Raw genomic sequence first — 72089 nt, 5'->3', positions numbered from 1 at the left:
ACAGTGAGGAGCAGCCCTCATCCTCCAGAGGGAGGGGAGAGTCCCAGGACAAATGCTCGGCCTCCCCATTCTACAGCAGGAAAGTCCTGATGTGTGTTCCCTGTGGTTTCCAAAAAATCAACAGAAGGACTGCTTCCCAGGTGCTCACAATGAGTTTCTGCTCGTTGGTGTGTTTCACTTTCCTGATTCACTTTCTTTATTTGTGCTTCCTAGATCACTCAAGTAACCATCTCAGGGTCTACTTTTGGGAGAACCCAAACCAAAACAGCATCTTTTGTCTTCATGTCCTGTAAAACTTTGATTCACAAACTATAGTCAGTGAAGTTCCTGCTGATGACCCCAAACTGTAATACAGGCTATAGGCTCCCACTCCACAGTGAACCTGTTAGAACCATCTTTTTTCTGTCTTTGTGAGAAGTCCTACAGGAGAACCTAGGGGATAAGAAAGGGGGATGTGGGAAAGAAACTCAATAGTACAAAGAGTTCCCACCACAAAGCAAATTTATTTTTATCTCAGTTTTGTGATTTTGACTGAAAAATACATTCCAGGGTCAATTCCATGATGCTGTTTGTACTGATTTTCCACCAGCCATGCTAACTGATGCTAATCAGGGATGCATGAACCTTAAATGAAGATCTATATCAAACTTTAACTGGTTAAGTTGGTTAAAACAGGAAATAAGCAAATAGCAGTTCTGCCTATATATCAGACCTTAGTTTATAAATAATATTCATATGATGTACATACAACATATAAACAAGACTTAAAATTGGTTTTTACCTTAACAGACTCTGCTACTAAGAAGTTCTATTTAAAAGGAAAATAAGTAGGGATGCCTAGGTGGCTTAGTCATTTAAGTGTCCAGTTTCAGCTCAGGTCATGATCTTACCATTTGTGAGTTCAAGCGCTGCTTCGGGCTCTGTGCTAACAGCTCAGAGCCTAGAGCCTGCTTCAGATTCTGGGCCTCCCTCTCTCTCTCTCTGCCCCTCTCTGACTCACACATTGTCTCTCAAAAATGAATAAACATTTAAAAATTTTAATAAAAATAAGTAAATAAAATGAAAGGGAAAGAAGGAAGGAAATGACATCAGGCCAGAGAATCTCCTCTGTGTTTCTCCTGACATCCCAATAAAATACCAAAAAGGCATAGAAAATGTCAGGATTCACAGATTCTAGCAATGATAAGACTGTTTAGATTTTTCTTTATAGGGCTATGACAGTTGTGTTTAAACCTCCTCGCCACTGAGTAATCAGTCGCTCTCTTTCTCCAACTACTCTCTTTTAACCAGTTCTTAAATCTCAAATCCAAAGCACAGCCTCACAGAAAGTAGAGGGAAGTGTGGTGACTCATTGCTGTCTAGGCATGTGGCTCTATTACATCAAGCATCAGGGATGAAGGCGGAGCTGTTAGAGGCCTTAGGGTAGTAGATAGAGAACATCTCCAGTTTTTTACAACAGAAATGTTTCTGCCCAAAACAAGCAAACAAAATTAGGAATCTGTGTCAAGAGACTCTCTCCCTTCAGTCCAGCAGAGCTATAGAACACAGTTGCTTATGGAAATCTGGCTGCAAGCTGTGTACATGTTCACTGTTGTATGAAGCCCAAAGTGGGTGCTATTTCATACAGTCACTCAAGTGGGCAGCAATGGAGTTCATGAGCCTCAGTCTGGATAAATCTTCTTTTTCCCAATGAACGGAAGTTCTAAAGGTCAGCAAAGACATATATCACTATAATTAGTCGTAAAGATTAGGAGGAACAGCTGGGCACTGAACAGAATTACTGCAGAATACAGAAGAAACTGAGAGAACACATTTGAAATCCTTAGATGCTAGGAGATGTAGCATTTAAGAAGAACAGAAATGAGCAGAGCGAGCTCAAATGTAAAAATCAAATAAAGGTGATGCTTGACCAAGTGAGAAGGCCATAATAAACACATCTTGGGGCTTGGAATTACCTCTGAGATTTAAAATGTTCATTAGAGTTAGTAAAAGCTAAAAGGCAAAACTGGCACTGCAAGAAAGTAATGATGGATAAACCAACATTAAGAACTCTCCAGTTACAGAGCACATAAGCTTTGTTCCATCTTGACAGCAGCCACATGCACAACACTTTGCTACTAGTCATGCTATTCTAGACATGGAGTCTTAGTTACTGGGCTAAGTCTTATTTTGTCAGAGTTACCAGAGGAGGGGGAAAGGAAATGAGGTGTGAACTGTGAGCTTTGATTGTAGCCTCTTGGAAGAAAGAGAGGAGCATGGCCTACAAGACAGAGAGCAAACAGGGAAAGGCAGAGAGAGAGGGAGACACAGAATCTGAAGCAGGCTCCAGGCTCTGAGCTGTCAGCATAGAGTGCAACACAAGGCTCAAGCTCAGGAGCTGTGAGATCATGACCTGAGCTGAAGTCAGACGCTTAACCAACTGAGCTACCCAGGTGCCCCCATGACCTACTTTTAATACATATTAACTGACAAAGAAAGTAAAGAGAAACTGGAAAAAATGAAGCAGTCAAGATCAAATCTTCTCATAGAATATCCTCTGAGCGGTACTTCTCACATGTGTATATGAATCAGATCTAGTTATATTACAGAGCTGATTCAGTGGGTCGGGGTCTGAGAGTCTGCATTTCTATCCAACCTCCAGTTATCAAAACTTGAGTAGAAAGACTTAAGTGAAAACCTGAAGCAAATGTACTCACTATATTCTGGAAAGAATCAAAACAAATTTTACACCTAAGCATATTCTAGTATTTATGAAAAATGCAAAAGAATAAAAAAATATTATACAGGTATTCAGATAAGAAGATGAAAGTTTACTTACAAATGAACAAAAATTGAGTGGACCCAGACTTGTCCTCAGTATTACTAAATGTCAGAGAACAATTGAAAAAAATCCCATGGATTTCGAAAGAAACACATTGTGATAGAAGAATTCATTGATGAAACTAGAATCCATATGCTTTGAAAAGATACCACACATTTTGGTTTTCTACTGCTGCCACAATGATTTAGTACAATCTTCATAGTTTAAAACAACATGGACTAGCTGATAGCATTGTAGCTCAGAAATCCAACATGAGTCTCACTGGGCTAAAATCAGCATGCCAACACGGCGATGTTTTTTCTGGAGTCTGTAGGTGGAAATCCATCTCCTTGTCTTTTCCAGTTTCTAAAGGACTCCTGTATTCCACAGCCTGTGGCCCTTTTCCTCTGTTTTCAGAGCCAAAGGCAAGTGGAGTCCTCCTCACCCCACTATCTCTCACTCTGCAGCCAGATCATTTCTCCATTTTTAAGGACTTGCGTGATTGGATTGGGCCCAGACCAATAATCCAAGATTCCTTCCCAGTCTTACGGTCCTTAGCCTTGTGCAAAATCTGTATTGCCTTGTAAAGGAACAGATACACAGGTTTTGAGGCTTAGGGTGTAGACCTGTTTACAAGACCACTACTCTAACTATGGCATTAAACCTGCTGTTTCTGAAAAATTCAAGGCCATCTGCTAACAGAGGACAGAAATTCAGAATCCAAAAATGGAGAAATAGTGGAATAAAATGAAATGTGGTAAACATTAAAAGCAGTTTATTGGTTAAGCCTAAGTAACCATTATATAAATAGTTATAGGAAAATGCAAAGTTAGAAACAATTCATAAGGGAAAAATATAATTAATATAATACAATCTAAATATGATATAATAATCACAAACTAGGGTATAATGTATATTAGAGTCCATGGACTGTTGAGTGAGTTCAGTGTGGTCTACCTTACTCCTCTAGCCAGAACCAGTAGGAACTTGATGGAAAACTAATGGGATGAGAACAACAATTAACTTTGTTTAAAGCAAAAGATGTGTTGAAAGCAAATCAAAGCAAGCCGTATTCCACATAGCAAAAGGCAGCTTAAAAGAACTTAAAAGGAAGCTTAAAAGAGCAGAAGCCTAAAATAACTAAGAAAATAATAAGCATCTGTTGTGACAATAAATTCTTGAACATCTTTTGGAAAACCAGACCTCTGTTTTGTAGAACAAGAATTTTAAATGCATCAAAAGCATTCGGAACTGTGCACTGCTTTGTACTGATAACATATAAAATGCATTATTGAGTTCTTACTAAAGTAATTCCCATTATTGTCTTAACTTTGTTACTTATAAGGAATCTGAGCCTTAGAGAGATGAGGGGAGTGTTCACATTCACCCCAGTGTGAGCCACTAAGCAAACCCAGGGTCTCACTCAGAGTCCAGGAGTCCTGCTTACACAGGGGACCATCTTATAGTGAGAGATGGAGCGGGCAGTGGCACCCCAGTCAGTGGTATCTCAGAGTCTGTGTACACAACTTCTCTGCTATACTGATTTCAGGAATTGTTTTTCTGTTTCCATCTTTGCCTCATCCCCTGAACCAAACATTTTGATACAGGTTATTTTTGTTCTCTCCTCCAGTCTCCCTGCATAACCAGCACCCTTAAAAACCCCCGTTAATTTTGCCACTTTTAACCACTGTGAGTAAACTCTCTCATCCAGGGCCTTCCCCTGCCCATAGGATGGACCCTGGAGGAATTTCACACACACACACACACACACACGCACACACACACACACACACACACACACACACACACGCAGGAGGACACGCAATCTGCTCCAGGCTTTTGATGAGTACTTAGATGCTACTTCTCTCTCAGTTAAGGTTAATTTCTCCTTTTTATGCTCTAGATCCTATCCTCTCTCCTCATGAAGTAATTTCACCAGTTATCCCCTTTTGTCCTGAATCGTTAGACTGTCTCTGTTCAGATACCTTCTCATCTGGATCCCAAGCATTCCCTTGATAGGACGGGGGTGGGGCCACTATGACGTTGTCCCGTCAACCCCATAGTCACTTCTCAGCTCCACTTCTCATTCATTCAAGCCCGCCAAAATCTGATTTTTGCCTCTCTGGTAGCAATTAAACTGCTTCCACGGAGGCCATTGGGGACCTTCCTGTTTGATAATCCACTTAAAACCTTGTTTTATGAGTATCTCCATGTATTACTTCTTGAAACTTTCTCTTTGCTTAGCTCTCCATTGCTTCTCAGACATGTCATTCATTCTTCGGCACACCTTAGGAAGTTTTCATTCATGCTGCACAGTATTTTAAGTTTAACCTGACACATCATATTTCGTTTTTTTAAGTTTGTTTGTTTGTTTGTTTGTTTGTTTAGAGAAAGCACAAGGGGCAGAGAGAGAGGGAGGCAGAGAGAATACCAAGCAGTGCAAAAAATTTTCATGCTCATAGGGCAGACCCCAAGGTGGAACTCACTAACTGTGAAATTATGACCTGAAACAAAATCACGAGTAAAATGCTCAACCAACTGAGCCCCCTGACACATTTTATTTCTAATGTTGAGTCTTCTACTCATCACCAGACAATAGGGCCCACTACCATGGCTCCTTCACCTTAACCCAAGCTCACAATAGCACTTCAAACTCATTTCACCCACTCATTTCACTATATTCCACATACAGAAGCTTCTTTTCCTATATTTCTTACTTTAGCTAATGACACTATCATCTATACAGGTTCTCAAGCTACAAGTCACTATAGGTTTCATCTTCTCCTTTATGTCATCCGCTACCCCTCCCCCCCACTAATCACCATGCCTCATTGGTTTTCCTGAGTATCTTAGAACTCTGTCTCTTTCTTTCTGCCCTCCTTACCCATCCTTCATTACCATTATCCATTCAGATGTGTCTATTGAAGTATCTACTCTGCGTCAGGCATTGTGTAAAGGGCTAGGGATACATTGGAATAACAAAATAGATGTTATCTCTGATGGAGTTTATTTTTTTAATGTTTTTTTTTTTTGAGAGAGAGAGAGAGTCAAAGCAGGGAAGGGTCAGAGAGAGAGGGAGACACAGAATCCCAAGACAGGCTCTAGGCTCTGAACTAGCTGTCAGCACAGAGCCTGACACAGGGCTCAAACTCAGGAACCGTGAGATCATGACAGGAGCTGAAGTCGGACGCTTAACCAACTGAGCCACCCAGGTGCCCCTCTCTGATGGAATTTATACTTGAGTTGGGGATATGGGTATTAAACTAATAATTTCACAAATACAATGATGTGAATACAATTTTAAAAATATAATTGCAAATAATGATGAGTGCCACATAAGGGTAAACTGCAGGATGCAATGAAAAATTATAATACAGACCTTCTATTTCAAATGAAATGTCAGGGACATCTTCCCTGAAGAGGTGTTGTTTAACCTGACACAGAAATAAGAGATTAGAGATAACTGTATGGAGAATGAGAAAGGGTAGGCAAATGAAGGAGCCTGTGCAAAGCCTCTGTAGTTAGAGAAGTCTGGCTTATTCAAGGAAATTCAGTGAGTGAAGAGGCGTAACCTAGGAAGCCTCTGGGGTAAATATGGACCAATTGATAGGTTTTACATTTTATCCTTAATTCAGTGGGAATCCATCGAAGAATTATAGGCATAACCAGATTTTGTGGCATCAGTAAATTTGCTGTTGCTTTGATTCAGGCAGTAGATGGTGGGTGTAGATTACAGTGGTGGCTGTGGAGATGGAAAAAAGTGCATCTGAAATAGACTTTGGAGGTAAAATTGAATTTGGTGAGAAGGAAGTGATGGAAAGGGAGACATTAACAATGACTCTCAGGTTCCTGTCTTTAAAACATGGAAGGGCTAGTGAAATTTACCAAAATGAGGAACACAGGAAGAAAAGATTTGGTGAAAAGAGATCAAGGTTTCCACTTACACCATGTTGAATTTATGATGCTTGTCAAAAACCCAAAGCTCAATAAATATTTAATGTTGATGTAAAATGAAACAGACATTTAATCTTCCTTAAATTACTTAAAGATGTTCCTAGATAGCTTTCTAAAAAAAAAAAAAGGATACTTGATGCTATGTATTCATCATTTTTAAAAACATTACTCTCAGAATTGAAATTTTTTATTTGCAAGTATTGCTATCCTTCCACATTTTCTCTGCCAACTGTTTACAGCGAGCTATAAACATACAGAACAGTTTATCTCTTCATTGCTCTTGGACCTGTTCAGAACATCAAGAAAAAAAAACCCTTTGTAGGGGTTCATGTTTTCTGCAAGCTTTTCCTCGCTCTGAGTTTTAGCCTCCCTGACACACTTCTTCCTCTCCCTGTGCATTCCTTTATTCCTGTCGGAGGCTATTCACCTGGCCTGCTTTATTTTGAACACATCCTTTATGTAGCTGAGTTTATCAGAAGACAACATGTGCAGGCTTATCCTTTCTAGATGTTCACTGGGATTACTGTAAATGGTCAGACTGCACTCTCCACAAGGAACAAAGCCAGGGGGAAAATGCTATTTGAAAAACAGCTTTATAGTGTTTATAAGAAAAACACTTTTATTTAGAAGATGCAGAAAGGATCCTTTTTAAACCATTGCAGAGAAAGCCTCAGCTTACCACATAAAAACAGATTCTGGCCAAAGATGGCAACCAATTTGAATTTTTCTTTGTAAATTGTATACTCTGCTCAGCTAAAACTTGGCGGGTGTGTGGTTTGGGAATCACCACCAGCAGTCTATCTTCCATGCCTGTGTCATGGAAAGATTGGTTTCCTGGCCCAGGCCACTTTCATTAAGGAAGAAAATGCCCTTTTCTGACTTCAGATAGCTTTAACAAATTATCTAAAGGAACTACAGGGTTTAACCCATTTAATGAATTTTAATAAGACAGACATGAATCAGTCAAAAGCCAGGAAAAAAAAGTGAATAATATTGAACTAGTTTTAATGGAAATTAGCTCATTACCCTGCTGGCTTACATTTACCAAAGGCTGAATTTTTGATGGGAAATTTGCCAGGCTGTGGGATAATGGGAGGATCTTTAAGTTAAAGATTAACTTTATTAGTGGTATTTTTTTCCCTCAGATTAGCCCTAACTGGAGATTCTAAAACCCCTAGGGCTTTTTTCCCCCTCTGGGAAACTTCAAAAAAATGATTTCCTCAATTGTAGGACTTTCTAACAGTCCCTGAAACATTTTCAGCAATGTAGTAAGAACATAAGCTTCCTGTATTGCCAGTAATCTTTTATGAGAAAAGATAACTTTAGAGGTGGAAGGATTTGTGTGGGCCTCTGGGTGAGCTTCCTGTACTCCAGCAGTCTACCACAGAAACGGGAAGAGAAATTCTCTTCCTTACTCTTTTATTCTCTCTCACACTCATGCAATATGCACATACTTCTGTTCTGCCTTTCTTCTTTCTCTTTTATTGTCTTATTGTTCATTTTTTAAAAATAAGGGTGAAATACACATAACATAATATTTGCCCTGTTAGTCACATGTAAGTGTACAAGTTCAGTAGTGCTAAGTACGTTCACATTGTTGTATTTTCCTTCCTTTTTAAACAAAACGGAACACAGCTTTTAATAAACCAGGACATGGACATCTGTAGTGAAACAGGTTTTTATTTCAAAGTGGTTTCTACTTCTTTTCTACTGCTTAAAGAAAAAGAAATATAAAACATCCCCTTTGTATCTCTATCGTTTTTAGTAACTGCAGAATCCCCTATAAAATACATGGGACTGTAAGGATACTCCTCAAAACCAGAGTCATATGTACTTCAGTTGAAGAAGAATCCATTGCACATTCTGCAAATGGGAGTTTAGTATATCAAATGGACTACAGAGATATGTTGAAAGATTTAGTTCTGTTTCAGGAAATTTCTTGAAATCTGGAAAAATTGCCTTGGCATCATTCCAAATTGAAGATACCATGATGAGACTCTCTGATCTAAGTTGCTCCTCATTGTATTTTCATCTCTGATTCAAATTGAGATGATTTTTTAAAGTTCATCATCTCGTTGCCATATGAAAATAAATAGTAAAAAATCTTACCAAATAACTCACAAACGCACACTCAAAGGGGGCTCTCCCTTTAGACCTATTGTAAATATATTGATATGCTTTCATTCTGGGAATCGTGTCAGAAGTAGGTTTTGAAAAGAGCCACTTTGTGGTACATTCTACTTGGGACAAGGCAGTGCTGCTAACCAGTCATCCAGAAATTTGAAAATGGTCCTTTGTGACGCTAACATTGGCCACAGAATTCTGAATCACGTGAGGAGAAACCTCAGTCAAGGCTACTGATGGTCAGACAACCAACACAAGCCAATAATCTGCTTAGCCAATGGAATGTTCTGACATTCCTCTAAAGCAAGATTTCAAGCAGTCAAACATTGGAGGGTGGTGGAGGAAAAGAAAATCTCAAATATTTTCTGGTTTTTGTTTTTTGTATTTTTTACTTAATTGAATGGATATTATCTTTAGTACACATTATTATTGGGTTTTGTGTATAAATAGACTTATATAAGAACCTAAATGTCCTATTTAAATTGAATTTAGATATACAACAACAATTTTTTTTAGTATAACTATATCCTTTAGTATACAGAGCCTGACATGGGGCTTGAACCCACCAACTGTGAGATTATGACATGAGCTGAAGTTGACACTCAACCAGCTGAGGCCCCCCCCACCCCGTGTGTACCCCTAATTTAAATTTCAATACTGTTAGTTTTGACCTCTCTCCCATTTTCAAGTACCAGAATTTCTCCTCGAAGCTATTTGTACTGGCTTCTGTTTCTCTACCCATCTCACTGTGCTTTTAAGTACAGAATTAAAACTCTATTTTAATTTTATTTCTGGTTCTAAAGAAGACAGATTTTAGAAATCTAATTCCATTTTGGGCCTCATATTAAATGCATCTAAATTTTCTCATTTATTCTCTTATGCCCTATCCATGCTGCAGTTAGTTTGTAACTGCACCGTGAGTTCTTTCACTTTTGTTGTCTTAAGAGTGAGGATTAAATAAATATGCTTGCATTTGTGCTCACACAAACACATACCAATAAATGATTAGTACTGAAAACATGGGTCATAAAAAGAAACTTTAATCCTACAAGGGAATATAATGTTCCACTTTCTATAAAAGTAGGGGAAATAAAGGAGAAATAAACTAATACTATTACTATTATTTTAAAGAAACTAATATTAATATTATTTTAAAGAAATGCTCTTTTTCTATGAACTAGGTTCATAGCTCTGAAAGAGTTAAGAAAAAGTTATCGAGATCACTGTTTTGTTTCCTTATGGAGATGCTTGGTATGAAACACAAAAATCATACCCTCACCAAACAAAAACTATCTCACTTCTGTAATCTATCTCTAACACGAATGACTCCAGAAAAGGAAAAATTGCAGAAATAAGGATTTTAAAGTTTTTCCTTTGTTTTTGGAGTTTTTATTTAAATATTCATTGGAATAAACTAATTTCCCAACAGGGGCCATTCTACAAAAATATTGTACATTTATAATGTATAGTAGTCTGTCCCACACTACTATAGCATTTCTGTAGCTCTTCCAATGAAGGTGAACAGAAAGTTGGAGTTTAATCATGTAGGAAACTTGACCTTCTGGCTTAATCAAACCAAAGTGAGTATATCTGAGTTAGATATTTTCTCTTCATCTTAATTTAAATGTATATAGCATGGTTGATAATTTGCCAAAGAAACACAAAGGGCCACGTTAGTTATTTATATGTAGAAAAATCTCTTCTGATACTATTTCTTACTAACTGAATTTACTCCATGGGAGCAGCTTTTTTTCTCACAATGTCTCAGAAAAGGTAACTATTGCTTTGTACTGAAGCCTCTGCAGCACTAGCATTAGAAATATTCTAGAAACTGCCATAATAGGAGCAGACAGAAGTCTTGGATCATGCCAGTGGTCTGAGGTCAGAATAAATGAAACAGCCTTAAAAGAATGGGAAACCAAATCACCTCTGAATAAAGGGGGTCACATTAAATATTCTTATCTCCTTGTCTGATTTTGACCAATGTCCCTCTTATGCCATTTTAGTTCTGGCACCATAACTGCTGAAAGGTTGGATGATTACCCATTTTCCGTAGGAGAAATAATCATCTTTTAGTGTAATGTCCCAAATGGAGGCGAGAGCTCAATAACAGAGGGACCATTTTTAATACATTTGTATCAAAGTCTGAGAAACTCCCAGCACCTAACAAATGTAAAACAGCAAATACTCAAAATATGTCCCAGCACTCCGGGAAGAAGGTGATGACACAAAGAAGGTAGAGAAAATAATTGAGTGTTCTGACATTGTGAGAACGTACACATGACATCTTTTCAGAAGAGCTGTTGCTGGCAATTCCTTAAATCAACGAATAAATTTTATCCTTCACTGAAAATAATGGTTGATGAGCCAATAGGTTACAATTTTTTTCACAGTATAATTAGTGGTCAATTTGGTATGCTGGCATTTTACAGAGTAAGTCAAGGAGATAAATGTATGTATCTGTAATTTTCACTCTCAGCTTCCTCCCAAAAATGATGTGACTATATACATATAATTAAGTTATAATCAAACCATACGTCAAACTTTTTTCATTAGTTGGAAAGAAATATAAGAACTGATAGGGTATGTAAGAAGATGAGCTAATTCTACTAATCTCCTTAGGTAAGGTGGTTCTTACACTCGAACATTAAATTTAACTCTGGGTTCCAAGCAAAGCTGAGAAATATGAGAGATCATATACATTCCCTCTTTCCATAAAATGAAGCATCAGTTCTTTACAACATGCATTGGGATGCAGTTAGTATTTATTCCAGGCCTGAGTTGGGTTGCTTATGCATCTACTTAATTAATTATGTGTCCAGAATTCTGCAGATATTTCCAATAAATGGGTTTGAGTTTTCAACCACTACCATGTTATAGAAGTCCCAGTTTCAAAGGTGATAAACACATAGTATGTGGCTTATTTTCAATATTTCATTTTTATTGGGCATTTTTCAGATACCAACTAACATTACCATGAGCAAAATTGTGATGTTTTAGCTCACTAGGGTCAGAAAAAGTCAGCTGCCCCTACCTCCCACCATTAGTTTTAAGTTTGCTCTCACTATTTTTTTAAAAAAACTGCTACAATATGATAAAATATAATAATAGAAGGGAAAAAAAAGAAGTAATCTATCTTTGGCTTTTCATTATCTTAATGGTCATTTGGATCACAATAGAGACAGTCCAGTCTGCATCCCATTTGTGATAAAAGAAATTGCTCAAATCAAAACAAAACATAGCTTTGTTGATAAATGAGTCATCCAATTAACAAACATGTTGCACTGCTTCTTCATGCACATCCTGGCTGGCACTAGCAAAATAGATACCTGCTCAGAGAAGGTCTCTGTGGGAGAACAGTCCCCAAAGAGTTATTCTTTTAGACCCTAGAATCTGATTAATAATATAGATATATACATTATTTTTTTCTGATGTTCATTTATGTTTTGAGAGAGAGAGAGAAAGAGACCATGAGCAGAGGAGGGGCAGAGAGAGAGGGAGACAGAATCCAAAGAAGGCTCCAGGCTCTGAGCTATCAGCACAGAGCCCAAGACGGGGCTCAAATCCACAGACTGTGAGATCATGAGCTGAGCCAAAATCAGATGCTCAACCAACTGAGCCACCCAGATGCCCCGGTATATACATTATTTTTAAATTTACAATGAATGAAGGCTTGCTGATTGCTTTTAGTCATGTAAAGAAGGTACACAAAGCAGAATTCTTTTTTATACAAAGTGAAATTATTAAGCTTTAAATTTTTTAATTTGTCTGTATTCTCTCTGTCCTCCTGCCTCTTCCTACCCCCCCCCCATTCTCTAGCTATGGCTGGGACAGAGAAATCCCTAAGGATTACTCCATATCAAGTCTTTAAGCAGCTGACTGTTTGCCATATAGTTACCTTCTCTGTGCCTCAGAATCCTAAAGTGCCAAATAAGAAAATGTTCTTAGAATCATTAATACAATTCCAATAAATATATTTGGGTTCCTTGCAGAAAACTACACAGCCAGGCAGCATATTTTGTCGTTATTGTTCGCTATTAACTAAAGTGACTTGCAATCATCTTAATATCATGCCACCCATTGGTGGTAGCAAGTTATATTTTCAAAGTTCAAATATTGTTTTCTTTATTACAGGTTTCTTTTCTCCATGGAAAACTCCAAAACCTGTAAGTTGGAATTCTTATGCTTCTTTCTTTATTTCTAGTTATTAATGCAGTCCCATTAAATAAGAGCGAATTGGGTGATCTCAAAATCTTTTACCGCTAAGATTCTGTGATGTCAAGAGAACAAATCCTGTGTCCCTTTGTCTTGTACGTGTCACGCAAATACAAAAATAACTCGTCTTACTTTCCTGCAAAGGCAATTCTGCCTGTTTTATTGAAATATACTTAGAAAATGAGCATTAACACTATTCAGTACAGTGTACTGTAGAAACCTCTTGTTTTTTCCCATCAGGAATAACTGTTGTCCTCGTAACATGAAGTTTTTAGAAACAATGCAAATTATAGGCCTTTAGGTCTTGACCTGAAAATTAAATCAGGTGTGTAAGAAATTTAGTTCTGTATACATTTATATATTTCTGCTTACATTTTAATGTATACAGTGCTAAATATGTGTGTGTAAATATTCCATAGACGTATACATTCCACCAAACCTGTCAATCACTCAACTTCTGAAACTCCTTCAGAAACTGGTCATCTGGGCTATCACCTAATCTCTCTGGGCCTCGTTCCCTCATGAATCATCCTGACATTTGATGCAAACATCGAAGGAGGCTGATGGATTTAAATAATCTTTTTGTGTGGCTAGATTAGCCAAGTCAGTTTCACGATTAGAAGTGATTTTTATTGGACATTAGATTGAAACTTGTAACGCCCAAGCCCCAAGAGCTGGGACTGGCTTTCTGGAATTCCATTTCATGGTGTGCTAGAATACAGTCCCCTACCTGCAATGTCTAAAACCCACAACGAGAGCAGACTGTAGCAAAGTGATTCAAATCCATAAGCAAAACTCGGGGAATCCCATCTCCCACCTACTTCTTTTCTTCCATCTCACATTAAGCAGCTCAAGATGAATGTGGCCCCAAGTCTGGCCAATGGGTAGGGAATTCTTGGATTAATTTATGCTTTTCCTATTTCTTTTACTGAGGGAATCTGTAACTGCTTGATGTTCTCATTTTAGAAATGGAGGTGATGTGATTTTGCATACTTTTCAAATGCAATAACTGGCTTCATTAAATAACATGCTGTAAATGGTTTGAAGATGTGAAAGGGAAGCCCTGTTACATACCCAAGCTCCAGGTTTCTCTCAAAGAGACATGGGCCAACCAGGAACTGGAGACGAAGAGCTGATGTGTCAGGGCCACAGAACATGCTCACCAAGCATGTCCTCATTTCGGGTTAGGCTCATCTGGTCACAGAGACTATCAGATGGGGAAAGCAGACCTATCTGGATTTAGCAAACCATTTCATAATACACGTGGTTTGAAAAGAAGGGTTTTTTAAATGTTTAAAATGAAATTTGTTTTACCTTGGCCAAAATTTACATAATTTCTTCCTTTCATCACCCAAGTTAATCTGTGCTCTGTGGCTACACACATCTTTACCTAATTTAACTAGTTGCACCTTGCAACTTCATCATGGTGCAACAATTATGCAATTTATTGATTTCCTTGTATGTACTGCATTTACACAAATTATGCCATTTGGCATAATTACAGCATTTGCTGTCATTACAGTAATGACATCCATAGTCAATAATTCCAAAAAGCATTTTATAACTCAGTTAACTATTAATCCCAAGTCATACATCCCTATGAAGGCTATGGCTTGGACTTCCAGGTTCTAGGCTGAGTGAGGAAATAGGACTGTTGGTTTAATGTCCTCCATGTATCTTCCAGAAGCTCTTTAGACTAAGGACTACAACGAGAGGCAGTACGATATGTTTTAGGGTGCATGCTCTGAAGATACCCTGCCTGGTTTCAAGCTTTGCTTCTTCTCCTTACTAGCTATGTGACCCTTTACTAGCCAATTAAGTTGTCAGTATCTGAAGTTCTTTCTGTAAAATGGGGGCAATAATAGCACCCACTCTTATAGTTATTGTGAAGAGTCTATCAGCTAATCCAGGTAAAGTGCTTAAAACGGTGCCTCTATATATTGAGCTCGAACATATAAAGAACTGTCATCCTAGAAACCAGATCCTTCATGCATAAAACCTTAATAATTTAATGACTCTATGAAATGAACATAGTTTGCTAAGGTATTCACTTAAACAAATATATAAATATATGCCCACAGTGTTTGGATTTATAGACTCTGTCCTCTGAGAAGGATTAATGACATCTGTGCTCAGGTTAAGGAAATGTTATCCAGAGTGAGATCTCTCCTCTTCCTGGTCTTACGTCACTTCCCTACCCTCTTCTATTCTACCAATCTACATTTTAAGCTAATCTATGTTGAGATAGTCATTTCCTTTGTAATTAGTAATATACTAATTGTAGTGAGTCCTCATGCTCTCCATCTGGAAGGGATCCAGGTTTATTCTTCAAGTACAGAATCAAGTCAAATCCCTACACATCTCATCCTTGCCCTAACATAGTGAAGGGAGGTATTTAGACTACCCCAGCTTCTATAGGAAGCAAACAGTTTCTAAACAGATTACTTCATGTGAGGTGGGGGGGGCTGCCTTATGCTCATCCCCAGTGTGTACCCCAAGTCAAAAAAGGGAGTCAAAATATTAACTGGATCATGATAATTTTTTCCTGTTTTATCATTTGAGGTCTTGTTGTGGACTAGATGTCCACTCTGTCCACTGCTATTTCTGTGACTGTATCTTCAAACAGTCAGGGATTCATTCATTCACCAAGATCAGCAAAGATACAAGGTTTCTCCCAGATAATGAAAACAACTTTATTTCCATTTTCCTTACTCTAGTAAGATGTCTATAAATGTCTTCCTAGCTTTGGACACCACTGGGACTATATACGGCCCAATCAGAAGACCGTGAGAGGTAAATGCCTGGCAGGTAGTGCAATTCTAGACAGGCCTAGGTTAGGAAAACACAAAGTAGAGCAAATGAGCCCCAAGGTCTGGGCAATGGGACAGGGTCAGAATCTAGGGTGTTCAAGAAGGTTGAGAACAAGTGAGCAGAATGTCCCAGCTGGAAAGCCGAAGTCCAGAGACCAAGTTGTCTAAGAAAGTAAGAGATCAACAGAGTGTACCCTCAAAAGATGCTGTCAGATCAGTACATCAGCCCCAGAGAGCAGGGGGTGGCCTCTGATCCCAGGGCGGGTGGTCTGCTCCATGGTTTTTTGGGTCAGAGCCAACAAATAACTCAGTCCAGAGGTGGGGAGCTATAAGGACTGCAAGTCTGCTTCTTCAGTAATTTCACAGACACGGTGATTTTCTGCTCTATGGTCTCTTAAGAAATCTGACCGAGTGGCTCAAAGGTTGATGAATGTCACAGCAAGATGTGAATGCTTTACTAAGCATAAACCAGACTCTTGACTAATTCCCCTGTTTCTGTGTTACAAAAATTGTGGAATTTGTCAATCTGCCCTAGTAACCTTCCCAGCAGTGCCCAAACCATTATTTGTTCTGTAGTTTTAAGAATGTTTTTAAGAAACACTAATATTTTACCTGAAACATGTTTGCTCCGATGACTGCATATGAGCGATACATATACCCCAAGACCTATGTAAGTATCAGTCTACCCTCAGTAGAAGACGGGAGAAAGAAATCGACATTTGCTGAAGCCCTAGAATGACAAGTGGGATTCTATAGCTACTTGGTCCACACCTCTAATTTATTAACTTTTTAGAATTCAGTATCTTATGTTTGGAAACAAAAGGGAGAAAGTCACAGACAGAATGCTGCCACATGATGCCTAAGGCCAGTCATTTTAACTGAAGAAAAACAAAAAACAAAAGAGTATGACGTTAGCCACAAATGTGGGTCTTCCTATCATAGCAAAAACATGGACAATAGAACAAAGAAACCTAGAATGGCTTCCTAGATGAATTTTACCATAAAATTAATTAATGGCATGCATATTTAAAGATCTTTTACTAAGTGAGCTGAGCAGAATATTAGCTAAAATTCTAAGCAAATTTGCCACTTATCCCCCTTAATGTATTATTATGTAAATAGCACCCCCGTTATAGTTACAAATTGGTTTGACCCAGGGTCTGCCTCTGACAGCTGCTGGACTTCTTTGTGCTCTCAAGATTATGTTTAATATTAGGCAATTGAACTCAACTAGGGGTTTTCCATCCTCATTAGGAAAAAAACTTTGTTCAAATGAAATCTTGGTCAATAACCCATATAGAAAACAAATTAAAATGAAGCCATATGTCTTAGTCCCTTCAAACTGTGGTGCCATAGCCTGGATAATTTATAAACAATATTAATTTATTCCTCGGAGTTCTGGGGGCTGGAAGCCCAACATCAAAATGCTGGCAGATTCAGTGTCTGGTGAGAGTCCTCTTCTGAGATGGCCATCTTTTCTCTGTAACCTCATCTGACAGAAGGGTCTTCTGGACTCTGAATCTCCTTTATAAAGGCATGCATCCCATTCATGAGGGCTCCACCTCCATGACCTAATTGCCTCCCAAAGGTGTCACCTTAGGTGTTAGAATTTTAACATAGAAATTTGGAGGGAGGACACAAACATTTAGACCATAGTACCAGTCTTATTGAGAGACAGGTCAGTGGCCCATTTCTTCCACGGTTTGCTGGCTCACTCAACACCTGCCTAGTCCCAGGCAGGTGAGCAAGTCACAGGGAACTTTGTGTGATACAGTGACATGCATGATACGTGGAGCCTCACATCCCCTCCAACCTTAAAATATTTATAGTTGATAAGTCAGAGTTGGTGTAGGAGCCCTGACCAACATGTAGCCAGCATGGAAACAGAAGCAGGCCAGTGCAGTAGGGGACAGAAAGTTATAATCCTGCCAAGTTCAAAACAGCGTGTATCAAAGCTAGTTTGTTTATTTGTGTTTTGAAAAAAAAGAAGAAGAAGAACAGTTATGAGTCAACCAGATTTGGGAAAAAATAGAACTGACAATATTTTATTGAAGATTTCATTCATTCACTAAATTAACATTTTCTGAGCACTTATTTTGTGTTGGCAATACATAAATGAGAAAGACTATGTCCCCTGCAGGATCTGTCCTCATCATGATCTATTTGAGGAGACATAGGTAGACTTTCCATTACACATGAGTGTCCTGAGTTTTAGGTGTGAGGGGTAGGCAGAGGTGCTATGGGAACACCCAGGAGGGACATGTAACCAGTTCAGGAATGGTCAGCAAAGGCCTTCTAGAAGAGACATCTCATCTGAATCTAGTAGTCAGGTAAAGTAAGGATGGGAGGTGATAAAAGTAGAAAATGGGTAAACTTTGCAGGTAGAAGGAGAAATTAAGAAAGTGTGCAGGGTTCGGAGGCAGGAGAGAATATGATGGATCCTACAGAATGAGAGGAGAGACTATTAGAGGGTGTGAGAATGATGAGGAGACACTAGGTCATGAGCCACTAATGCCCCAGGAGGGGGGTTACCCTGTAGCCTGAAGACCATGCTGACCCAATGCAAAATTTTAGACAAAGGGGAACCTAATCTAAGTTTTATACAAAGCAGGTTTATTCAAAGCAAAAAAGTACAAGTTTGAATCAGTTGACTACCGAATGAAGGTGAAGTTAGTGGTGCAAACAAGTGATCTCAGTTAACCTGGCTTTCTCTTCGATAAAAGGATATTGGTCCCTGCCTTATCTACCTCAAGGGGGCATGGTGCCGATCAAAGAAGGTAATGTGTGTGAAATATCATGATAAACTGGGAAGTGTTCTTTAGATCTTTAATAAATTGTAGTGTTAGCAACATTAGCAGTAGCATTTGGGGGAAGAAACTGTCATATCAGCAGTAAATGAGGCTTCACAGAAGACTTTGAACAATTCATAAATCCCAGATGGTTGTAATATCACTTTAAACTGTAAGGAAAGTGACCGAATGTTCGGGTATGGGAGATTACAGATGTGCCTAAGTGTCAAGAAAATACATATAGACTACTTTATTCTCTTCTGTTTCAGTAAAAATGGCACAGTATATCAGGGACAATACCATACATTTCTATGCACAACCACATAAAATTATCTTGAGATACATGTTATCTTTATCGTATAAGAGGGGGGAAAAACAGACTCAGAGAGATTAAATGATTGGCTAAAGATTACCAGCTGGTAAATAACAAAGTTACATGATTGCATTCAGAAGTCAGACACCACTTGTATTTAGTACAGTCTATGGTACTTTCATATAGAGAAATAGAATCCTTTCTCACACTTATTCCAAAGTTTGAAATGTTTTAGGGAAGAAAACTCCACAGGGCAAGGAAGTCTAACTTAAAGATGAGGGTTATGGTATGTGACAAGGGAAATAGCAAGAAAAAATTCATTCTTAGCCATTTTCTGTTCTCTTTCACTTTCCAGATAATGGACCGATGGGAAAATCAAGGCAGTCCTCAAACGAGTTTATCTGCTCCGGCCATCCCGCAGAACCTGCCCTTCCCACCCGCCCTTCACAGGACTTCTTTTCCTGACTCAACAGAGGCCTTTGACCCAAGGAAGCCTGACCCATATGAGCTCTACGAGAAATCTAGAGCGATTTATGAAAGTAGGCGTAAGTGAAAGCCACATCAAATAAGGGTACATTAATAATAGCTGAAGCCTTGCCAGGAAATGTATTGAAGCTGAGATGATCTGTCACGATTTTATATTCTGTGGTTCAAAAAGTATCTCAAAAGTAGAGCCAGCTGATCTAAACTTTTCTTTAAAAAAAAAAGCTTATACCTTTTGGTTTTATATTTTATTTCCTAATGTTTTACCTCTAAGACTCTGAGAAAAATCAGGACTATATTTGGTGGGAAGGATGGGAGTCAGAGGTTATGGATAATTTTAAGTCACCAAATAGTAAGATAAATGTTTGGGACTTTTATGTGTAATCTGGCCTTGAGTCTGAAGCTTGGATTTTTTTTCCTCAGAGCCTCGAATGCAATCACTGAAGAACTTAGGGCCATGATTAACTAAGTCCTTCCAACTCAGTCATGAAAGTAATGGTTCTGAAAACAGCACAGAGCTACATGCCAATAATTTCTACCCCCAAAACTTCTGCTTTTCTTTTAACACAGTGGGGCCCCTTTAATGCAGTGAGGCCCATATAGTCATAAAATGAAATATCATGGATGCACTTGTTATCCTGTTTGAAGGTCCTCTAAAATTATTTCATTGTACTTTATAAATATTAGAAAACAAAGGTTTTTAATATTGCATATGCATTCATTATGCCTTTTCACCATCTGACAGGTCATCTCTTCCAAATGTTAGAGGACAGGAATTTGAATGGCATGAATGTATAATCTATGAGAGAAGTACACAGTATAATATGAGCCTAGGTTAAGGGATCAGAAACCTAGCCTAGTGAGAACGTTATGGCCCTGGGTACTTCCTTTCACAGTCTACCATAAATCAATTTGCTTTGTCCTGTGTTCCACCAATGTCTTCTCCCCAACTTTATCACCTAAAACATGAATAGCAAGTTTTAAATTGTGTATGACATTAGAGAATCTGAAATCTGTTTATTCTTTACAAGCTCAGGAGCTGAGAATTATGCACTTAGGTAGTGAGGGGAAGAGTAGACATAATACCTCTTCCTTATCCTCTGCAACTCTCTATAATTATAAGCAATTTTTATTGATAAAATAGTTGGGACAGCAGGGCATGCATTGAGAAATGTACACACACACACACACACACACACACACACACACACACACACACACCACATCTTTATTTTAAATAATCAGCTATGAAAGAGTCCCCCATCTGGATGAACAACTGAACGTCTTTAAAGGATTGTGTAGTTAGAATGTTTTTGCTGTGATAGAGTAAGAACAAAGTAGTATGCTTAGCTGCATAACATAGGGTATGAATTCAAGGTATTCATGCTCATTAAACTAAAAAAAAAATTGAAAAGATTTCAACACAGTTCTTAATACCTTTTCTGCCTCAATATCCAAGTATTTATTGAATACCCACTTTACTGTCAGTACCTTGGAGAGATACCAAAGAAAAGTAATATGTGTTGCTCTCACAAATGTAACTGGGGAAATTAGAATAAGTGCAAACAGGTGGAGATCAAGATACAGTAGAAGTTCTAACTCGGAAGACAGTGATGCATTGCAGGATTAAAATATCATCATCACACCTTTGGCTTGTTTAAATTTGTGATGTTTAGGGATCTGCAGGAGATGCTTCTTCCTTCTGACCCTTCGTTAATCATTTGCTCTCATTCTTTTATAGTTTCCTCACCAATGCAAGGCTTTATTATTCAGGACAAAGGCAATGTTGCCATTTATTCCATCTTCCTTCAATGGTGTCTGATACTGTGGTGCCCTCAGTTTCTGAGCAGGAATTGTATGTGACCTTCTTTTCAACCCTAAAAGAATTCTGATTTCTTTATCCAGCCCCTGCAATGCTGTTTCTGTTCATTGCATTTCCACTCCTTACCTGTAACAATCCGAGCAAACCAATCCACCTTAACCTCCTAATACCTTTCTTTTTCAGTCCTCCCCTGGGAGCTCTTTCTCCCCTTTGCTTCTGGCAGCCACACCAACAATCAACAGCCTGACTCCCACCCCGGGCCCCCCCCACCCCATCAGTACCCGGCGGATGCCACTGCTGCCTCTTCTCTAATGGTGCCCCCCACTTTATGTTTTTGTCAGCTCTCTAATGTTTCTGAGGTCACAGCAATGTTTTCAGGGTCACAAGTCTTAGGAAGCCAAAAGAGGGCAAGCTCATTTTCTTTCCCATCCTTCTCTTTTCTGTCATGTTATTTTATAACACTAAATGGAGTGTGAAAGGAACAGGGAAACCATGTCAGGGTAAGCAAAGCTCTACCCTGAAGATTTAAGAAACCAAAAAACTCACAGCACTATTCTCTCAGGCCTCTGGATACCTGATGGGTTCACTCTGCTCATGGACACACAAGTGTTTAGAAGGAACAAAGCTGCCCTTGGCCTGCTACATGTTCCCTGTTTCTAGTTATGAAAAAGTTTCATTCTCTCACTTGAATTTTTAGAACTCCAGGAAATATTTTTTTTAATGAATTAGGGGAAAGCTCTGTGTATTCCCCATCATCTTCAGATAGGTTTGTTTTTGTTTTTAGTGATCATGAAATGTGTACATCCATAAAAAGACCCATATTCAAAACTTTTATTGTGAATCTTGCCTTCTTCCTTTGAATTGTATGTATTACATTTAGGTTTTGCTCTGTGCATCCTTGTGTTCCCCAAACATTTTCCTGGGAGAAAGATCCATGGGGATCAGGGAAAGTATGTAAGGGAATCCCAACCAGAGCTGTCTAATCCAAGCCCTTTAATATGTCCCCTGGCCTGTAGCAATCTCATGGTACCTTCCCTTACAACCAGGTATGAAACTAAAGAGATGTTTTGCATTCACATTAAAAACTGGGTTACAGTAGCCAAAAAAGAAAGGATGTGCCTCCACCCACAAGCCTCTGCTGTACAGAGCTACAGAATGTTCATGAAAGCCAGGCTGTCAAGAAGCATTTGGATTCAAGTCACCAGTTCTCTGCATCCCCTGCAAATGATGGAAATTTATCAAATGATGTAAATGCGGCTGTGCCTGGTTTGGCTCCTAATTAGATTATGCCGACATTTTAATGTGCATGCACAGGACATCTTAATAAAGATGCATCCCTGAAAAAAATGTAGTGATTTTAAACAAACAAAGACAATCGTAGGATACTAGAGCCACATGAAACCCAACATGACAGGTAAATGCTTATGAGGGGAAGGCTGGAAATGGCTCCTGTCTTCATGAGATCTTCTTACAATGAGACGGAACTGAAGAAGGAGAGAAGGAAGATCCTTTCAGCAGGCAGGATGAGACTTCCAATTTTAGAGCAGCAGGCACAGTGCCCAGAGGTGGCACCTCAAGGTTCCACGTCAATCAACAAGGATGTACAGGGCACTCAGCTCGTGTCTGGAACTCCGCGGGGCGCCCCACAAGAGAAAGATCATGAGAAACCAATTCCAGTTGTACAAAACTTACACTGAAATTGAGGACACAGAAACATAGGAAAACAATTCCTCAATGAGACTTCATGGCCCACAACCCAGCAAATAATATCAGCATTTTATCATGCAAAATTGTGCAGTAAATATAGACAACAGTTTAAATGTAATTAGACAATTAGACCAACAGTTCCTCACTCCCTGGGCAAAATTGATGTTTAATCAGGAGAATGTCATGTGTTAAATATCTTCTAATTACCAAAAATCTCATTCATCCTTATTGGAAAATTCTGTGCAGAAAAAAATTTGTTTCTAACTTAATTCCACACAACCTTAAAGTTTAAAGCTTATATATATATATATAGATGAAGTATGCCCCCCCCAAAATCCCAAAAGACGTTTTGACCACTGGGCTTTTTGGGGAGTTTTATATTAATTATTTAAACATTGACCCTCTGTCATTACCAGCAACTGCCAGAAGAAAAGTCAAAAGTCTTCCCAACCCCAGCTCTACTCAAGACTTTTCAATAAAGTTCACATTTCTTATTGTGTAATAGCTTCTGTTGATAAGCTGTCCCCCATTACTTGCATTTTTTAGGTTTATTTATTTATTTTGAGAGAAAGAGAGAGAGAGAGAAAGAGAATCCCAAGCATGCTCCACACTGTCAGCAGAGAGCCACACACAGGACTTAAACCCACCAGTTACCGTGAGATCATGACCTGAAGTGAAGTCAGACACTTAGCCAACTGAGCCACCCAAGTGCCCCCACTTGCATTTTTTTTTAATGAAAGCACAGTTGAATAGTGAGACAAACAGACTATTTTTTTACTTTTTCCTTCTCTGTCCTTTTCTCAGGACACCATGAAAGAAGCGGTTCTTTGCAATCACAGGAGGAAGGGCTTACGTTTCCTTATTTTGTATGCTAATCTTAAAAAAGAAACTATTGTTCACCATTTCTAACCTTGAAAAATCAACTACTTCTAAAGGCCCTCACTGCTTTTCCCTCCTCCTATCTTCTGCCATTCTTTCTCAATATTTGATGGCGTCATGTATTTCCCATATGGTAAGAAACAATTTTCTAACAGCCTACATCCCTGTGAGACTGCATAGGGTGACTGCACATGTCTGTCTGCTTGGGACAGTCCTGCTCTGTGTCATCCTGGCATAATTATTAATAGCTTTTCTTTCCGTCTCTGATCTGACCTCCTTTCAATGATGAATTATATGGTTTCCCTTTACTACATAATTTATTAAAGAAGCAGACTTCATAACTATCTAAGAAAAGTATATATCTGAACATACAGACCATGAATAAAAATTTTAATATTTAGTTAGATAAATAATTTCTTTCAAGTTAATTTATTTGGCTGACTGAATTTTTGCCATACATGTTTTATTCCTCATTTGAGGTAAAGACGTGTGTGGTGGCTTGTCTAGCCAGACTCCCAGCAAACTCCCTCCATACTCAGAAAATTACACATCTGTACAAATCTTAAAGCATGGTAAACTAAGTACTAAGAAAAGGTAGCAAGGCTTCACTCATGTACGTATTCTGTCATGGAGTTCTAGTTCTCAACACAGATAGTAAATCAGATGCAACATGACAATCATCACAGGACCAAAAGGGAGGAAATTTTGTCTGTCTTTCAGCTCCTAGGAGAGATCATGCTTATAAAACTGCAGAACAATGACTGTCAAGACTCCTCTTTTGATGCCTAGCAGGGCAATACAAAGTGCTTTCCCAAAGAAACGGGACATAGCTTACTTTGGAATCTTACAAAATAAAGTTCTGATCATGCTCGAGAAGTTGGTGATTTAGGAATACAGGCTCTGACCTGTTGCTTCACTCGGCTTTAAGCCAGGCTTATTGCAAAGGTTTGTCTCATCATCCTTGGTTCATGAGGCATTTCTTTTCTAAAAGAAAAAACTTGTTAAAGTTTATATATTGTGAAAGAAGGAGCAAGTGGGGTAGGGGCAGAGAGAGCCGGGAGAGAGAGAATCTCAAGCAGGCCCTACACCGTCAGCGCAGAGCCTAATGCGGGGCTCAGACTTACGAACTGTGAGGTCATGACCTGAGCAGAAATCAAGAGTTGAGTGCTTAACCACAGACTAGCTACCCAGGCGGCACCCCCATGGGGCCATTTCTTGAGCAGACACCCTACCGCAGCCTCAGAATCTGAGCCAGACCAAGAAGCAGATGAAAACAGGAAGAGACAGAGAAGAAAAATCCCTGTTTTTTGAAGCTCTTCCCTCAAGATTCTGTCCCTTGGTGTGAACCCAAGTTGAATTATGATGGAAGTTGTCCAAAATTTTTTCTCTTCACATTGAACCTTGTTTATTATAAATAAACAATTTATGAGGTACAACATGCCTGTGCTCCTTTGCAGTAAGGCATCACTCAAATGTATGATCATAAAAGTGTCAGGGATCTTTATGCTGTAATGTGTCTTATGGTAGAACCTCTTTAAAACACAAATCCCTCTGAAATTTCTTCAAAAAGCTCACATGATCAGTTTTTCTTTCCAGAAATTAGGAAAAATCAAACCATGATAAGCAATGAGTATCGCAACAGAGGTAGCGATCAGAAGGAACCGCAGGCCAGTTAGAGCATAATGGACAAGCAAACTGGTTTTTAGCACTGCACTTGACAGAAAATTATACTTTGTAGCTGGTCAAAAACGGACAGCTGTGTTTGTCACATCCATGGATTTGATCCTACCATTTTGTTGTTTGTTGTTCATTGTGGAATTCTTTCGTTGTTCAGCATTATAATGCACGTATACCTTATGGCTACTCACAAATGAGTGGTTGTATTTCTAAAGTAACGTTTTTTCTGCTGCTTTCTCCGTGTTATTAGTGAGCAAGGGCAATAGTTGGCATGTCTCCCATCCTCACAGGAGAGCCACTTGGAAAGATGGGGCAGTGTAAAAATATTATCCACTCCGCGCACCATGCCACTTGAGACTCTAAATGGAAACATGGTGGGGGCCACATCACACAAGGTAGATACACGATATCCAGAGCCCTGAAGCCCGTCTAAGTGCTTCTGCTTCAGGCTTCTGGTCTCCACTTTCCCTCGCCAATGTGATTAAACACCTGATACAGTCAAGCTGGGAATGTCAATAGGTTTAGAAAATGTTCTGATACGTCATGGATGCCGTAACTGCAGGCAGCAATGAGGTCGTCATGAAAGGCCGCCTTGCCTTCCTGGAGCACACCTCCATGTCCGAACACGGCCAGACCAAACCCTGGCCTCGTTTGCTCGGACCTGGCTGTTGTCTAATGACCTTAAGGTTCTTAACAAATGTCCTCTGCTGCACTATCTTATTTTATTGAAATATTAAAATAAGATAATATGTAAATGTTAAGACACTTTTATCAATGACTTTAGCATTAGAATCATAAAGACTAGAAAAAATTAATAACATCATCATTTAAAATGTCCTCGACTATACTACGAAGGTTAATTTCCTGTACCTTTTTCCCATGGGAAAACCATTATTGCTGTCCTTGGTATAATTTATGTTATGGCTTAATCCGTGAAAAAAAAATTGCCTTTCAGCTGCAGTTCTAGTAGATCACATTATGCATCACTTTGTAGTTATAATATATTGATAAAGGAGACTAGTAATTCCAGTTAAGCTGTGTTTGCCATTTTTAATGTGTGCCTTTTAACTTGGAAATCTAATTTCAAAAATAGCATATTCGGGTAGCTTTATAAACAATTATGGAAATATTTATATTTCTAATAGGCCCCTTTTAATAAAAAAAGTTACCATGACATGAGCCAAGTAATAAAGAAAGGGAAATAAAAGTTAGGTTGGGGACACATTTTTTCCATGTATTTTAGAAAGTAGATCCAATCTTATAGATAATAAATCTATTTCATTCAACAGTTTAAAACCTAATGCTCATAGAATGAAGCAGAGGATAAAAGTGGGAGGAGGGAGCAGGGAGGAGGTGAGAAGTAAACTCTAGAATCAGTCCTTGACTGAAAGTTATTTAGTACGTCTAAGCATTTTGCTGGTAGCACAAGTGAACAATGCAATCCACAGAACTTTCATGAATAAATATGAGACCATCAGGGCTGCAGTAAACTGATCGTAATCGCTGGATGGCAAGTAGGTGCTAGTGAGATTATGATAATATAAAATGTCAGTTTTACAACTAATGGAAGCACTTAGAAGGTAGCAGACTTCTATCCCGGATTCTGCTCTATCTTTCCAATGAAAGGATAGTTCTCAATTTATAATGCTAAGCAATCCCATTACACATGGAGGATTTTTAAGAAATAACGATTCTTCTGGAAAACTAATTTACCTTTACTACAAAGACACAGATTACCTGGCAGGGATGATGATTCTGCCATGAGTGAGATGAGCTGTGCAGGGTGTAGTGGGGAAAACCAGTCAGACCCAGAGGTAGTGACGCTAGGCCTCATCATTGCCCTCAACGGGCTTCTAGTTCATTTTTATTGTTGAAGAGTGTAGAACTCTGTCTTTGAAACAAAGCTCAATTAGGAAGCAGTCAGAATTTGGTCTATTTTAATTTTTATTAATGTAATAATAAAATACACATTTTTATGGTGCCGCCTTTTTAGTTATGTGTATAGTATTTTATGTTTATGTCCACAAATTTTACATTATATGTAGCTGAGATTGTATCATAATTTCTTGAAGGATCTGTATTGCTAACATAAACCAGTTTAATTCAACTGCTTATACATAACTTCAACTATTCAAATATTTGGACTGATGGACATATGTCAACAGTCATTGATTGAATTTTCCACTTCTCATTTCAGTAATTTGATGACACAGTATCTTAACCTGATTTTAAAAGACCTCTTTACTTTAGTAAAGTTCTTTATTTCAGGTTCGGGATTGACTTCACTTTTCTTTTTAAGTTTTTAAATTTATTTTTGAGAGAGAGAGGACGAGCAGGGGAGAGGCAGAGAGAAAGGGAGGGAGAGAATCCCAAACAGGCTCCATGCTGTCAGCACAGAGCTCAACACAGGGCTCAATCTCACCAACCATGCGATCATGACCTGAACCGAAATCAAGAGTCGGTTTAACCTACTGAGCCACCAAGGTGCCCTGACTCTACTTCCCAATAAGCATTCTTATAATGAAAATCAAAGCTTCGTTTTTGAAAATGAGGATTTTTTTTCATTCCGATCTAAAAGAATTCAGATTTTTTCTACTTTGCATGCATGTAAAAGGAATGCATTTACAGACAAATTCATATACATAAAGCAGGGTATGTCCTGTTCACTAATTTACATGGATCTTAGGAAAACAAAATCAGTAAATTTGAGCACAAAGTTGGGGGTGAGTTATAATACCAACAACAGCACCGACAAAAGTAAGGATGAATTTTAAAATGCCATAAATGAATTTCAATTTTAATTCCCCATTTTCCCATCCAGAACAAGTGCCACCAAGGACCAGTTTTCGAATGGATTCCTCTGGCAAGTATTCCTCAGTCCTCACAGTCCTGTGAATGAAACGTCTTCCATTCTGTGTAACAAATCATTCTTCTGAGTAGTATCAGTTTTTTAGTATATAATCACTGTGCTAACTTCATTCACTCACATACACAAGTTTTTAAGGTAGAGAATGAGTCCTGTCAAGGGGGTTCTCAATGGCTACTGAAGAAACAAACAAAAGACAAAGGAAGAGCCAGATCTGTTCATTAGTTTCATAAAATGCTTTAGTAAAAGACTAGACTAAAACCCAGGTGCCAACGAAAGCCACTAGACTGACTAGATCATGCTGATACAGTAAGTTCTGGCCACACACATGAAGTTTCTGGCATGTGAAAAGTGTCTACTCTGAATTTGGATGTGTGTAACAATCCATACTGGATTTCTAAGACAATATAAAAAGAAAAAATAGAAATGTATAATATCTCATTACTTTTTTACATTTATGAGTGCTTCAATATTTTGGATATACCAGCTTAAAATACATTATTCAAGTTGATTGTATCTGTTTCTAATTGCTTTTTAAAATGGGCTCCTAGATAATTTTAAATTACTTATGCAGCTTGCATTTTATTTATATTGGACCATGTTGGACTAGATCAATAGAAATAAGCTAGAGTGTCTCAAGAGATTTGCTATTTACACATTTCCAAAGAATTTATTGGAAATTTTGCTAATGTAGATGAAATTATTTTCACATTGACTAAATACTTATATCAATTTAATTGTTTTAAACCATGCCAATTATAAAATGCTACATTTCAATGGAATTTTAAGTTAGAATAGACTATCATAGTTTGAGAACTTTCAGTAATAATTCACTTATTTAAAAAGAAAAAACAGTTTTTTCGACTTAATGGTTCTGAAAATACTTATCAATTTTGGTTTACTCTAAAATATTTAATATTGTTATGGAAATGAAGGAAGAAAAGGAAGATTAAGATTTTATTACTTTTAGGAAGTGCTTTGAACAGCTGCTTAGACCACTGTATTGAAAGCCAGAATACTGAAACAATTGCAGAAAAGAGGGTTTCTTAATAATAGTACTATATCAGGTCTGCGGGCTCACAGCACACATCTCTAGAGTATTTCCATGATGACAGCTCATTATCCATCTCAGCATGTTCTAACACCCCTTGGAGAATATATGTGCTTGAGATCATTTCATTCTGTAAGTTTTCATGTCATTTTTGGGGGATATGTAGAAAATATGGAAGATATTGCTTAGCATTTTGTCCCCAAATAATGTATAAAGTATTTGTTTAGCTTGGTCTGAAAAATTTTCTACAATTATCCTTATATATTGACTGTAAAGTCCTTATAATTTTAAAGAATATCTTTTGCCCAGAAGGAAAATGAGACCTAGTAATTACAGTTGCAAAATGAAAGTAGGATTTAATTTGAAATTCTAAATCTCTGTTTATTGGCCACGGCAAGCACGTTTCTTGAAAATCTCAGCTTCTGAATGTACTTTATTTAAAAACAAAAGAGGAGAACCACCTAAAAGTACAAATTACCTTGATATGTCTCCACAATATTCCTACATTTCAAAAAAAGTACGCATTAGTTAAAAGAGAAAAGTTATAATATAGTTTGCATATATTATGCCATTATTCAGTCCAAATTTTCAGGAAAAGACCCAATCAAAATATTTTGCTAAATGTGCATACAGGGTATCAAAATATTCTGGAAAATCATGACCACATCCAAAAATAAATGGATCTCCCATACTACTCACATTTAAAACATGTCCTTTATCAAATTATGTGTCATTATTTTGACTCAGATATATTTATCTTAACTATAAGGTATTTTTATTCACTTTGGCTGCCTATGATGCTTAGGTACAAAAGTGAAATTGATAGTAAGAAGTCCTAAACAATATAATTATGAAACTAAGTGCTAACTCCATAGTAGAATAATGCTGTGGTTTATCGGGTATACTAGATTTGTGAGTATCTTAAAACAATTAAATTCAAGAAACATTTCTTTAGCAACTCCTACAGGTTGTGCATAATGGAATACAATAGATGATAAATATAATTATGCCATCATCAAGGAAGAATGAGTGAGAAACAATGCATCCTTCGTCAGGACTTTTGAATTGACTTCTCCCAAAGCCAAGAGAGCCAGGGTGGATGTAGAGTGTCACAGAAATCACTTCCAGGAGAACATTTCCTGTTTAGAAACAAAAGAAATCAGGAGTCATAAAGTGTGTATCAACAGTGTCAAGTGACAGAGAAATCAGTAGGAATCGGAAAGAGAAAATGACCATTTGATTTGGTCATGAGGATATCATCAATGACCTTAGCAAGAGCAGTTCCAGAAATGCCAATAGAGCAGGAGCCAGACTGGCAGGAGTAGGTCACAGATGAGAACTGAAGATGGGGAAGTCACTAGAGAGTACTCATCCAAGACAGAAATGAGGAGAAACAAGCAGGTATTTGGTATGGGGAAATCTGAGTTTATATTACAGCTAAAGGAGAAAACCAAACAGAGTGGGAGCTGGATTCTACTATAGCTAAAATATGTCTGACCACATTTACATTACCAAAGGTATAAAGGAAAAAAGTAAAGAGGTGTTCTTTCAAAGCAAAACTGTGTTAGCAACCTATCTGGTAATATTAGATTCAAGCGATAGAAACAGATTTCTATTTAACTCATTCTGTATCTGCAGTACATTGGAAGTTCAGAAGCCAGGGACATATTTAACAACCATCTTTGATTCCTGATTTCTTCCTCAATCTTCCTCCTAGATCTCTTTACAAGGAAAAGCCAAATAACTAGTGCTCGTTCTAGCAGGAAAAATTGACTAAATTCATTTTCTGTGCCAAACTGATAATAAGCCCATGGTACTTAGGTTTTAATTAACACATGAAAGAGGATTCAAGTACCAAAATTTAACTGACAGGTTTGCAGCATCCCATGTGCCAAATTAATTCTTTTAAAATGTGATTCTTCACATTTATGAAGCTTGAATCTATTCATAAAATTAATCAGTTGTGTTCAGTTACCCATCCTTTCTCTAAAACTGTGCACAAAGTTTTAGACCAGGCTTTCCAAAACTAGACCAAAGATACATACGGCTGTGAAGCTTCTGGAGTCTTAGTGCAAAATAAGAAGCAGTTTTTGAAATTCTGCTTTTCTCTATTATGAAGGAGGTTGTCCTTATACCTAGATGGGGCCACCATTTGCTACTTTTAGTACTATTAGTTTTTTCAGTATTACTGGGATCCCAGGATAAATCAGGACTTGTACCTTCTATTCTGGTAGTTTGCCACAGTGGTCAATGAAAAGTTCCATCTGGGACAAATGTCTTTTTAAAATTATTTTAACATTTATTTATTATTGAGAGACAGAGCATGAGCATGGGAGGGGCAGAGAGAGGGGGAGACAGAATCTGAAGCAGGCTCCAGTCTCTGAGCTGTCAGCCCAAAGGCTCCAACTCAGAAACTGCGAGATCGGGACCTGAGCTAAAGTCAGATGCTTAACCGACTGAGCCGCCCAGACGCCCCATGGGACAAATGTTTTAAGATGATTTACCTCATAATGCCTGAGGATCCTGGGACCCAGCCTCTAAGAGAGAAGCAACAGTGGCCAGAAATAGCCATTGAACACGCATAGCCAAAGAGTGTTCTGCTTCTCCTTAGTCCAAGCAATGCCTGAAAATACCCTCTGACACTTCTGCAAAAAGAGGCTGAGGAAAAAGAAGGTAAATAAAGAGCATGGAAAGAAAATAAACAAAAACCAGAAAAAAAATATGTTGGTGGGGCCATGGTTGAGTGACATCCAGAGCGACCCAGGCCTCAAGGTGTCTATTGGACTCCTTCATCAAACAACCTTCCAGGTGCATGGTTAGCAAACAAACAGGAGAGAGAGGTGATGATTGTTTAATTCTGTCCCAGGGAGGTGAAGAGCTGGCCCCTGGATCTCTGCTTTAAGTTCTTGCATTAACAAGGGAAGAGATAAATCACGACACAGTAATTTAAGTGTGTCATTTGGCAGAAGAGCAGCTAAAGGAAAGTATCAGAAACATCATAATCTTACAAGAGAGCTAAAAAGCAGGGGAAATAAAAGAGTAATGTCTCTCAGCTTTGTGTTTATAATTTTAGTTATTATTTTAAAACCAGACTCAAAAGGATGGGAAGGCTGGAAAAGAAGCCAAAGAAAAATTATCTTTCTAAAAGTTCTTATTTTCCCTAAAAAAAAAAAAACACTACTGCCTTAAGGCACAACCTATCATTTAAACTTCTTTTTTTTCAGTTGACTATTTTTCTAAAGTTTCCATGCCCTGCAGCCACTATGTTCAAAATTAACAAAGAAATTTTTAAAACTCATGTTTGCTGTCATACGTCTCTAATGGGTCTCTCTTTGCTTCTCTCTCCTTGTTCATGTTCTTGAAATTAGCCATCTCTGTCAGGAAGAATGGAGGGTGAGATGACATGGTGGGCACATAACACCCTACATTTGAAATCACAGCCGTCAGAGCAGTAGTCCTGAGATCAAATGTCACCAAACTGCACACGGAGAATAGGGGGAGGAGGATAAATTCCCCTCTCGCATCTGTTCTTCAAAGTTAAATGAAATTAACTGGCTAAAATCTATATATTTTTTTCTACTAAACACAGGAGTCCTGAGTCATTCATTAAGGAAAAGCTTTCTGATTCCTCCAGGACTTACAGCATCCTGTGATATAAGACAACCCCCTTGTGCCCTGGCACATCTCAAAATTCTGTTCCTGGGATTGCCGTGACGTGCGCACTTTTGGGGGGAAAGTTTTATTTAGCAGATAAAACCGATTGCATATTAAAGTGCTTTTAGAGTTCCTTATGCAATATGGATTGATGCTGAAGCCATTGGAAGAACAATTTCCAACTTCCCTTACTTACCAGTAATGCAAAATTGAGAATATAAGAGTAGATAGAAAGTTTTGAATATATATATATATATATATATATATACATATATATATATATATATAAATGTTCTCTTTGTATTTTTTGTATGGTCTAGAGTCCTCTAGGTGTAATGTTACCTAGAGAAGAGATTGCTGTAAGCAGTTGTATCATAAACAAGTTCTAGAGATTTGTAGAATCTCGGGCACTATCTATCATCTTCCCATCTTCCCTTGCCTTTCACCTCCCTTGGGAGGAGTGCTTGCTATTATTTTAGAGGGCTATTCCACCTGCCTGGAGTCCCAAAGCCCTGAGGGAGCACACACTCCCAATATGAGATTTTATATATGATGTCATAGACTCCAGGAACAAACTGAGTTCAAAAGCCGATTGTGACTCATAGAGTATAGGGCGAAGTTTTTATCTTTCTTTTACCACCCAACTGAATTCTTCTAAATTCTCATCTTTCAAATGTGAATGATAATACAATTTATAAAGGATAATTAATGGATGTGGAGGTCCAACTGGTTGGTCTTTTTTCAGTTTTATATTAGTTGTTGAATGGAAAGGACTTTGGTTATGTGTGCATCTGCTCATGAGAGGGCATGAATGGTCATGGATTCCTGCATAGCATATACATATATACAAATGTATTTTGTGTTTGACTCAGTTCTGTTTTGTTTTGTTTTTTGAGGACACCAGCAGAATCATCTTATGCCTTCATTTTGAAAATAAATGAGTGGCCTTCTGTACATAACTAGGAACCCGTGGCCCTTCCTGGAGGGCACCAGGGCAAACCCAGTATCACTGTGCCTTGTTTACTGGATCACTTCAGCAGCCCCACTTCCTGTAGACCTGGGAAAGATTTGCCTGGCCATCATTCACTAAGTCTTTCTCTCAGCTATGACTACTACTATATATCCGAGTAGGTCAGACACAGCTTCCTGTCCCATTAGGATCCTTCTCTGAAATCCCATCCCAATTTGCAAAACCATCCTGTGTAAGCAATTTAACTTAGTACTTGCTTCTATAAGTTATAATGCTTTCTTGAAACCATTAAGACCTAGGATCACAAAGTACTACTTTTTTTTTTACTTTGATTTATTTATTTTGAGAGAGAGAGAGAGCATGCAAGTGAGAGTGGGGGAGGAACAGAAAGCAAGAAAGAGAGAGAATCCCAAGCAGGCTCCATGCTGTCAGCACAGAGCCCAATGTGGGGCTGGATCCCATGAACTGTGAGACCATGACCTGAGCCAAAATCAGGAGTTGGCTGCTTAACTGCCTGAGCCACCCAGGCACCCCAGGACCACTAAATACTTCTTGAGCAAAGGATGGAGTTAATAAGTATTTCCCAAAGTTGCTAATCATTCATTGGCATTCTAACAATGACCACAAAAGTATGTGCGACTCAGTCATGATGGACTTTACCCCTCTGTGAGAAGGATTCAAAGGCCTAAGGGTAATGGGTAAGCATAAATCACATCCTCCTTTAAAAATCAGAAGAGTTCTTATAGTTTTAATTTATACTTAGACTTGAAAAAATTAACATCCAGGAGTATCCCTGCTTATTTTTAAGTACATTTCTGTTCTTTCAGCTAACCGCAAAGAGGTATCACTCTTCCAGTTTATTGTGGATATACTAGTGTAGTAGTAGTATGAAGTCAGTAGTGAATCTCCTAGTGGCTTCCACATCTTAAAATGTTTGGGGAGATAAGAGTTCACTTACATCCAGGCAAATTTCTACCCCGCAGTTGAAAAAACCTAAAGGAGTTTGCCTGAAAATAAAAATTTTACTCAAATGCCCAATACAGAAAAGTTTAAATTCTGTCTTTTCTAATGTTTACCATTTTTAAAAAGACAATTAGCTGTACGTTTCTATCTCCCTGTTCCTGACATACACTAAATTGGATGCATCAAGACATGGGCAGATATAACTAGATCACTAGGCAGGACTCTACCAGGTAGCTCTAGGATGTTATTCTTGGCTCTCCCATATTTCTGAAATGATCATTCTAGTCAGAGTCAACATCCTCTGAGTGACAGCCAATCTCTTGAGAGTAATCTGAATGCTCTCAGGAAAATAAAGAATTATAGGGGCATCATATTTTTTTTCAGTCAGGAAATTTGTATGTTCTTTCTGCCTATGGTAATACCCTTGTTTGGCTACTGTTAATCCAGAGACTACCTAATTTTGAAATGTTTTGTTACCACATTACTTTTATCCTCAATGCTCTCCACCAACTCTAACAGCACTCTCATTAATCACATCCACGAAATTAATTTATCATCAGTGTGTTCAGTTTCTCAGCAAGTGGGGAGGGGACAGGATTCATCACTCAATGGGATCTCCTTTATGCCAGGTCCAGATTATAAGGAACTGGATGTTCACCTTCGCAGGATGGAGTCTGGATTTGGCTTCAGAATCCTCGGGGGGGATGAGCCTGGGCAGCCGGTAAGTTGAAACTTCTTTATTTCCACACTGTAGGCTATATACTGTGTGTGTGCCTCAGGGGAAATATCATCCACTATGACATCTAAGAGAAAATCTCTGAGGACTCAAAAAACGTTTGAGATTTGGTGGGGGTTTTTTCCTTGCTGTTTAAGTTCTCAAAACATGTCAGTGTTTTCATGCCAATAAATCCTCATAAGTTAATACATGTACATTAAGAGGGGACATTACTCTTCCTTAGAAGGGATTGAATTCCTCTTGAATATTTCAATTATTTAATTATTTTGGACCCTTGGTCACTCTGGACAGCACCTTATAGGTAAACACATAACATGACAGAAGATACATGTGAACAGACCAGCAGAATCATGTATGTTTGCAATCTAAAACTGCACAGGAGAGAAAACACAGAGATAAACACAAGTGAAACCAGGCTCAATGCTGCAAAATCTCAGGCAGATTCAAACTAAGATATTCCAATGAGAAGATGTTCACAAAGTGAACTTCACTTGGCACAATATGGGGGATTTGGGGAGGGCTCTGAAGAAATTATACACACACACACATGCACGTGCACACATACACACACACACACACACACACACACACACACACACACCCTTCATTATACACCAAAGTAACAGCATAAAATAATATACAGAAAAAACAACAAAGCTAGATTAATGAGCATGTATCAAAATATCATCCATAAAATATTCATTGTAAGAGATATGTCTTAAAAGGTACCCAATATGACTAAGTCAGATCCATGAAAGGTTTGAATAAATAACCCACCATTCCAGCTCAGGTGCCTTAACTCCATCCCAGCTCATGCAAGGAAGTTAAGCTGTAAGCCTCAGTTTCCTCCTCTGTTAGATGAGGATAATAGTGCTCTCTCATAAAGATAACATGGGTAAACCTCTTGGTATCGTACCTGGATCATATTGTACCTAGATCATATTAGGTGTTGAGTAAATGTTTATCATTATCATCTCTTTTGTGGGTTCAGAAAATAAAACTAGAACCTAAAATGGGCAGGAGAAAAAAAGTTAATCTGACAAATGAAAGGAATCTGTAAACATGAAAACAGTCCCAAAGTGCAGTAGATTCCCTTGGTAGACAATGAGCTCCTTTCCAGGAAAAGTATCCAAACAGAGGCACTGAGAACCTGACAGGAGTCCGGAGAGCTTTCCTCTGCTCTTCAAGAGGAGTTGGGTCAGATGATCGATGAAATCCTTTCCTATGAAAAATGCTGAGAAGCTGAGCTTAGAGTCAAGGATGAGGGAACTCCGGGAGAAAAGATTTGTTTCCTAATTGGGGGAGTGGAGAGGGGGTAAAAATTGGCATCTGTCAACCACAGTATTACTATTTCCCTAGCTGCCAGAAAAGATGTGAAAGTGAATTTACCAAGGAGGGTTATCTGGATGTCCCTACGAGTGTTTTGAAGGAAAGAGAAGGCTTCGGTAAAATACAGGGCTCAAATAACTTTGGACTTGTATTTATCAAGAGACTAAGTTAAGAATCTCATGTCACGGGTAGAAAGAACAAATCTCAGTTACATTTTGCTCCCTTTCACAGACTTGTTCCCCTTCCATGTGCCACCTGGTTCTGAGTTTCCCAAGGATCTTCACTCAGCTGGTCAGGAGACAGTCGCACTCTTCTATGTAATTCATCTTGCTTTATATAGACAGAACCAAAAATAGTATCCAGTTCTTTCACATATATAAACATTTAGCCTCCTCACTTCCACAGGGTATTTGTCTCACTTAGCTTCCTTCAGGATTCTCTAACTTGCTCATACATCTTCCTCTTTAGTTTGACCAACGGATTTAGAATTCCCCCCAAGCAGGGACTTCATCTTCCCTTTTTTATTCTCCATCAGTGCCCTATAAATGAATGGTATGCCACTAGCCAAACTGGAGGTCAAGGTCACAGTCCTCTAGAAAGCCAAGTCTGCCACATATTCCTGACAACTGCAATGATTTTGCAGAACTGCAAAGTCTGAGGGAAGAATGTCCCTCACTTCAGACACTAGCTGCAAATTTCAGAATCACATGGCTTCCTTCAGATTCGATAATTCACTAGAATAACTCATGGAACTTAAGGAAAGTGCTGCACTTATGATTACAGTTTTATAGTGAAAGGGTACATATTAGGAACAACCAGAAAAAAAGGTGGGGAGCACATAAGACAAAGTCTAGAAGGATTCGATGTGCAAAATTTCCATCATCTTCAAGGACAGGTTATCCTCCCAGCAAGGATGTGCAGAGAATCACAAACCAGGGATGCTCACCCAAGTTTTGGTGTCCAGAGTTTTTATTGGGGTTTCATTAGGTGAGTAGGAGTGATTGAGTCACTGAGATGATTGAGCTCAATCTCCTGCCCCTCTCCTTCCCAGAGGTCAGGCCAATGTCACAAGGTTCAAGGCCCAATCTTCTAATTATGTGAATCTTCTAATTATGCCATTCTGGTATAGTTAGCCCCCACCGTAAGGTCATAGGTGTGTCTGGCTGCACCCTGAATCATCTCCTTTAGCACAAAGTAACAAGTACTCACCATGAGTCTCCTCATTAGCATAAACTCCCAGGTGCAGTCCCAGGGGCTCACCATGAACAATAAAGATACCTACTCCAATAGTGTAAAGGTTACATTTCAGGAAAGGCCAGACCTCTGTTTGGGCTCAGGCTAAATTCTTTATTGTACACCTATATGTTTAAAGGATACTAAATAAAGGAAATAATGGCACTTTAAGTTGATCTTTATAGCATTATAAGGGATACTGAGACTTTGGTAGAGCATTTCAGGGTAAATCCATTAGAATTCATTACACTTTTTCTAACAGTGCTTCAAACTTACCAACCTAAGGGGTCTCCACGAGAAAGATGAGGTTCCTATTTGTTCCAGAATGTACTGACTGGATTTTTCCCTTACCAACCTGGGAATTCCCTGAAGATGAGAACCATGTTTTGATGGTGTCTGTGTTTCAAGCCTAGCACATAGCCTGACATAATAGATATTTGCTAAATGGAACTGAAGAGAGTCCTATTCACCCAGCCTGAACTTTTCAGGAAAAAAAAAAAAAACACCTAAGTAATCTGGAATTTACATTTTCTAAGGCCTCTAGATCCTATGGGCTCTGCAGAATTAAAACAGTCTAGCCCTAGAATCAGGGATGGTGTCCTGGTAACCCTACAACATGCTTTGCTCAACCTAGTGTTTTAAAATTATGGAAAACCAACTAATTTCACATTTTTAAAAATTCAGATTTCCACAACTCCTTGGAAGATGGATCTAGCAACATTAGACTTATCCTTCTCCACAGCAACAACTGGCTGGAGCTGTCGTGGGCCCTTTTAGACTGAGCATGGCCACAGCTCCCAAGACGCCCTTATGCCTGTGTTACTCATTTATTCTACTAACTTTGAGACTCTCAACCCCAGGGGATTAGATTGAAAGAGGGATATTTTGCACCAAAGGAATTTTCAACCAGGGCCAAATCATGGTTTTTACAAACCCTAAGCACTGAACATATGATCAGGTTCCTTCCTTTATATATAAATACAAATAAGAGATTAAACTATGAAATAAATGTAAGGGTACTAAAATTCCAGCTCTTCCTGTGATACTTCAATACAGTCTTTGAAAATATAAAATTTCCATTTTGCTAAACCCCTCCACACCCCGCCAGGCTCATGCTTTGTCTGCTTTGAAGGTAAACTAGCACCGCACTCAGGAAATCTTATCCTCACCAGTCTGTGCCTCCCCAGAGGGAGGAAGGACTGCATGACAGTTCACAGGGAAGGCTTGCTCTCAGCTGGCTTAGGAAGGGAAGAGTCTGGCTGAAATTTGCCCGGCACAGAAGCAATAGAATTGTTGCCCAAATGGAACACATGTTGCTCAAAATGAAGCTCAGGTGTGTGAATGCAGCCGTGGTCACCACCCAGCCACAGGACAAGTTTCCACCGAGTCAGTGTGCTGGCTCCCAGATTCTCGATGCTTCTGAGCACTGGCTTTGACTCCAGAGTCCTTCTCCCCTCCAGTGTGGGCAGGCACCCTGGATCTATGATAAGCCTCCTCAGATGACATGGATTGCCTGTTATCCCCACTGGGTTTATTTAGACTTATTCTGGTTTATTCTTTCACCTGAATGATTTAAGACACACCCAGGCTGAGAGTTACAATTTGACATTTAAGCCATTAAATAGAAGCCTAAATCTTCCTAAAGCAAGCAAAGCCAGAAAGTAATGCCTTGAAAACCAGAATGTTGCACCTCAGAAAGATCATGTCAGGAAGAGTGACTCTAAAGATTTCCCAGAAACCTTTCCTTCTTGCTTTCCTCCGTGGTTAAGCCCAGAGATAATATATAAACAAAATGTGCCAGCCTCATTTAATTGCTGATGTGCTACAAAAGAAGAGATGCATGAGGTGACTTGGTCCCCAGCCACAGGAGGTCTCATAAATTACATCAAACAGGTTCCTGCCTCCATATATACGAAATGGTACTGACATCTCAGGGTGCACATTAAACACGACAACACAGCTTTTGGCAAATAATGAACAGCAGGAGTCCAGCTCCGACAAAGCATATGGGCATTTTTCCTGCAAGAGGAAATACTTTTCACAGTTAAATAACAATAGAAATAGAAAGAAATGAAAAATTGCCAGAAAGGAACAAAAATAAGATTTCCAGCTGTGCACCGAAAAGAGATGGGAAGGCATCAAGGTGGAAAGATTTAGAAAACTCTGCAATGGAGGAAAAACTGTTCACAGAAAGAAAGAAGCAATGCTAGACATACTCCTTGGTCAGGTGGAGAAGTTGGGGAAGGCGAGAGCCTGAAATCTGTTGGCCATGTTGCTAAGTTGTCCCAGGATAATTACTACAGATCAGACCTACTGGGGCTAGACTTGCCTTAGGTAGAGTAGGAAAGAATTAGAGGAATTAAATGATTCCTGCACGTAAGATTTTGGTTTTGTTCATGTCTTACTTATTTTGTTTTCATTTTCTTTTGTGTGTGTGTGTTAGTTATTTCCCCTGGCTCACTGGGCTATCAGCCACCTGAATATGAATCGCTATTATTTCATATCAAATACTGTGTTTTGTTCCATGCCCCCACAGCCTGTAAGATGAAGTAGAGTTACGGAGTTATTGTCATTCTTTTGTTTTTTAGAGAAGGCACTTGGACAGATTAGGCCATGGGTCAGTTGTGTATGGGATCAGGGGGCAGTCTTTTTTGAGCTGTTTTGCCACAAAGCTCTTCCTTCAGGGCCAAAGCAATAGAGAGAGGATAAAGAACTCCTCCAAGAGCAGCGAGAAAACTGATGAGTAGGTCTACACAGGCTAAAGGATCCAGTAAGGTTAGACAGAGGTGTGCATGGTGCGAGGCCAGTGTTGGCTGGGCAGGCTTAGCCCTAGGTAGGCATGACTGGAAAGAAAATGTCGCCTGATGGGCCAGTGAGCTCAGACCATGTGCCTGGGGTCGGGAATTCCCTCAGTAGACCTGCAAAGTAACCAGTGTGATGAGTCAAGGAGCTCAAACCAGATCCTGGCGGGAGAGTCTTTCAGCAGACTTGGAAGCTGACCAGCGAGACCGTAGATCCTGTAGCCATCGGACCAAGTGAAAATACTCAGAATCGTGTTGCTCAGAGTGTGATAGAGCTACAGACTGAAGCTTCTGGCCTCTTCTGGGAGCTTGTTAAACATGTGGAATCTCAGGTTCCACCCCAGGCCTGCAGAATCAGACTCTTGGAGATAATTCCCAGCTCTGTGTTTTAATAAACTCAACCAGGTAACTCGCATGCACCCTAAAATGTCAGAACTACTGGCTTAGAGGATCAGATGTCCGGAGGCCTGTTCTCAACAGCTTAAGCAAAGGTGAGAATGTGTATATACATTCAAAAGCTAATATGAACTGCAGTGCAAGAAGGGATTATAGACCATCTGGTCCCTGTAGTGATGGTGGCAGACAGGAAATAAACTAAAAGAATGGCTGGAGCATAAAAAGCTATTCGAATTAATAGGAGAAAAATAAGTTGTGTTGGTTGTTTTCCTGAATAGAGATACACAGCTCTGTATCTTCAGTGAAATATAATGCACGAAGGTGCAAAGGCTAGGGGACAACAGCCCCGTGAAAGCAGGAAGTAGTAACAGTGTGCGTGGTCAGCCTCTCCCCAGCAAAGCTGGCAGCTCCTGATGAATGGAGTGAATGTGACTAATGTGTATAGCTAACGGGCATGCGAGTCAGTCAGTGCCTGCTCCAGCGCACCACGCTTAGCGCATTCAAGCTTGTTTAATCCTTTATGTCAACAAGGGAGGGGATGGATTATATAATGTCATTATGTAATAGTGTGTATGCTCATAACAACTGCATAATACTATCCGTAAATTATATTGAAGTATTATGTTGAATATACCACTTATTTGGAAATAAATATGTAAGATTTAATAAAACAAACTAAAGCTTAAGAGTAAAGCTTCAAGTTAAAAAAAAATGTGTCAGGTCAACTTCAATCTTTGCTCAAATGTCGACTCCTCAGGGGCACCTGCTCTAAGAAGCTCTCACACCACCTCATCCACATGACTGACACCCACCACCCCAACCTGCTCTCCTTTTTCCACAGGACATGCCTGCTGGTAACATAATTTACACACTTACTACACTTCTCATTGTCTGACCATAAAAAAGAAGTTCTGTATGGCAGGGATTTGTATTTATTGTTCACTGATGAATTCCTAACACCAGAAGTGCCCATGGGTTCAATACATATTTACTAGATAAATAAATTAATTAGTAAGAAGAGTACTCATATCACGGCAATGCAGCAGAAAAGCAGATGTTTTACTGGGATTTTCCTTCTTTTTTTAATGTTTGGTTTTGAAAGAGAGCGACCACAAGTGGGGGAGGGGCAGAGAGAGAAGGGGAAACAAAGGCTCCCCAGGGGTCTCTGTGCTGACAGCACAAGGCAGGAAGCCGCCCTGAGATCATGACTTGAGCTGAAGTCGGACACTTTAACACTTAACCAACTGAGCCACCCAGGTGCCCCTACTGGGATTTTCCTTTTAATGGATGAGACTATACTAGTATCGCCTAGTAACACAGAAGATCGCTTCAAGAGTATCTTTATATCTTTGCTGTTTACTTACAGCAAGGGAGGAATGGGAATTTTCCAATGTAACATTTTGTTTTTTGTTTTGGGTTTGTTTTTTTTTTCCAAAATGAAATTTTTGTTTTTACTAATTTTGTCGAGGGCCCCATCGCAGCCCTGGCTCTCTCAGTTGTAGCCTGTATTTTGGCTCACTTTCATCAGTTAGAATCAGAACTAAAGCTTACAGTTGATAATTAGCCAGCCAAGGAGCTCATGAGTTATTTTTTTCTCTGTAACTAGCTATAAACTTTCTTACTAAGCCAGATAGGAAATCTAAAGGTTGAAGCATTTTGCAGGGTTCACCCAGCTAAATGCAGCTTTCCAAGGGGTCGCGGACAAATATCAACATTCATTTTAACTGGTTTTTGCACAAAGCACTTTGCAAATCTTTGAAGGGCTCTTTAGCAGGTTGAGTCTTATGAAGAATAGATTGGAACATCTTTAGAAAGAAACTCCTAAGTTCGGGTTGGCATGACAATAAGGGAAATAGAGAAGGTCAGAAGCGTGCCCTACTACCGGCCTATGGCAAAACGGTGTGGAGTGTTGCAGAGAAAAAAATACACTGTGCAGCCTTTTCCTTGTGATAGCAGTAATGAATCATCGACCAGAGCACAAATAATTCAACGTGGAAGCAAATCTACTCCCAGCCCACCCCAGGAATAGGGGAAAAGCAGCTGTAGTCATAGAGGATTTTTCATTCCTATGGATAAAATTGAGTGGACAAAGGCTCTGAAGTCCTCAGGGAAAAAAGAATACTCTTCAGACTCTACTTTTGCATGCACTTGGGAAGTCCTGGGAATTCAGACCTAGTTGTCATGTTGACAGGCCACGCTGAGCAGTATGACCAAGTAAGAGTCTGTCTGCTTCTATGCCTAAAGACGCACAAGCCTGCAGGTCATGATGCAGCAACTCTCCAAATTAGCGGGGATCCACGGATCTGCCATTTGGAAGAAATCATTGTGCCTGAAAGAAATCAATCTGTGAGCAAGTGATCATTTGATAAAGACTTAAAATAAAGCTGAGACTATAGTCTCTGTAATATTATCAGGCAAAGGGTAGCAACTGCCTTCACATGCTGTATGGCTAAGCCACTTGGCGAAAGAAAATTTGTCCATGTGTTGGAAAAATTATTTGTAGGTTAAACAATGAAACTAAAATATTTAGTACTATGCCTTTTCAATGAGAAAGAAAATAAAGCTTGCTGATGGACACTAACCTAAGTGTTTCTAATGGGAGGTGGGAAACCTTATGTTATGCCTTTTATTATGGTTCCTGGTTCAGGGAATTACAATTCACACATTTCACAGATGCGTGCCTACCATTTCCTTGTAGGATACTCACCTAAACAGCAGAAGCATTTCCAGGTACAGGCAGAACTAGCGATGTCCTTTGTGCAGGGGACAGTACTCTAAGAAAGTATTCAAAGGAATGGAGCAAAAACTGGGAGGATGTTTGCCTGAGACTTTTCTAAAATCAACTGGCCAGAAAAGCCAACTTTGAATTTTGCTTTGTTTTTATTTTATTTTCTCCTTATCTCCAGCCTTTCAAAGCAAAACAAAGCAAAAAGCAAAAATGTTCTGAATCTCTATCAGTTTCATAATATACACAGGCAGCTCGTTTCCCTGATGTTTTTGGAGCACTCTCCATGTGCCTCAAGCAAAGCTAAATGCCTCACATGCATCATTTCATTGACTTCTCTGAACAACTCTGTAAGGTAGCCCCCATTACTTTACTTCCCCATTTTGCAGGTTAAGAAACTGAGGCTCACAGAGGTTAAGACTTGCCCAAGGCCACACAAATAAGAAGGGGAACCAAGATTCAGTCCCTAAATTGTTTGATTAGAGGTGGCCAATAATATCAGATTACTTGGGGTTAGAATTTCCCTTAAGGGTGATGATGAGTGGGCCAGGAATCAAATGTCCCCAGAGCCTCATAACCATCAGCCTCGAGTTCAAAGTGTTAATTTCCCTAGAAGGGGTTAGTTAGCAACCTGAAAGAGTGAGAAAGGTACCCTTCAGCCCCTCAATTTTCAATTTTCAAGTACATTCTCAGGTTTGGAGGAAGAGATAGAATATGGGAATAAATCTTTACACCAAGATGTACATATACATAAAAAAATCAGATCTATAAATGATACTACTATCTATTACTATTATTACTATTGATTACTATTATCTGTTGTTTATTATTACTATGTATTTACTTAAATAAATTATATATACATATACATGGAGGGAGGAGTTGAAATGTAAATACCCTTCCGTTCTCACCACTTGTCTAGATTTTGATTGGCGCCGTCATTGCCATGGGTTCAGCCGACAGAGACGGCCGCCTACACCCAGGAGACGAGCTTGTCTATGTCGACGGGATTCCAGTGGCCGGCAAGACCCACCGCTATGTCATCGACCTTATGCACCATGCAGCTCGGAATGGGCAGGTCAACCTCACTGTGAGAAGGAAGGTGCTATGTGGAGGTGTGTGACGAAAACCGGCAGTGAGGGTTGGGGCTTTGGTGGTAAAATGCTTTTGTGGGACAGGGTAAGGACACCTGAAACCAAATTTTAAATCAATGTCCATTTTACACATGGGAAAATGTCAACCTAGATATTCCAAATGTAACTGTGATTTTGAAAGTGCAGATTTTCACCCCACTAGTGTAATTCCAAGCAGTCTTTCAGGCCTATGTTTTCAGTATAGTCATTAAAAATTTCTAGCAAAGCCTGGGGCTAATTTAAGAAGTGTATGCTCTTTGCTGTTTGGTGGATGCTAGTTATAGGAGGAACATTATAGCAGTGAAAAAATACAGGTTTTGGAAATGTTCTTCATTGTGTTTACACATGAAGAACCATAGCATTTTGATACCATAATAAGGCAAGTAGGATGGAAAATTACCCTCCATTGTAGAGTCTGACAAAAGGTAACAATAAAGCTATGACCAAAATACAGCTGTACGTCACTCTTAGAAAACACAATTCATTTAATTCCAAACTTATGAAACTGATAAATCAGAAGCAGTTATTCCCTTTATGACCATGTTCCAGCTTCATAAGAGAATCCATCAAAGACTTCACTTTCAACAGTCACTCTTCTCAATCATAATAGGATTCAGCTCATCTCTCTCCACCATCTCAATCCCCCCAAAAAGATTTCTGCTTTTATGAATATGTCTATTACAAGCGTCAACTATTTTTTATAATCTACACACTCGGTAATGTTGGGAAAAGGGCCCCAAATTGCCTGTGCTTTGCCCTTTGAATTACAGGAGGAACAGCACCAGCAATGTTCTGTCACTTCTGCCCTCCTGGCCACCGGCCTCTCTGCTTAGCTCATTGGCCCTTGTCATAGAGATTAGGAGGGACCTTAGCAGCGTCAACTCTTCTTGTTTACAGATGAGGAAACCAAGGCCCAGAGGTTCAGTTGCTTCCCCGTAGTCTGCACTGAGTCAGTGATAATACAGAGTCTCTTACTGCCCCAGCCAGTGCCTGTTGCGGCCTTCTGGCCCCCTCCCAGCCCCCTCCCAGTGAATTCAAAGATGCGAGACCAACCTTTAATAAATGTCACTGGGTAACATAAGGAGTCTTCCATATGTGTTATTATTATAAGACACCTGAATTTTAAAAAGTGGGGGTGGACCACCAGCTAGTCACAGGCTGTGAATGACTAGGGGAGAAAAGGCTTATTAATTGAACTAAAAATCCTTTTCTACTTGAGTCTTCTAGAAACTAGACTTTGATCAAGGGCAATCATTTAAAAGGACAAGCCAGAAGAATTGTCAGCCCTCTTGCCAGCCCTCACCTGTAGAGACTGCTATATATCTTGTATGGTATGGAGGGTTTCCTACGCAGTGCCATTCATCTTCAGAAATTCATGGCATACCACTTGACCCAAAGAAGTAAAACACCTTGAATTATGCCGTATCCTTGGGCAGGATGCCAGGAGGATGACAGTGTTTGCTTGGTTAACATTTAACTGTCTCTCTCCCTAAGAGTGATTTTTAATAAAAAGTTTGCTGAGCTGTATGTTCTGTAACCCAAAGATAAATTTAAAAGATACCTGATTTACAAGGAAATATACTGCAAAGCGCAAAACTGATGCACAGACATAATTTCATGCTCCCCTTGCCACCAGCTGATTAGGGCAAATTAAATTTTGTTCTAATCAACCCAAGCTATTGGAGTGTATGCCAAATGCTGCAAAAATGTATTCTTGCAATTTGTGGATCATGTGACTTTTGTGAAGATGCTCCTTGCTGCAGTTCTTACCAACTTTAGTCATTTAGGCTTTCGAGTGAATTTCAAGTGCATTTAATTTTTGAAAATGTTCTGCTGCAGACTGCTCGTTCACACCAGGAGAGTTTCCAAGTTCCTTGAAAGCTTCATCAGTATTGAAAATGATTAAGTTCAGGAAAGGATACTCTGATAGTAAAGTAAATGCCTAGAAATAGGATGGAACAGATTTTTTAAAAGCATGGGAAGACAGCCTTTCCTCAGAGCCGCTGTCTCTCCAACAGCAAGAAGGGAGAGCTACAAATGGATATGACAGTGGAAATGCTTTTTCAGGGGCTGTTATCATTATTATTATGCTTTCCTAAGCAAAGGCAGTGGGAGGTGCAAGCCTGGCTTGCAAGTAGACGGTTCAGATCTGAGGGGAAGTGAGCAATCATCTTGTGAAGAAACAGATGAGTCTGCCTTCCTGCATACAGGGAGGAGTGGTGTCCGGGCCTGGGAAGAGGAGAGGCCGTAGGGGTTAAAGCCTTTAGCCTTATGCTTGCCTTGGCTCGTACAGATGTCTTGCCCCTCCTCAGAAGACACCAGGCCCTGGCTGCCAAGTTCATGCTTAAGAGAAAACCGCATCTATTCAGAGAGATACCAACTGGTTAGTGACGTGGCCAGAAATTAAAGTGACACAAAAAAACCTGTAGCACATATTAAAATATTTTTAAAATGTACACACTAAAGATAGAAAGGCAGAGTTTTCAATGAGCTAGATCCTCAGAGAGAAGAAATTGTTGAGTAAAGGAAGAAACATCCAGTAATGCATCTAGTTTTATTTACTGGGTAATTATAGCTCAGATCTTGCACTTTAAACTAGTTTTGAAAGATATTTTGCACATGCTGCAAGCTCCACTGTTTAGCTGTTGGGGTTTTTTTTCAAGTATAGTAGAAGAGAGGCTTTAATTATTACACAGGAAGTATAAACATTTATATGTTTAGCAGCTCTGCTTTGAAATGTTCAACCTAATGACACATTATTTTGAATACATGTTATTCGTCTGAGAGAAGGGTGTCTCTGAGGAATTTCCTAATGTGTCACTCTAGAATTGATGTGAAAGAACGTTTTATGACTTAATCAAAACATGTTAGCGTCCGTCTTAAAGCTATCCATCAGTCTCTTTTCTCTAACATCCAAGGGAAAGTCTAATTTTTGGCTTAATGCCGAGAAAGGGAAGGTTTTCTTGGCAACTGGATGAAAAGTTTAGCTATTGTTTAGGGTGCCAATGGATTCTCTGGTCATGGTTACTACACTTTTTGTGAATGCTAAATTATTTGCTGCTTCTTTGTCTATGAGCATGTCACCCATTTAAATAAGTTGTCTGCTTTGAAGAGTATAGACGAGGAGCACAGAAACTGAAATGCCTGCGGGCAGCCCCAACCCTAGCATTGACAGGGCCACAGCCCCCTGCTCCAGCAGGCCCCATGGGGTGCACCTGCATGGGGGACACTGCAGCAGGTGCAAGAGTACCCCATTGCCTCAGCCACACTTCAAGACAAGACAAGACATATCTAGTGCTGCCATCCTTCTGAAGTTCTGAGAAGAGGCCCAGGCACATTCTGGAATGAGACAAGGTCTGTTGGTTACAGACCCTAGAGTTCTGGTACCCAGTGTGTGATTTGGAAGGGGAGCAAGAGCTCCAGTTGAACAAGTCCCTTTGGGCCTGCATACTCCTTGCTCTACGGGGAGATGAGTAACTCAGGAATCTGCAGGAGACATTGGGGGATGGTCAGCCCTGGGGAGACTTACAAACGCAAACCCCATGAAGGCAGCCAACGCTGCCCAGCTCTAGCTGATAATTGCCAGATATTTCAAGAGAAACTGGAAATCTATATTTCAGTAAAAATCTCTGTTTTTAAAAACACTGGCAATCAATTTTAACAATTACTAAGCAAAGGATAGGCCAGCACTGAACCCAAATACCTGATGGGTCTGGAGCCCAGGAAGAGCACCTGGCCAGCAGGCACTTACTGAAACCGTCTCACCTGGAAGATGTTGCCAATAATTCCCGCCTTCCCAAACAGAGACCTTTCCCAGTCAACTCAGTGATAATTTCCAGTATGACTGAGGCTCAAGCTAAAATTATTTGACTTGAGTAGATACCAATTAACTGAATTCTACACACCCATTTGTGTGGAGGCCAGAAGGATGAGTCTGGAATGCTGGAAGTCAGTTAATTAAAAAAAAAAAATGCATATGGCATTTAGTCACTTTGTGACATTCACTGTATTATTCTAAAACAACACTGTTCGTGCCCTCCACGAGAAAGGGTTGTTGGCATGAAAACAGTATCATTTGGATCTAGAGCCAGCTGAGTAGAAAAATAACCTGGAATCAATTCTATCCCTCAAAATCTACCATTAGAAATCTTCTTAACTCCCTGGCTTCAAATGTGCTCATGTTGCTAAAGATAAAGAACTTTGTTCTAGAGGTTGAAAGAGAAGTCAAAAAGCAATAGAACCACAGTCTATTTATTAATGGATTGGCCCCTTTCCCTTCCCTAGGGACCGTCACTCTGACTTAGTCCATGATGTTCTTCCTCTAGACCCTATGGCAGAGCCACTCCCAGGCACTTACTACAAAGACAGATCATTTTCCTTTGTTGCTGCTCTCCTGACAAGCACAGCCCTCAACCCCCTAAAAATATGACAGCCAGAAAATGAGATCTCTCTTGTCACTGCCTATGACATTTAGTTACTGATTTGGTCCAATAACTCGGGGAGATTTTCAATTTAATGTTGCAGCCTAATAATTGTTTTTCTTCTTCCTGAATATCTCTAATCACTTTATTTCTAACTTGCACAAGGACTGATAAAGGACATGTGCTTTACCAAGACAATAACAGCTTGCCTTTGGATGATATTTTCTGGTGGGGAGCGTACCTTTTACAGGCAGTTTTAAATTCTGGTAGAAAATAGGGAAAGGCTTTGACGTTGATATTTCGTTCTTTTATCACCTCAGTACGTTTCAACCAGACGTAAAGTATCCATTTGTTTTCTTTAATTAAAACCTGTTAATTAAATCTTACAGAAAAATTCAAATATATCAAATGGTAATAAGCAGCAGTCTATGTCTTAATCATTCTCCAATTACAAACAAGAAATGAATACATTTTTGTAAGGCTATGTTTTAATCCAAGTATGTGAATAAATGCAGCTCCTTTTTCTATACAGTTTAACGAAAAATCTTAGAGCCTGTGTTCTTTCTCCCTGATTTTTGAAGTAATTTTGATTTTTGGAATGAAATGATTTTCCCTTTCAGAATGGAATCACAGCTTATGAAGTTAAGAACCTTCGCTGGAACTTTTGCTCATTATTTTTAAATTGGCATATGAGACACCTACCAGAGTTCTAAGACAGAGCCCATATCTAGAGACCCAAAAAGGAATCATTAGTTGTGATTACGTTCCTTCATATTATTTCTCTGTTCCGTAAACATCTTTTGAGCAAACTAGTCAAATTGTAAGATGGAGATGAAACGGTCCTATATCTAATTACAGTATTCTAGGTACCTGCTTCGATTGTTTTCATCAGAATACCAAAACCTAGATATTAAATTAAAATGACAAAATTCTTTCTAGATGACAGATGAACTTTCATTTTTAAAAAGTAGGTACTCTTGGCTGCCAACTTTCCATCATTTCTCCCTATAAATAAGCTTGTTTTCTCAAGGAAGTATTGGTTTGGTTTATCTGGCTGATAATAGAGTATATTTTGTAATTATTATATAGAATATAAATGAGCAACATCACCAACCCTTCTCTGAGAGATTCAAAATTCATTGTCCCTTAGCCTAACATCATTGTTAGATTTGATCCTAGAGCGAGTGAAGTATAAGAAGGACCCTTTAAGAAGGATGTTCCCCACCTACGCAGAGTGAATTAACACTTCTAGGCTAAGAGAATATCACAAAATTAAATAAAACCATGGCTCTTTAGTAAAATTTTGATGGATTTCTTTACATGGACATCCTGGGCTGTAAGCCCCACTTCCCTACAGCAGTTTTGCTCAATGGTAGCTTGGAACCCTCCTCTGGTGTCCTATGCCCAGTCTTCCTAAATCTACTGAAAACACTTTCCACAGGTGGACCAGGAAGATGCACAGTTGTTGCAAGTTCTTTAATTCCGATGCACACTGCAACTTAAGATACTGTCCACTTGTTTTATAATCTTCTTTGATCAGCTATTATTATATAACCAAGAAGCTTAATATCTAAAACCAAGCATTTTCCTGGGGGGCTGCAGATTTAACAAGAAGAAGATATAAACTAGTAGCAGTACAGAGGAAGCTGATGAGAGGGTTAGCTGTGTTTGCTGTGAAGGCTGGAATGGGGCTTAGACCTGGGTACTCCACAGCTAGGTTCATAGCCCTTCACATGCTCTGCACTACTGGGGACTACAAGGCAGTCAACCAACCAGTCTTGTAACACCAATGTCTAGAATTGCACCTAGTACAGCAAAGGCCCTCTCCAAGACCCTAGTGAAATAACCAAGTGCCTGGGTACAATGTGTATTGCAGGGGAGCCCTGCCCAGAGAACGGGAGGAGTCCAGGCTCCGTATCAACCCACCACAGCTCTCCACGCAGTGACTACGCAGCCTACACCAACAGCAACCATGCGGCCCCCAGTAGCAATGCCTCTCCGCCCGAAGGCTTCGCCTCCCACAGTCTGCAGACCAGTGATGTGGTCATTCACCGCAAAGAGAACGAAGGCTTTGGCTTTGTCATCATCAGCTCCCTGAACAGACCTGAGTCCGGATCCACTATCAGTGAGTGACAGCTTTGCTTGCCTTTGAATAAAGGGTCTTATGTTCATTTGCTCTGGTGGTGGGGATACTGGGCGTGCAGATCAGAGGACTTTTATAGGCATCTTGTGCAGTCAGAAAGTCACAGGCTGGGGGCACAAATAAGGCATTCTTAACACATGATTAGCCAAACGTTGATGAACCTTTGGCTCAGGAAGATCACACCTAATGTTCCCCTGACCCCACAACCCCCCAAAAAGCCCTTCATTCATTTTAAGCTGGGAAGAAAGTCAAACCAAGTGGTGTGGGGTGTTGGTGTGAGGGGAGTGGAGGGGAGAAGATCCCTCCTGCTCTGTAGGATGAAATCAGATATACAAAAGATCTGTGGGGGAAACAATCCAGGTGGGAGCCTTGGGGTAGGAAGGAGTTCAGTATTCGAGAGCTCTATAGAAGCCCAGTGTAGCTTTGATGGAGTAGAGAAGGGAGGGTGGCATGAGACCAAGACAGGACTAGGCAGGAGCCAGGCTGCACAGGGCTTCACACACCCATGCAAAGAAGTCTGGATTGTAATCTTAGTTCATGGGAACCCTGGAGGGGGTTAAACAATGGACAGAAATACAATTTATATTTTTTAAGTGTGCTCTTGTGCAAAATGAAAACGGGAAGAGAGCAAGAATGAAAGCATGAAACACAGTTAGAGGAAGGTCATGTAAACAGCTGGGTGGGTGCAGAGATACTGGAACCTTCTCCTAGAGTACTAGCAATAGACAAGGGAAATGTACATGACTTCACCCGGGGTTCCTCCAAACCTGTGAGTCTGCACAACAGGTGACAGTCAGAGGTTGTATTTCTCTTGCAATCAGTCATCTTATAGATTCTCAGTCTTCTTGGTAGTTTTCCTTTCAATGACACATTGCAGAAGTCACTCAGCCACTGGCAGGTGATAGGACAGAAGAGACAATAGGAAAAATTGCTTGTTTTTCATATTGAAGTGATTTAGTCCAAAATATTATACATAAGAAGACCAAAATGAAGAACATTTAGGCAAAAAATAATTGAATCACGTTGCAGTCCTAAAATTCCTATATGCTGTGGTTGTTACCAGCACACGGGGGATGGGGAGTTGTCAAACAATACTCAAAAAAACAAATCGTTGAGAATGAATAAGAACTTTTTCAACGTTTATTTTTGAGAGAGAGAGAGAGACAGAGCATGAGTGAGGGAGGGGCAGAGATAGAGGGAGACAGAATCTGAAGCAGGTTCCAGGCTCTGAGCTGTCAGCACCTGATTTGGGGCTCAAACTCACAGACCACAAGATCATGACCTGAGCCAAACTCGAACCCTTCACCAACTGAGCCACCGAGGCTCCCCAAGAATGAGTAAGGACTTCCTATGATAAAGTTAATGTTATCGAAACACTATCATGAACTGAATAGAAAAAACTACCTTTGACAAATTCAAGAGTAAGAACTATAAAAGTATTGAATCTCAGCGAATATGTACAGGAGCCAAATTACATACATCTGAAAGTACAATTTAATTTCTCTTTCCTTTCATGATAAGATGAATAAACAAATCCAATCTTTAAGCACAGGGTAAAATCAGGATACTGCCAGTACAATAGATTCACCAAGATTAAAAAGAAATAATACTAAATAGTTTCATGAATTATATGAACAGCTTTACAATAATTTATACTTGGGGAAAATGTCCACAGGGAGTTTTAGTAGCTATTCCAGTCAGTCAGGCAGTTTGTTTACTGGGGAAGGAAACCTGAAGGACTGGAATAAAAATAAAAAGTGTACTACCACAGTGAAAGTGTTAAACATGCATTTAAGGTTTCAGCTTTATTCGAAGTGTGACAGCATAATTGCTAAATGTAGAGGGAAAGGTGTTTGTGTGTGTGTGTGTGTGTGTGTGTGTGTCTGTGCTTGTGTGTGTGCACACGCATGCATTTATTACATAGAGAAACCACAAATGCTTTTTCTATTGCAAATAAAACCCATGCATAGCTAGATTTGGAAAACAACAGGTGCAAATGCTGATAATTAATGTGAATTTTTCTTCCTACCAAGTGACATTAGAATGACCTCAAAAGAATGATTCTAACCATTTTCAAAATGACATATTATTTTACAACACCCTAGAGAGTGGAAATATATTCATAATTATTCCTGGCTTCTTTTTTCATGTATTTATTTCTTTTCAATTTAAAGAGTTTGAAACGCAAGTTGCCCCATGTTCTGGGGGAAGAGCAGTTATTACAATGATGGCCTGTAGCGTTTACAATATATAATTTGCAGCATGCACCTGAAAGCTTTCTGGACCTGATGCTGCTTCATACTTCTGTTATAATTTTGAGGTCTAATTTTGAAGAGAAATGCTAAATGCCTCATGAATAGTAAAGAGCCACCTTTGTGTCACATCTCCATTGTCAGAATATCAAGGGTCTTTGACTCTATGAGCATGATACAATCAGGTACTCAAGATTCACAGTCATTCATGGAGCTTGGGTCACTTTTCTCTTCACTTCTTACCAAAGCCCAAGGACCATGAACATGATCATTGTTTTTCTCATGGCTCCTGAGCCTTTTCATTGGCAAGACAGAGCCGCTGTTTTGTTTGCCTTTGAGAGGTGAACCACCTAAAGTATACTGCCTGGATTCGCAACCTGGCTTCATCAATGCCCACCTCTGTGACCTTGAGGAAGTTACATGACCCTTTGGATCACAGCTTCCTTGGCTGTAAAGAAAAAATAATGTTAATCCCTATGTTGAGGGGTTGCTCTGAATGTTAAATGATTTAGTACATGGAAGTGCTCAGAACAGCCCTGGCTCAGAGCAAGCACGAAGTGTATCATTGTTGCTGTCCACACTCCCCTTATCTTCCTATTCCATCAGCTGATGCTTCTCCAATAGCACAGAGTTCACACTGGTTGGCTGTTCTGTCAGACATGAGTCAGCACCCCTATTCTCCCAAAGCAGCTAGATTTGACCAGCTGATAGACAGCTCTGAGGTCCAGCTCCCCATCCCCACGTGCTGACCTTCTGGGAGTATGGTCTTCTCCCCCAGGTAGGGGGTTGAGGGTAGGGATTAGAGCAGTGGAAGCCACACCATTCCAACTGAGTGTGACTTTTTTTTCTTAGGCTTCAGGCTGGAAGTGTCCCCAGAATTCACTAGCCAATAAACTAGAAACGTCAAGGGAAACATCAAACTTCAAGCCTGAAGCTGTGCCTTTTAGAACCTCCTACAAATATGAGGACTCTATTGAATTTATCAGAGAAGACAGGAGAGATGGAGCAAACAAATGTAAATTTCATCACCCTGGAGGTGAAAAAGAGATACTTTCTAGATGCCAGATGTTCAACCAGTCAAGAAATTGGGAAGTGAGGTTTCTGGGTTATTTATTCCCTGGCATTTAGTCTGGCTCATTACCCAGCCCTACATATCTTTTTCAAAATATTATTTCCCAAAATTTAAGAAGAAATTTCCTTCATATTAATTAATGTAATTAAGGAACACACTGTTTCCTTCCAAAGAGTGACCCAGGAGGCCAAACGTTGCTTATCAGGATGTAGATCCTAGAAGCCTCTATCTGAGGTATAGCAATATCCTTTCTGATTTAAGTGGGAATAAGCAAGTTTCCCGAACATTTTGTCCAATTGTCCAAAATATTAAGTATTTTTTTTCAGACCTTAAAATTGGATTCAACAAAACAAAGTGGTTTGCAGACCAGAGCCTGGGACAGTAATCTGTAACAGGCAATTGAATTTTAAATTCGTTAAAAGATAACAAATATTTGTATACAAAGATATTTGTTGGCATGTTATTGATAAACATGGACTATTGGGAACCATGTTAGAGCTTCTTGAAAACTGGAAACTTTGGTATATTTATGAAGTTCAAGGCATTTCCTGCCTTTGACTAGCTCTGTTGTCACTCTCATTGAGGTCTGTGTGCACAAAATGAAGCAGACTCGGGTCACCTTCTGACTCCGAGCAGAGCCAATGCTTGCTCTGTGAAGATACCCCTCTGACCATGTGCATTGGGGTTGACAGGTTGGGGACCCCTGTCCCAAGGCTGAGCCCTGAGTCCAGGTTTCATTGAAGAACTATCACCTGTCCTTGTACATGCTTCCTGTTACCTTCCCCAAACCTGTTTCCCTATCAGAGGTTTCCAAGAAGGGCTTTGGCACAAATGATGAAATAAATGTAAACCCTCAGTCTCCTGCTCTTCAGGAAGGTTATGTTGGCATTTATGGGGTAGATGTAGGGTAATGGGCAGCTTCCGCATCAACGGTAGAGGAGGGCAGCTTGTTGAGGGAATTTGTAAACTTAGACACAGGCCCATGACCAGTTGTGAGAAAGAACATATTTGGGATAGCAGCCACAGCAACAATCCAAGCAGTAACTGTAGGGGCGTGGTCATTGTGGCCCTTCCTGCCTTCATGATACTGTCCTAAAAGCAGGGACTCTGGTTTTTTGGAGGTAGGGGTGGGGTGTCAGGGACTACAGAGTCAGGAGCTGGACCTTTCTAGGGGAGGGTGACTATGAAGTGGGCACCAAATATTGGGGTGCATGAGAAAAGCAAGACGAATGGATGAAGACTCACCATGGGGGGAGGATTTGGCGATAATTCTAGGGGACTGGGGTGCTCTGACCTATCCCAAAGTGCTGGGTCATAGGCAGGAACTATTGCGGGCTAAGTAGCTAGTGAGGGCTAGGGTCCTCAGAGAGCCCCCCCCCCACCACCACAGCAGGCCAGAGTTCGAATTCTGTGAGGATGAGCCAGGCGCCCCTTCCCATACACACACTCCTGGCCCCTGGCCTTACTTTACATCAGACGGCTCTGTACACCCTTCAAGCCACTTGGCTTACAGAGGAGTCAAAAGGAGAAAAAAAAAAAAAGACGCAAGCTTGTCGCCCGTTAGCACACTGCTGGCTAATGAACAGTCTTTCAGCTCTGTGCCGGTGCAAAAAATCTTTGTTTCCACATGTGTGCTTTCTCTGGCACCTGCTGGAGTACAGACGTGGTCATTGTTAACTTTCCCTAAGGCCCACTGCAATCTGGCATTCTAGAACAAGTTCGTTATCTTTGGTAAAATGCCCTGACGACTTTTCTCAGAGTCTTTGATGATATCCATAGGGCCTAATGTTTAAAAGTTTTTCTGGAAATTCACAAGGTTAGCTAGCAGACCTTTATGACATTTTAAAGCATATTTTCATAAAAACGGTGAAATAAAAGTGAACAAAGCAGTGAAACAGTTTAGGATTTTTCCCACCAAACTCATGCCACAGAACTTGTACCCACTGAATAGTCATTTGAACTTGGGGAAGATACAAATTAAAACCAAAAGCCAAGATTTCCTTGGTCTTGCCCTAACACGAGCAGATTAAGTTCAGTGAAAAGTGCATTGGACAACCTGGAGCCGCATTTCAGTTTATCCACCGCTGACTGCATCCGTCGAACAAGGCAAGGGTCCTCCTGTGTGCTTCTTCATCTGAAACACAAGGCAAGGGTGGTCTTCACAGCCACTTCCGGCTCTAAATCCTGTTATGCTGTCAATCAGAATGGAAATGGGGTAGTAGGTTACTTTTGTCCCTGTGTGAAAAGCCATGGGTAACACTGAGGCTTAGTCATTTGTCATCGGCGCAAGTTATCATTTTAAACCTTTGTAATTTTCATTTTTGATTGTGTTTTGAAGGTGGCTCCTCTTCAAGAAATGGTCTGAAACAAGCACCTAAATACGCTAAACAAGCTCCCTTTTAAAGGCAACTTGGAGCCGCTTTCCCTCCCCTTTGTACTTGCCACACTTGTAAAATGATAACCTTTGTATAATATAAAGAGATGAAAGCGATGGGGCTGCTGGAGGCCCCCAGGCAGCTCTCCCCTACACCTCACCCTACCATCCTTGGGAGTAACATGGCACACTCTTGTAATGCCTATGGTTACAAAGTCCTGCCCTAAATGAAATCTCTAAATATCAGTAACCTGTAAGCACCCCGTCTTATATTTCATTGGTTTAGGTTGTAGCAGTGGATCTTCTTCAAACCTCCATACTGAGGTTTATCGATCACCTTATTTTTTTAAGTTGATTTATTTATTTTGGGAGAGAGAGAGAGAGAGAGAGGTAGCTCTAGAGGAGCAGAGAGAGAGAGAGAGAGAGAGCTGTCAGCACAGAGCCTGATGTGGGGGCTCAGACTCAGGAACAGTGAGATCATGACCTGAGCTGAAACCAAGAGTCAGACACTTAACCAACTGAGCCACCCAGGTACTCCTGTTCATTCATCACCTTAAAAGCAAGGTACCTGGTGGGACTGATGCCAGTGCTAGGACCTTGACCCTCTCTAAATCACTGTAAATGTTGACCAACCAATGTTCCAGCCCTAAAAGTCACTGATGCAAAGTTTCTTAAGTCCTACCCATGCAGTTGAACATGAAAATTAGAAAATGATTCTCATTCCTCTCTTTCTCATTGGTTTGCAAAGGCAAATTTCCCTTCAGAGTTCTTAACCAGCTTTGTAACACATAACACTGCATTCACCTAATCCTTAAATGAACCCTCTGCTTTGGATTCCTTCCATGACACAGTACTTCCACTCGGAGCTTTATGCCAACAGTAGCTCATTCAGAAAGTGTAAAGGTGTCACCCACACCTTTAATGTGAGTGCTGCTCTAACAGAAGAAATGCGGTGGGCGGGGAGGGCAATGTGGGACACCACACGAAATGCCAGTTTTCGTCCAAATACCTGGTTTCTAAATAGAACTCATGAGGCCCTTAAGATAAGCAAATGCCTTCACAATCTTATAGAAACACTATATATATAAAAAAGATAAGATTGTTTTCGTAGTCTGTACTGATGTACATATATTTTAAAACAATCTCATTTATAAGTGTGATTTACTTACCACTTTAGGAGGTAGTCTGGGGACTAGGAAAGGAAGGGATGCAGTTGCTACCAATGCAAAGTGCAAGAGCAATGATGTCGCTTGCAATGGACAGTCCAATCTTCCTATAACAAGGCCCTAATCATAACACCCATGTTAGAAATATCTAACACACTGCTCTTACATCCAAGACCATAGATGACATGGGCATAGCCACTTTCTATCAACAGCTCCTCACGATTCTATTCCATCAAAGCTGGCTTAGTTACTTACCCTGAAAGACTTTGCTTTCCCATCCCAGTGCCCGTGTTTTGTCCTGCTGCCACTTGGAATGCCTCCTCTTCACCCATAATAAATTTTATCAAGCTCTCTCCTGGGCCAAGTGCTAAGAATCTTACATTGTGTTTCATTTCCACAGTGACCCTGTGAGATAGACTACGGCCCAAATAGGAAACATCTCTCATAGGCAGCTCAGAAAGCACTTCATCTCTTTCTAAGACTCTGCCTGATCCCTTACCCTTCTCCCTGGCATGTTTTCTCTAACTCTGAATTGGAATTTTTGCCTATACGCTCTAATTGTTGACTGCTCCCTGACTTCCTTTCTGCTATTATGTCTGTGATTAGCTATCGAATATTGTCATTTTATTTTTCATGTGTTAATGGTTTGCTTTCCCTAAACAGATTATAAGTTCCTTAAGGGCAAGAAATGATGGCATTTCTTTGAATCTCTCACAGTTCCTGGTAGCCTGTGTTTCAAGGACTTGTCACATAATTTATGTTGGAGGGATTTGATTGGCTCTTCTGATAATAATCTCATGCTATCTCATCAAAGTAAAAGTGGGAATGTGCTCTGCTCTCCCTTTCCCTTACCTAAACCTAGCTACTCTGTCCCTCAAGGCAGCAGATGTATCTCTGAGAATGGGCAATGCAGCAGAGGATCACTTATGGGGAGGAACTGTGGGCAACCTGGTCCTTGCCCGGCATGAAAAATTACACTATAATAAAGTGGAACCAGAGCAATGTCCCAGAATACAGATTTCCCATCAGTTGTTCTCAGCCCAAGTAAATGATTCAACAGCCAGCTCAGAGCCTGGCCAAGTCTTAGATAAGAGAGCCCTCTAAGACATCAGGCTCCGGGGAGCCACCTCTGCATCTCTGGGCAGCCCCTCTAGTTTCAAGCATCAGGGTTGTGAGGGCCTTGTCCTCTGAAGTTCCCGGCTGTATGCTCTCTGAGTTGCCTCCTCCTGGCTGTTCCTGGAATCTCCATCCATCTGTGTGAATACTACCTCAGGGATAATTATATTTTCCTACTCAGGAGGGTTTGGATGGCTTCCCAAGTGCCTTGGAAAAAAATATTCCTTCAAGTTAGTTATTCATTTTGCAATCCTCATTAACAAACAACCCATTTCAGTTCCAAGTGAACAGCTTCTCAATCACATTAGTTCTTCATAGGATCATACCCAGCTAAAACGAGGATGCATAGGACCTATTGATTAAATGTCATTCTCTCAATCCTGAGTATGACTACTTCTGATCCCCAAGTTAAAACCTAGCTGCCTAGGTCCTATCAGGAGGCAAACAAACAAACACAAAAAGATTTTACATCAAAGTCTGAGTACTCTGATATCTGAACATTGAAGCATCTACTAACTAAAATGGAAAGACGATTATAAAGATTTCACTCTCTTAGCACGAACAGATTTAAAGATCATTTAATTGTAAGGGTAAATCCACAGAAAAACACCATCATTCTTATTTATTTTCAAACAGAGGAGCTATGCAACCTATCGAAGAATCTGTGAGTGCTCACAGTACATTTTTTTTTTAAATACTAGGCCATTTTTCTTATCGTTTGAATGGAGCTCATAAATCATGAGTTTTCCCCTCCAGGGAATTATTTTTCAGAAGAGTTTTTATTATTGTCTCCAAAGACTCTCCAGGCAGCAGCAGAAGGTGGATGTGTGGTTGTCTTCTTACCTTCAGCTTTTTGGTTGTCTTAAAAACTGGCAAAAGGGTGATCAGTAGCTGTTTCTTCTGGGCTTATGTCCTGCAGCTCCTTGTTATTAACTAGCTAGTCCAGGGAGATTTTAACTATGAAGAGAGCCCAGACCTCAGGGACCACATCAGTGCAAAATGTCCATCACTTAACATGGGGTTCAAATGAATTCCAAGCCCACAGGTCACATTTGCAGATGGCACTTTCACTTTATAATCTATTCAAGTCCCCACTGAATTAAATTCTCTGTAATTTTATTTTTCTTCTTTTTTCTCCAAAGATCAACCACATAAGAAAACCTGGTTCCATATACGTGATCATTTCAAAACCTGTTGTCAAGTGAACATAGTATTGTTATTTATCACCATCTCTCAGCTATGTTGAAAGAGTGTTGTAGAGGGGTATTTTTCCCATTTGTTCTTGGAGGAAAAGCAGTTTTTTTGAGCCCCAGCTTTCACTAAGGACTCGGAGAGTACCTGTCCCCAAACTGATTTCTGTCACACCAAACCTGGTAAAAGCATTTTTTATTTGTTCATTTTGACCACCATTTTGCTTTCTAAGCTGGGTTTGTTCCCAGCCAAACTATTGCCAGTATTTTGCTTGGAATCACTTCTAGAGATTAATCAGTCAGCCTCTTCTGAGTGGTGATCACTAGGCATTCCGAAGGTGTACAGTGTTAAAGAAAATTTACTAAATAGTGGCGCCTGCTATTGGCATCTTCATTTTCCAGTCTGATCTCTTCCAGACCTTAATTCTGTAGCGTTTATTTCACAAACATGCCCAGATGTTGGGCAACCAGTGAACCCACCTGCTTTTAGGGGTAAAGTGCCCAAAACCTTCTGTTCAGAGGCTATTCATCATAAAGATGTGTATTTATGGATTTGTCATGAGAGGAGGGTCTTTCAGAAAGCAAGGAAGAGCACATCATTTAAAAGATGGGCCCTTACGGCTCTCTGTCACCGAACAACTAAGATAACATGAAGTAGAACAATATTCCAACTTAGGTATCTTCATTCAAATGTGTTACAGACTTGCTAGATGAACAGCAAGATGAAAAATAGCTCATATTTCTGTAGATACTTGACTAAATTAAAACAGTAAAACCTGGTTGCTCAGTGCCTTGATCTGTTCAGGCTTTTATGACAGAATATCATAGACTGGTGGCTTATAAACCACAGAAATTTATTTCTCATAGTTTTTGAGGCTTTAAGTTCAATATCAATGTACCAGCAAATCCAGTACCTGGTGAAGACCAGCTTCCTGGATCATAAGCAGCCATCTCCTCCTGTGACCCCACGTAGCAGAAGGGGAGGGGGACAAGAGAGCTCTGTGGGATCCCTTTTATAAGGGTACTAATACCATTCAGGAGGACTCTATCTTCATGACCTAATCACCTCCCAGGGCCCCACCAACAAATACCATCTCTTTGGGGACTAGGTTTCAACACATAAATTTGGAGAGAATGCAAATATCCAACCTATAGCAGCACATTGGCCACTGATACTGATGCTCGCTTGTGCTAAGTGGATAATAGAAGACTGGCAGGTATAGCTCTCAGCTCCAATCAGTATATAAGATCACAGGATTTAAAGCAAGCCTCCTGGTACCTAAGTTTGTATCTTAGCTGAATGTATACACAACTACATTTCCACTCTAGAGAGACTAAGGTAAGCTGTTACCCAAAAATGCTTTCCAGATACAAAACTTAGATACATCAAGCCCTCCTGACCATGACTGCATATCCCTTAGTTGAAGTTCTAGATTAGCATTGTGCAGTAGAACCTTCTTGGATGATGGCAATGGTCTCCGCTGCACCATACAGTACTGCAGCCACTAGCCACATGTGGTCACGGAGCACTTGACATAAGGTTAGTGTGGCTCAGGAATTAAATTTTGAATTGCCTTTCATTTCCGTTAGTTTAAATAGTCCCGTGCAGCTCATAGCTACACATTGGGCTGCACATCAAACATCACAGCCCTGCACTGGCACATTGTAATGGCCTAGGTGCCCTCCCTGACTCCAGCATTCTCACCACCCTCCTCACCATCCTCCACACAGCTACCATGGCACTCTGTCTAAAACGACTAGCCTGATGATATCACTTACCATTCTTGATCCATCGGTGGCTTCTCATGTGGCTGTAAAATAAATCCCAAGCCCTCAGCATAACCAATAAGACTTTTCATGGTCTGTGCCTTCCTACCTTTATTGGGTCTCACTGTTCGTGCTCATTGCATGCCCACTCCCGCAGTACAGACCCTGCTAACCCACAGCCCCGTGCCTTTGCCAGGTTACGTCACCTGAGACCGTGGTGCCCACCTGGAGAAGTCTGATTCATCTTTAAAATATGGACTAGGAAGTGTTTCCTCTCTAAAAGCTTCTTAGACACCCCCCCTCCTCTTCGTACCTCATGCCTCCCTCCTGCTTATTTGACGGCAGTTCTTTTTAACTTACATCCATTCATTTCCATCCATAACCTTCTTTTTATCTCCCTCCTGCTTTTTTGCTCTTTCTCCCATTTTTTAAAAAGTTTATTTATTTATTTTGAGAAAGGGAGAGAGAACACAAGCAGGGAGAGAGAGACCCAGCACAGAGCCTGATGTGGGGATGGAACTCACAAACCATGAGATCATGGCCTGAGCCAGAAGCAAGAGTTGGACACTTAGGCGACTGAGCATTGTCACCCAAGCACCCGACTCTTTCTGCCATTTTTAAGGTTTAATCAGATATAGTTAAGTTTACCCTTTTAGGCTATAATCTGTGAGTTTAAGTAAATGTGTTTAGTTATGTAACTTCCTCTACGGTAGAACCAACCCCTCCATTCACTCCCAGCCCTGGCAGCCACAGACTTGTTTTCTGTTCTAGTTTTGCCTATTCCCATATAAATGGAATCATGCTGTAGGTAGCTTTTTGAGTCTGGCTTCCCCCACTCAGCATGATACAGTTTATATTCGTCCATGTTGCTTCATGCATCCATGTTCGTTCCTGGGAAAAAACATTCCATTGTGTAGATGTACCATAGTTTGTTTATCCATTCCCCTGTTGAAGGATATTCAGATTGTTTACTGTTTGGTGATTCTGAATAAAACAGCTATGACATTTTTCATTTAGGTTTTTGTGGAGAATAGTTTCCATTTGAGTGAGTACAGAAGAGTGGGCTTGCTGGTTCATGTGGTTTTCAAAGTGGCTGTACCCGTTTGTATTCCCTGTATGAGGGTTCCAGATGGCCTATGTCCTGTCCGAGACAGTATTTTCAAGCTATCTCATTGTTGCTGTTGTAGCCATTCCAGTAGGTGTCTAGTGATGTCTCATTTTGGTTTGCATTTGCATTTGTTCCTCAAGGACTAATGAGGTTGCAGGGCTTTTCCTGTGTTTTTGTGTCTTCCTTATACCTTCGTCAGTGATGTGCTTTGCCACTCTTGGTCTCTTCCCTCTCGCGTGTACTTGGTATTTCACTGTGGACAACAAAATACATTTTCAGGTTCTTTAGCCTTCCATTTTTCATTTTTCAGTCATTACTCATGTTAGAGTAATAAAACTCATTTCGTGATCTCAGGTGAAATTAATTATGGAGACATATGTCTGCTTAGTAAAACAAAACACATATAGTCGCTGTGTTTTAAAATGCAAGTGTTGAGAGAAAATGCATGTAAGCAGAAATCTAAATGAAGTTAAGATGTACATATTTGGGTAAGAAAGAGAAGGCTAAGAAAGAAAAACTGTATGAGTGACAGTTCCCTTGCAAATAAGGAAACTCTGGCATGATTTATTTGGCCACTCACAGGTCACACTGAAGTTGCTTGCAAAATACATATATATGATCAAGATCTTCTAGCTCCTGAACAGTTTGCTCGAGGGCCTTTTTATATTTAGTTTTATTCAGTCATGCACAATTGCATTATTTCAAGTTAAAACACGATATACCCTCTTAGTGGAACTTTGGCTTCTGTGGGAAAATGAAGACCCAATAAATATTCATGTAATCTTCTGGATAACATATTGAAAAGGACAGCTGGCTCAGGAGGGATCATTTGCCTGGGTTAGTATCTGTTTCCGTTTACATTAAGAAAATATTGCAAGAAGTTATTATCTACCAGAGGGCTTAGGGGAATACAATGAAAAGCTGATACTGCACCTGATTGCTTTTGACATTTACCTATTGTAACAGGGAAACTGTGTGAAGATAGCCAAGTGACTTTTTACAAAACACAATTTCAGAAGCTATAAAAGGAAAAAAGAGATGGCAGAGATAGAATACACTGCATCTGTAAAAATGAGAAACATGACTTGTCAGCAACACCTGCTTGTAACTATAACCATTTCCACTGGGCCTGCTGAGAAATCACTGGAAGCCACATGCACTGATGGGTGTGAAGTCTCAAAAGGCACTCAAAAAACACAGAGGAAAGAAAAGTGGTTTATTGAACACTTTTAACCCAATACCTGGAGCTGATGAAATGTAATTTTATGACATTTTCTGCACTCTTAAAAAGTTGTGGGTTTGTTTGTTTTGTTTGTTGTTTTGTTTTGTTTTGTTTTATGTTTTTAACTGTCAGGGCTACAGGAGACAACAGGACTTTTAAAGTTTGGGTACATAAATTATCGGCATGTTTTATTTTCCAAATAGATTCCAAATCTCTGTCGGGTATACTGAAATACTGGTGGCAAAAACTGGTTTAAATTTACAAAAGATACTTCCAAATTCTAATTAATGGAAGTAAAATTGTAATATCCCTATCTCCTCCCATTTCTTAGGCACCAATAACATGGGAGTAAATGAGGAAGAAAACAATGAGTATAGTGGGGAAGTATTCTAAAGACAAATAAGTGGCAACACATTTTGCAGGACAGAGGAAACTGAAAACAGAAATGGATAGCAAAGATCTTATTTTTTTAGAAACTCAGAGCAGCTCAAAACTTAAAAAGCTTGGGATATAGGGGCATCGGGGTGGCTCAGCCGGTTAAGTTGCTTGCTCTCAGTGTCAGCTTGGGTCATGATCTTGTGGGTTCATGAGTTCGAGCCCTACATCAGGCTCTGTGCCAGCAGCACAGAGCCTGCTTGAGATTCCCTGTCTCTCTTTCTGTGCTCCTCCTTTCATGCTGTCTCTGTCTCTCTCAAAATAAATAAACAAACTTTAAAAAAAAAAAAAAAGCTTGGAACAGAATAGAACACAACAACCGTGAATGCCAGATGTGAAATGCTCATTTTTAAAATGGATAAACAGGGGCGCCTGGGTGACTCAGTCGGTTATGCATCCGACTTCGGCTCAGGTCATGGTCTCATGGTTTGTGAGTTCGAGCCCCATTTCAGGCTCTGTGCTGAGAGTTCAGAGCCTGGAGCCTCCTTCGGACTCTGTGTCTCCTTCTCTGTCTGCCCCCACCCAATTTGTGCTCTGTCTTTCTCTGTCTCTCAAAAATAAATAAATGTAAAAAAAAAATTTTAATAAGAAAATAAAAATTAAAAAGTGGAAAAACAAACAAAAAAACCAACAATAATGGAAGAATACTAGAAGAAATGGAGATAATTGAGAGCACAAAAGAAAGCTTCAAAAATTTTCAAATACATAGATATTGTTCTAAAAGTAGAATGCTATAAAAAAGAAAACTATGATTAAATAAAGAATTCTTAGAAATTGAAAATATCATAACTGAAATTAAAAATTCAATAGAAGGATTGTTGGGGCACCTGGGTAGCTCAGTCTGTTAAGCATCTGCCTTCAGCTCAGGCCATGATCTCAAAATTCATGAGTTGGAGCCCCTTGTTGGGCTCTGTGCTGATGGCTCAGACAGAGCCTGGAGCCTGCTTCAGATTCTGTGTCTCCCTCTCTCTCTCTACCCTTCGCCTGCTCATCTTCTATCTCTATCTCTCTCATTCTCTGAAAAAATAAACATTATTTTTTTTAATACAATGGGAGGATTGAAAGGAAAAGTAAAGGAAATTGCACAAGTAAGATAAAAAGAAAGTATAAGAGGAGTGACAACTGTCAGATCAATCTGGGAAACCAATAGCTAGCCAATAAGAGTTCCAAAAACAGAGACCAAAGAAACAGAATGGAAGTTATCAAAGAAAGAAAAGAAACAAGTCTCCAGACTGAAAAGAACCACATCATGATGCATTGTTGTGTAACTTTAGAACCCCAAAAGCACAGGGGCAATATTAAATATTTTCAAAAGGAAAAGGGGAAATAAATAGATCACATACAGGAAACAAAAATCCTAATGGATTCAGACTTCTCAGTAGCAACACTGTACTACAAAACAGTGGAGTGATGCCAGTAATTCTGAGGAAAAAATGATTTTTCAATCTGTAATTTCATAACAATCTCTAATTTTAGTTAGATTCCAATCAAATGAGAAGATAAAAATGAAGGCATTTTCAAACATTAAATACTGAAAAATTATTTTCTCCCAAGCATGTTTACTAAGGAAGAAACCATAGGCTATTCTCTAGCAAAATGAGAGAAAGTCAAAAAAAGGTGTCCTAGGGTTTTCAGAACCATGCATCCATGTTGGAGTGCAACAGGAATCCCCTGGGCAGCAGAACTTGAGAGAAACCTATCTATCTACCTATGGGAGGGAGAGCCGTCCACCGTGGGCTCAACTGAACAGATGACTTGAGCAGCTTTGGGGGAGATAATTAGGAAACAGCGTATAGCAGAAGTTGGGGGTGGGGGAGGGATGACACAATCAGAAACATGATTTAGGGTGAGAGGGAGGAAAACTGTACAAGAAAAGAAATGAAATTCCAAAGCACTACAGTGAGCAATGGTTACATGGTAAAACTATCAGCAATGATAAGTGGTGTAACTAAAACTAATGATAAAACCATACAGGGGGGCACCTGGGTGGCTCAGTCGGTTAAGCGTCCGGCCTCGGCTCAGGTCATGATCCCACGGTTCGTGGGTTCGAACCCCATGTCTGGCTCTGTGCTGACAGCTAGCTCAGAGCCTGGAGGCTGCTTCAGATTCTGTATCTCCCTCTCTGACCCTCCCCTGCCCGCCCTGTCTCTCTCTGTCTCTCAAAAATAAATAAAAAAACATTTTTAAAAAATTTAAAAAAAAAAAAACCATACAGGGATAAGGAGAGTAGGTAGGCCACAGGATAAGAAGGCCAAATCCTCTGTCATTATAGGAAGTCAATAGATTTGACTCCAGTTGGCAAATTAAGAAATAGCCATGTAAGAATATAATTTAGAAATGTGAAGGAGAAACAGCCGAAAGAGTTTAAATCTTTGCCTTTGGGTCACAGAACTGGAGAGGAGGTTGGAGGATTCAGGCAGGGCACTGTGGTTTTTCATAGCATCTAGGTTGTCCTTTATTTTGTTTTAATTTGTGCATGTATTACTTCAATTGTCTTAATTATAAGAGATCTTCAACAATTAGAGGACAATTCTGATTATTTTGTCCCTTTTACATCATGATACAAGTTCTGAAATTTTTATAGGATTTTTTCATTTTATAGAACAATCCAGTATTTTCTGATAATAATTTGACAAAGCCTCCACAATTAAATTATAAGTAAAAGGAACCTCTAATTCAGGAACTGAATTTTTCATAAAAAGAGCAACTAACCCTTTGAAAGGCAGACTTGCTTGTTTGGGACAGGAGTGTAATACCTCCTCTCAACCTCATGACTGTTTTTATAAAGGAGTAAAACAACTTGTTTGTATGCTTTGCAGGAAAAGAAACCCTTTATCATATTTTAATATTAATAACTCTCTAAACTTTTTCCATTATTACTGAATCAGGTTGCTGTTTAATTAATTTTAAGTAAAACTTACTAAAAGCTATACAGTTTTACTCACTAAAATTACTCAAGTTGAGCCACACAGAACGTCCCTGTCTGCTCCTTGACTAGAGAATCCTGGGCGGCTGATTTTACTGAGTGATAGAAAGTGTTTCTTTATCAGGGTTTTGGGGAGTGGGATGGGGGGGTTACACAAAAGTGCTGAATGGGGTTCATATTTGACTTAGGGATCAAATTTTTTATAGCAGCTTTCAGACCAAAACAGATCAGAAAAAAAGTCCAAGCTACCTAGAAAATAGCAAAGTAAAATGTGAGCTCTTAAGGATAGACCATAAAATGGAAAGTACCCCTACAGAAAATAAAGGCTTTAGTATTTAGAAGTGGAACTCTTTTTTCCGTTCTGTCTGTTCAGCTCCTCATTCTCCCACATGCCTACCTTCCTGGGCAATGATAGATTTGAGGGTAACTATTCTGAAGTTTCTTTGGTTCCTGCCATTCTAATGTCTAGACATTTTGTCACATTAAGGGAAATAAATTATATCAAAAACATAAATCCCTTGAAATATGATGGTATTTATTAAAGTCTATTGAAAGACAGATAAAGAATGTTTGCTTTGTAGATGACTCAATAATGAGTGACTAATTATATGATGATAATTTCCACAACAGAATTAAAAAAATATTTCAGGATTCTTGAATCAAAATGTGACGAATTAAGGATCTTCAGTATACTTAACAGAAATTCATTCTCTGGACTACCTCTTCTAGCGATATGCATGGGGATAAGAAATATAGCCACAAGAAAAAAGGGTTATTTTTGTTCCTTCCCTACCACCCATCTTTGTGATAATTTTCCTTGGTAGCTATAACATATTTTTTTACATCTTCCACTGCAGACATTAAAACAACAGACTGATATTATGGTTGTATCTACATGAGATCAACTACATAATTTTCAGGGCCCAGTGCAAAGTGAAAATGTGGGGTCCTTGTTCAAGCATTATTAAGAATGTGAAGATGGTGGGGTGCTTGGGTGGCTCAGTAAATTAAGCATTGGACTCTTGATTTTGGTTCAGGTCATCATTTTGCAGTTAGTGAGATGGAGCCCCAGGCTGGGCTTGGTGCTGACAGCCAGGAGCCTGCTTGGGATTCTCTTTCTCCCTCTCTCTCTGCCTTTCTCCTGTTTTCTCTCGCTCGCTCGCGCTCTCAAAATAAATAAATAAACTCGAAAAATAACCAGAATGTCAAATGGTGACAATAGACATTAAACCAAACCCAAGGCCCTCTTGAGGCTGGACTGCACATGTAACACACCCATGAAACCAGCCCTGTGCTATGAACCCACCAAATCTCTGCAAACAACAAGACCATTTTAACCCAGCTTATGTTCTGGGATGGAAAGTCAAGTTATAGCTAATTACAATTCTTATTAATACAATGAGGTTTCTTTAGATTACCAATTCACTATCAGTACTTGGCTATGAGATTTTAATTGGTATAAAATAAAAGCATACAGGCAGATAGTTAAATACTTTCTATATGGTGTCTCCTGCCCTTGGAAACATGAGTTTGGCTGGACTTCTCAGTTGCCATTGATGGCCTTCTCTTCGCATTCTCCTACCTGACCGTCTGCTTATTACCAACTACAGGGTAACTCAACCGTTCAACCACAAGAGAATGACTAATGGTGCTGAGAGGGAAAAAGTGCACTTTTGGAATATGCAATCCTTAAAACACCAGCTGCTCGATTTTGGGTCTTGCAATGCAGTTGGCTAGGAATGTCAGGGAAGACGTTTTCATTTTTGGAAAGCAAATTCTACAGACATTTAGAGGAAAACGAGTCATGCTGTTTTTTTACTACAAATTTTTAAAAAAATACCAAACATATGTTTTTGCCACATCACCACTCCCTGATGACCACGAAAAACTCTTTCGAAGGACACTGTCACACTCCAGGAAGGAACAACGTCTAGCTGAATGGATTTGTCACAATAGAACATGCTTATCCAGGACTTCTAGGAAGGAGATACAGAAAATAAGCAGTTAATGCTAAGCCCAAGTTTCTGAAGGCAAGAAAACAAGATTCTTCACCATGGGATAAAGTGACAGGAATGCTCTGAGACAATCACTTTTCTGTTGTTGCTATATGTTCAGGGTCCATCTAGAGGATCTGGGTAAAGTCATCCTATCAGGGATCTCAGTGAGGAAAACGAGAATTTTGAAGTCCAGAGGGACCCAACCTTCAAAGCATCTCTCTTTGCTTTTACATCCATGGATTTGATAGGTCCCTGTGTACCACCATCACTTTTTCACCAAGGGAGCTGCTATTTAGCCTAGGGCAGACACTATGTGCCCTCTTCTCCAGAATGAACTTCCTTTTTTCTTACCACTCTCTGAATCCACACCTGAACTCAGTGACTCACCCCTCCTTTCTACCCTTGTTGCCTACTACTAGCTTTACCATGGAGTTGCCAATTTGTGTTATAGGTATTTTTATATGAATCTCCCCAACTTGACTATGAGTTTCTTGAGGCCAGATAGTAGTGTTGTTTCATCACTGTCTCTCACACTGTGCCAAGCCCTGGGGCTGTTAATAAGATGACGCTATATAGAAATGTGTTGTTGATGGAGTAACTGATCTGATCTGGCTGCTCTAACCCACAATTCTGAAACTAGACAGTAAATCACTGTCACAGATTATTTTAATTTTCTTAATGTTTATTTATTTTTAAGAGACAGAGCATGAGTGGGTGAGGGGCAGAGAGAGAGGGAGACACAGAATCTAAAACAGGCTTCAGGCTCTGAGCCATCAGCACAGAGCCTGATGAGGGTCTCAAATCCACAAACTGTGGGATCATGACCTGAGTTTAAGTCAGATGCTTAACCAACTGAGCCACCCAGGCCTCCCTGTCAGATTATTTTAAGGAAAGCAACTGGAATCATCCAGCTGAACACACACACACACACACACACACACACACACACACACACACACACACACTTCATGTCAGGTCACAGATTTTAAACCCAAACTAACTTCCCTTGCCTCTTAAAGCTAATGGCATATTGTTTAACCTTCACAGATTGATGGACTTGTGAGCTAATGAGAGTTTATGCTATTGATTGCCTGTGAAGTGTTTACTATTGTCACACTTCTTTCAGAAACTTCTTGCTTATAAATTGGACATGATTGATGCAGAATCCATTTTCCCTATCTAATGCTTTCCTCCACCTCCATATCCAACTCCACTTTGTGGCTCTATTAACAAGGAGATAACTAAATGTAAACATGAATCATAGGTTTTCCTTTTCTGAAATAAAATACATAAAAGGCAACAAGGAAACATGGCGGGGAGTGGGGGAGAAGAGTGGAGGGGGAGGGAACTACTACCCCTTCCCTCAGGCACAGCTGAGAATTTCAGGAAGAATCCATCGCCAGAAATGTCAGGAAAAATCTATTGCCAAAGCAAAAACAAAAACAAAAACAAAAACAAAAAACAGTCAGC

This window comes from Suricata suricatta, chromosome 2 (assembly GCF_006229205.1).
Source record: "Suricata suricatta isolate VVHF042 chromosome 2, meerkat_22Aug2017_6uvM2_HiC, whole genome shotgun sequence".
Lineage (NCBI taxonomy): Eukaryota > Metazoa > Chordata > Mammalia > Carnivora > Herpestidae > Suricata > Suricata suricatta.
This window is presented reverse-complemented; position numbering follows the sequence as displayed.